The 61,507-nt window shown below is 36.6% G+C and overlaps 4 protein-coding genes across 4 annotated transcripts; 3 read left to right on the top strand and 1 right to left on the bottom strand.

Moving 5' to 3' along the window:
* Nucleotides 1–21,978: 21,978 nt before the first annotated feature.
* On the top strand, nucleotides 21,979–27,156 carry LOC126787155 (protein ALTERED PHOSPHATE STARVATION RESPONSE 1). The gene is made up of 5 exons (XM_050513082.1): nucleotides 21,979–23,753; nucleotides 23,890–23,967; nucleotides 24,348–24,559; nucleotides 25,419–25,642; nucleotides 25,779–27,156. Exons 1-5 carry the CDS (start codon nucleotides 22,769–22,771, stop codon nucleotides 26,455–26,457), a joined length of 2,178 nt encoding a protein of 725 aa, XP_050369039.1. The 5' UTR covers nucleotides 21,979–22,768; the 3' UTR covers nucleotides 26,458–27,156.
* A 523-nt stretch (nucleotides 27,157–27,679) lies between these two features.
* On the bottom strand, nucleotides 27,680–32,640 carry LOC126786270 (acyl-coenzyme A oxidase 2, peroxisomal). The gene is made up of 7 exons (XM_050512046.1): nucleotides 32,158–32,640; nucleotides 31,349–31,464; nucleotides 29,413–30,293; nucleotides 28,944–29,123; nucleotides 28,684–28,850; nucleotides 28,467–28,590; nucleotides 27,680–28,175 (listed from the first exon to the last, which is right to left on the bottom strand). The coding sequence occupies exons 1-7, from the start codon at nucleotides 32,604–32,606 to the stop codon at nucleotides 28,011–28,013; spliced, it is 2,082 nt and encodes a 693-aa protein (XP_050368003.1). The 5' UTR covers nucleotides 32,607–32,640; the 3' UTR covers nucleotides 27,680–28,010.
* An 11,313-nt stretch (nucleotides 32,641–43,953) lies between these two features.
* Nucleotides 43,954–46,286, top strand: LOC126793703 (uncharacterized). Its single transcript, XM_050520304.1, has 5 exons — nucleotides 43,954–44,092; nucleotides 44,266–45,070; nucleotides 45,161–45,214; nucleotides 45,356–45,540; nucleotides 45,956–46,286. Exons 2-5 carry the CDS (start codon nucleotides 44,365–44,367, stop codon nucleotides 46,043–46,045), a joined length of 1,035 nt encoding a protein of 344 aa, XP_050376261.1. The 5' UTR covers nucleotides 43,954–44,092; nucleotides 44,266–44,364; the 3' UTR covers nucleotides 46,046–46,286.
* Nucleotides 46,287–55,986: 9,700 nt separating this feature from the next.
* LOC126782907 (ethylene-responsive transcription factor ERF060-like) lies at nucleotides 55,987–57,743 on the top strand. The gene has a single exon (XM_050508266.1). The coding sequence runs from the start codon at nucleotides 56,396–56,398 to the stop codon at nucleotides 57,449–57,451; it is 1,056 nt and encodes a 351-aa protein (XP_050364223.1). The 5' UTR covers nucleotides 55,987–56,395; the 3' UTR covers nucleotides 57,452–57,743.
* Nucleotides 57,744–61,507: the final 3,764 nt, after the last annotated feature.

The raw sequence follows: 61,507 nt of genomic DNA, 5'->3' as shown, positions 1-61,507 counted from the left end.
AGGAAGGGTTTTGGGTTGATTGCCTATTGGTTCTAGGGTTAAGTGGGGGTTTGCCGTGAGACACAAATAGGGTATATATGCAGTAGATTGGCTGCTGCATACATATGAAAAAAGAAGAAGAGAAAACTGATTTTTCAAGAGAAGAAATTCACATCAAGGAGATCTTAGTGACTTCATTGAAAACTTTAGTGGCATCATCGACAAGCTTAATGAAGTCAACGTACGTGTGATTACAACGATCTTAGTGAGGTTGTATCGACACTTGAAGCAACGATTTTTGTGAGGTTGTTTTAATACTTGATTGTGACTATCAAGTAAGAAGTATTTACTTTTGAGAATAATATTATCATAGATTAAGGTGTAATCTTGTAATATGAATTATTCAATAAAAAAGTGAAATTCTTTTACACATTCCGCTGCTATTACTCATTCTTGTTCTATCTTATATTTTCATTTCAACTAAAGCGCATAAAGTCCCTTGGCAAATCTTGACTCTAATTCGAGATTGCAAACACTTCTTATCCAAATTGGACAACCTTCAGGTTGCTCATGTATTCAGAGAGGCCAATTTTCTCGCTAATGCTATCACTGTTGTTGGTCTCTCCCTCGATGAACCTCGAAATGGGTTGGTATCCCCCCCCCCCCCAGCTATTGCTGCCTTAGAGCTTGATTTATTCCCTAACAGTCGTGTTAGAGGGGCTCCTCTGTAATCTATTTCTCTTTTCTGCTCAAAAAAAAAAAACTAAAGCGCATAAAATAATCAAATTGCAGTAGACTGAATTGATTAATCAGTCTATTAATTAAGGCAACTTCCCTTACGTAACCGCCAATCTCCATTTTATGTGATTATTGTCCTTGATTTACGTAGTGATAATTATTCAGAATGGATGAAAGAACAATAAAAACCCCTTCGGAGCAATTTTGGTATCCCCTATAAATCTCTACAATTATATAAAATACAATAGAGCGTGGTTCTTCAAAGTCTCGTGCAAGAAGTCTAGTGTAAATTTAGTTCAAAAATAGAGTTGTTGTTATCAGAGTCCGATCAAAGGCACCACTTCTGAAACTAGGCGTTCTAGTTATGTAATTTAAGAGTAATCCAGTATAATTTCTCCATTTACAGCTGACGATGAGTATGCTCAATAGCATAAAATAAGAGAAACCCTATCAATAATATACCCTAATAAAGAGAAATCATCTTCAATCCTAGTCATACTGGTCAGTTTTGCATCATGGTATATATATGAGGAACCCTATGAATTTATATTAGTTGAAATTGTTTCTTGGTAGACATTCAAGTATCAAGAATACGGCGGAACCTCATCCTCCCTAAAATCAATCATGAGTTAGCTCCGAGTCGGATAAATTTCATTCTTTGCAGAGTCTAATTTAGTGGTTGAGAAGGAGAAAGTTAACATGTGTCACCACTTGAAATAACAATGTTGCTAATGAATGATGTGATAACAATGTGAAATGGATAAACAAAAATGGAACAATTTTTAAATTTATGAAACCCAGCCAATTTGAGAGGCCACCAATCTTCGCTCATGATTATTATAATAAAAATCAACATGGAACCTTGATAAGCTTTTCCAAAGAGAACCGCTGTGTTGGTGACTAGGGAGACTTTTCAGTTTGATATCATTACTATTTTATTCAATGAGTTTTTCTTTATATATATAGTTTGTTTTTTTGCCAACCCAACAAATTTGAAATGGTTTGAATTGAAAGAATTTATTTACATCACGTTTCAACTATAGAGCATAAGAGCAAAAAGCATGTAAACATCTTTCCTAACTCCAAAAGGAACAAAGATGTAAGTTTTAGGTCTGGGAAACATCTTCAAACTCATTACAAAACAATGATCTTATTATCATCATCAGAAAATACCACAATATCACTCTCTAAACTCTCCCTAAACTACACCTCCACCTCTGTCGCCAATGCCCTTGTCCAGTAATTTGTTGCTGCTTTCTTCAGGGTGCGTGAGCACCAAGACGCCGCAACTCTAACGGTTGTAGTGACAAGGCCACTTTTGCCATGGTGAGCCACCCGATGCCCTAATAAACTCAACATGAACGTAATATCAAACGTTGTGGCACATAGCTCTACTATAAGGCCTATACCACCAATAGGGATCGGAAAACCACACTTAGCTACAAGTCTAGCCAATAGTGTGCACCACCACCAAAGCACATTTAAAGTAAAACCAGCCAATAGAATGTGAAGTAGATAACATACTTGAAAAACGGTATGTAATCATGTGTTTTTTTTCACTTCCTCGCCCTCCGCTAGGGAGACTACATTCTCTTGTATAAAGAAATTGGGAAAATCCACAAGCATATAAAAATTCTCGATATTCTTAACCTCTTTCCAAACCTCTTTAAGTGCGATAGCAATGCCATGAGATGGTGTGGCTAGTGTAGGTGGTAGAGAGCTCACAGTGCTTGAGAAGTTGGTTGAGCCACCTTCAGAGCTAGAACTGAAAGAGCCTGTTGCTGGCACAACTGGAGGAGCACCAAGTGCAACAGCGCCAAGGCCAAGATATAAGAGTGTGACGGCGCCAAGGAGTGTAGCGTTAAGTGTTGGAGGAGTGGGTTATGAAATATTGATTACATGCTCATACACAAAATCCTTGTCATCGGATGGTGGTGGCGGCAGAGAGGAGACCGCAGGGGTGATGGTGGCAAAAAGGAGGCTGCCGGGGGGATGGTGGTGGCAAAGAGGAGGCATCGAACACAGATCTCTCACCATCAAGTAGCGGTGGGCGGGACGACAGCCGAAGGGCCGTCGCATTGGAGAGAAGAATAGAAGAGGATGTATTGGATTGAAGAATCTTCTTTAGATATATATATATATATATATATATATATATATATATATATACGAGACTTTTCAGGTGCGGATGTTCGTACCTTAGCTTAAGGTACGGATTTTCATTCTTTATTAACTTTTCGATTGAGTTTTCACATCTCCACCGTCCAGTCCATAGGTCATAAAGTAAAGATCACCTCTGCAAATTTTCAGTCAATTTGGTAATCGCTAAGTCACACAAAACTGCGTTTTTCTATTATACACATGAACGGTTCAAATTCGGCAGATTTAATCCGTTCATTGGTCTAACTTAGTTTAATACCTTAACTATTACCAAATTGGTTGAAATTTTACATAGGTGATCTATACGTTATTACCTAAGGATTGGACGGTGCAGATGTGAAAACTCGATCGAAAAGTTGATAAAAATGAAAATCCGTATCTTAGCTCAAGGTACGGTCATCCGCACCTGAAAACTTCTGTGTGTGTGTATATATATATATATATATATATAGTCCCTATCCAAAGTGAATCTTCACTTTGAAATTACAGAGTGAAGTTCCAATTTTGGCACACTTTTCGGTCAAATTTTTTCACCATAAGCGATTCAATATTTAGGTATGCTATTTAAAATCATCTCTACAAAGTTTCATCTAATTTGACAAAATTGAGATTTACACGAACGGTTCACTTTGAACAGTTTAAATTCATTTATTGATTTAATCTAATTTCAATACCTTAACGATATCTGAATTAGATGAAATTTTGTAGAGATGATCTTGAATAACATACCTAAATATTGTAACGTTTATGGTGAAAAAAATTGACCAAAAAATGTGCCAAAATTCTGAATAGGAACTATATATATATATATATGAATACTTGAATAAATCATCCTAGTAAATTTTTTTTTCATTCAATTTGAAAATCATTAAAGCATGTTCGACAATTTTAATTTGTATTGATTTGGCTGAATATAGTTCTCAATTTTCATCTAGTCAAAAATACGGAAACCAACACCAAGAGTGTGCATAATCCTATATACCTTATCACTAGCTTTACACAATCATAATCAAAATCGTACACATTATCAATTAAAACAAGTATTTATTTCACCAAACCTCGACATGTAAAAAATATAATTTACAACAAAATTGCAAAAAAAAAAAACTAGATAAAATATAATATAATTAATATCTTAAATTCAATGATAAGTACTGAAGTAGTGGGTCTCAGTGTGCAATGAAAGCAGTACGGAAAAACGCTAATAGTGTGCTTAGTAAAATGTACTTTATTATTACCGGAACCACACAAGCACATACAAAATCATACACACAATTATTTCATCAATTCCAACCATGTAATGTTTTTTAGAAGGGGCCAATACCCACATTAAAAGAAGTAATCGAATTAGACATGTGATACATTTTTCTTCAAGCCTACCTGCACCATTAGAAGATTGCCATGTTTAGGCTACATAACACATGCAATGGATGTAACATCTCGAAACTGTGAGAGAAACAAACGACTTTGCATACTAAAAATAATGATAAAAAAATCAACTACCCACCACTAGGTGGCACTCGTGAATATTTACAGTGAAAACTCATGTGTCTTAAATCTCTCGTTCAAATTTCATTGTAGTATAATATATGGGGGAATTCTATTATGAAATGATGCATACTATGCATCAATTGTTTTGAATACTTTAAACCATTAGATTTAATATAATAAAAATATGAATATATCTTACATATGAGAATATTGAATAACGGATGATGGTTTGTCCATTACGGTTGCAATTGATCCTTGGATATCTCGGCCACATGATTTTAGGCGCATACAACATCATACATTTTCTCTTGCTAAAGTGAGTGATTTTATTTTACCTACTAGAAAGTGGGATACAATTAAATAAGCATATATTCTTTTAATCCGGTTGATGTGGAGTTCATTCTAACAATTCCCTAAATATAAACCCTAAACGTAGCTTCGCATACTTCAGGGTTGTGGTACGTCTAAAGTCTAAACTGTAGCCACTCAGCCCATGCTTCTTATTGAGTGACTAAAATTGTGTATTGAATCGTTATCTAAAGAAGAGTTTAACATTTTCTTGGTGGTACTTTAATGGGGCTAGAAAGAGACGAACATCGTGTTTGGAAGGATAAATCTCAAACTTGTTCTAAGATTTTCTATCAGATACATACTTATATTGTTGAGTTCCGTTTCTGCTAAAACAAGACAAGTTCCAAGGATTCCTAAATCTTGGGTATCTCCTCTGCAGGGATGAGTGAAGGTCAATATGGATAGTGCGTTTGATTTACTTTTTCTGAAAGTGATTGTGTTTTGAGATACTGGTGCTCATGTTACACCACCTGATGTGGTTGAGATACAAGTGACAGGTGACAGCTCAGTTAGCTGTGGAGTGGGGATTTTACTCCTCTGGTTTTTAATCTGATTGTTTGAAAGTAGTCAATGTTGTTAGGAAAGACGAAGTTGATGACGGACTATGGTATGTTGGTTGAAGATGCGAGGGTTTTTCTTGCAACACTTCAATCTTCATAATTTGTTCATGTCTATAAGAATGTCAATGTGATGGACTGATGGTACATAAGTTAGTTAAATTTGGTTTACGTTCTAGTTTTTATACTTAGTGGACTATCGGAAGTTGGCCTCGGAAGTTGGCCTAAACTCTGGTTCTCTTAATTAAATTTCCGTCCCCTTTAAAAAAAAGTTCGATTAATCTCACCAAAACTGCAAACTAAAAATCATCAATCTCAACAAAACTTTTAACAAATAAGTAAAATCCCACAAACTGATATCACTGAATTTCCATTTCATTTCCAACCCAATTAATTTAGCTGAAAAAAATTCATCAATTTATATCCGAACTGAAAATGATGAAGACAAGTTTGAAAACAGTTTGGTTTGTTCTATTATCATAACTTAACGATCACTAATTTAACTAAATATATGTACAATGATCTACTTATATAGTTCTAAAATTTAAAGGGCTGAGTTGCAAAAATGTGATTAGAATGTGATCTCATTAATCATGAATTAGATAGCCATCAACTAGTCTCAAAATGTTCTCTTTAAACCAAATGATATTAAGTGTGACTTCTGCACTCTCTCTAAACCCTTCCCGCCTTGGGCTGAATCTCCAGCATCGTCTCTCGGCCCAAACTCTTCTTCTAAGAGGGTGTATTCAATCCAGATTTTGAAAGAATTTGGATGAATTTAAATAATCCATAGATTTTATAACTCTATGGATTGTTTTAAATCCATATAGAATTTCATAGACTTTGTTAGATTGATTTTCAGTATTCACTTGGATTTTAAAAAGTCTATAGACTATTATAATAACAATAAATAAAATTAAAAGATTGAAATTTCCAGTATTAACAACACAAGTTCTACGACTTGTTGTAACAAAAAAAACAGTGTATGATATACAATTTGTTTTTTGCATGCTTCAAAAACGAAGGCCTTTTTCTTTTTCGACTAATAACCAACTGCATACATTTGCTCCAATAAGCATTGTAAGATACAACAATTACATTTGCAAGACATGCCAAAGATACATATTCAAGTCGCAAAATATTCCAAGCATATATTGCTCATAAATGCACCAGTTATTGATTTTTCAACAGAAACACTATTATCTAAATCATCACTGCCTAAATCATCTATTAAGGAGAAGCATTTGTTTATACACGTCATGGTCTTTGGGGCTAGCCATTAGCCGGTGCCAGTGGCACCTGAGTCGTCTTTCCCGAAAACCGGGCTATCTTCTCTAACGTCCTTCATTTTTTCTTGAAGTTTTTAAATTTGTGCCCTTCCTAGCTTGGTCCTCCCTGGAGTGTATATCAGTCCTGCTTTTGTACGTTCTCTCCAGCTGACATGTATGTCATTGATGTGAATGACTCCAACGGCTGAGCTCCTCGTGCTCCTAAAATGCCTATATATGTACTCTAATGACTCTCAGCTGGTCTTCTTTTTTGTCTGTTGCTTCAATTCCATTATACAACTAAGGCATCAACCATTATATATACAAATCAATGACACATATACATCAAACATGGACTATATATAAAATTATAAAATCTTCATTCAGCTAACAGAATGAAGAATGGCGCTTTAACTCCGAAATCACCAAAACTAACATCATTAGCATTTAGAATCTCAACCATACAAGCAAAGAAGTTCAACACTAGAAAGAATAATTCTGAATCATGTGGTCAATCTAATCCAAGTTTGTTTAAGGGCATTAAGGATAGCAAAATCTATAACTTCAGGAACAAAAAAACGCATGCCCCTTTAAGGCTTGAATCCTATTACGTTTAGTGATACAAAGAAATCACAAATAATCACAAATTTATACAATGAAATCAAAATCAAAATCTTAAAGTTAAACATTATGTTTGATTAATAATTAATGTGTATTACACACTATTACTTATCAGTAGAAAGAGTTGCAAGACCAAGTATTACATCTATCCTACACATTTAAACATTCACTTAGGTGCATATCAGCATATCCATGTGAAATCATTAGTGTGAAGGTTAATATGAAGAATTTATGTAGAAATGCAAGATAAATAACAAATCAATAAATACAGCTGCTAGAACTGAAACTTAATTACCATATGGACATGAAATGCTGCTCAGTTGAGGAGCTCCGTAGATGCCACCATGGAGCCATGAGACAGTTGAGTCCTTAAAGTTGCTGGAAGTCATGGAACAGAGTTCTCATTCCGTAGAAAAGAACTAAAACAAGCTTTTGGAGTGAAATTGAGTAGCTAGTCGCGCAATTACTTGAGGAAGCATTATAAAAAATAATAGGTTATAGGTAAGTAAGTACTAAAGAAAATAATAAGTTATCTGAGTTGGTTCAAGTTAATAATTGATTAGGGCATACAGCTCTCATGAGAATTGATTGTTGCTGAGATGCAAAGGTAAGCTGCTCAAGTTGATGTTCTCGTTTGGGTAGTCAAAAGCCAAGGGGGGAGCAATTACAGTTTAGATCAAGATTATCATCAATGCATGTACCAAAATATTTAAGAATACATGATTAGCGATATCAACAAGGAAAATGTTTGTTCTGCTCAATTGATCTGAGAATAGACTTCATATAAAGATCCCTAATTGATCCTCTAATAACAATATTAATAGCTGCATTGCTAGTCTCACAAGCTATAATTTCAACTTAAATAGCAATTGAAGGCAACCAACTCTTATATCAAAAGGACAACACTACACTGACTTATAAATAGTATCTCGTGGTTCATAAGATCTCAAATAAAATAGTGTCTATATATAAACGTAAACAAAGACCTTACAGCTTCAATACATCTCACTATCAAATAGGCCAAGTTTTATATACCTGCAGGTAAGCCACGGATCAGATTTTGACAATACTACGCCAGTTCGATCTAGTGGAATTGTGGTAACACCCGACCGATGCACCAGACGTTGAATCATCTTCGCTTTCGACTCTCTCTTTCCAATTAGGGTTTTAAATGAAAGGGAACCCTTGATCGATCATGTGAAATTTTCTAGTAAACAACCGATTCTAGAATATTACATAGAAACCCAACTCATCAGTTTTGCTTACCCGGTTGGTCCTCATTCTTCAGTGACGGCAGAGAAAAGAAGTTCTTCAAAATCTGATGGTTAGAGACCAGATTCTCAATAGGCTCTCGTATTTATACCAAGGCTCTTGAAATCCTTCAAATTCCAGCTATTAATAAAATTCTTGTAAGTCATTGAGTTATTGAATACCATCAGATTTAGAAAGAATTTTTAAAATCTTGATTGAATACCACAAGATTTTAACAGACTTTAAAAAATCTGAATTGAATACCTATAAACTTTTAAATTCCAAAACAATCTAACAAAATCTTAATTGAATACACCCCCCTAAGTCGAAAACGATCTATAACATTACACCTTACTTTGAACATCACCTCTCAAGAGCTAGTTTTGGGATGGAGACCATGACGATTGTTTCCAGCATTCCTATATGAGGGCATTGTTTTTGTTTGCAGAAAGTTAATTATCTGGATTTGACCCTAGTAGATCAAATATGGCATGGCCTCCATACATTAATTAGTTGAGGAAAAGCTGTTGTGGAAGAAAGAGTGTGGTCTTGTTTGCTCGCTTTTCTTTACCCATGCTAGACCTTAGCGGCAACAGTGGTGTCGATTCGCAACACCCAATTCATGGGGGTGATTTGATGGCTCTGAGTTTTTCCTAGCTGAGCCAAGCCTCTGATAATCTATAAACGAAAGTAGTATGGACGTTGACCGACTTGGATATAATTCACATGAGCAAACGTATCGTTGTCAAGTAAGGAAAGTATTAAGCCCAAAATTGTATCGTATCTCGGGGATTAGTAGCTAGCTCACAATCCTAGGCTAATCGGTACCTAAAGTCACTAATGAAAATAAAAGAAATGAAATGAAAATAAAGAAAATACTACACTGAGGTACCAAGTCTTAGTAATGCTTGGCCTTGGTTTGCACCAAAGCCTACTCACAACTTTAGCCTAGTGATGACTATTTACAATGAGTCGAATTGGTCACCGAGAAAATAGTTTGATAACTAATTAACTAAAATTAAATGTGGGAACAAAAATTACAAAAAAAAATGAAATGAAAAATGCTTATAGGAATGTAATATATATGCGAATTTCTAATTTGGCGGTAGTCGTATCTAATGCGGTTCAAGGCTCAATGACCATATTCACATATCGGTATTAATGTGCCGGTTCAAGAACCACACTAACTAAATTAGAGAGAGTTAGAGACGGTTCAATGGTCACTAACTCACTCTAATTGGCCTAAGAATCAAGAATTAGACCACTAGGGACACAACCTTAGTCCCCAATAATAAAATCATTCATTACCCATAAACATATACATCATCATTCACACCAACTAATGCAAATGAAAGAGAAAAAAAGATATAGAAGAGGGAGAAAACCCAAGACAAGTCACAAATGCTAAAGAGCATACATAACAAGCCTTGGAATTATAGTTTCTCCCTTTTACCCAAATGGTGATTAAGTCTCTTTCTTTCTCTTCACTTGACAAAATTGATGAAGCTTGGTGGTGGGTGAGTGCTCCTTTGAAATGCCCAAAAAAAAATTAAGAGAATTAAAGGCAAATGAAAATTGATGAGGGAGAGCCTCTCCTAAAGAGTGAATGAAGAGATGTGAGGGTTTTATTAATTAAGAGAGGGAAATGTTTGGGTGTGGCTGGATGTGGAGAAATTTTTCAGTGCTACTATGGGCAGTGCTGCTGTATCACTACATGACAATGTCTAGTGATCTACTATTCCAATCACAATTTATCATGCAAGATTTAATTAGAAAAATTATATTTAAGCTATTTTGTTAAAGATTATTTTGGGTTTCTTTCCAACACCCTATACCTTAAACCCTAAACCTTACACCCTAAACCCTAAATTTTAAACTCTAAACCTGAAATCCTAGTTCAAAATCATCAATACCCATGAATGTCATTTTACAACTAATAAAAATATGTTAAATTATAATTTTAGTGTAATAAATCTATGTGTCAAAATATAACAGGTAAGGAAGACCACTATATATTGTCACGTGGTACTACAATAGCATATAAAAATTTATCCTGGATGTGTGAGGAGAAAGAGGAAGCTGCCATGTGGTAGCGTGTGATTGGAGAATACGGAGAAATTTTTCAGTGTTACCGTAGCACCACATGACAATGCCCAGTGGTCTACACTTCTAATCATAATTTGACATGTAAAATTTAATTAGAAAAATTATATTTAAGCTATTTTATCAAAAACTATTTTGGGTTTATTTCTAAAACCCTAATACCATAAACCTTAAATCATAAACCCTAAAACCATACACCATACGCCATACACCATAAACCCTAAACCTTAAATCCTAGTTTAAAATCATCAATACCCATGAAGGTCATTTCATAAATAATAAAAATATGTTAAATTATAATTTTGGTATAATAAATACACGTGTCGAAATATAACAGGTAAGAAAAACCACTAGACATTATCACGTGGTACTTTAATATCATATAAAATTTTCTCGAGAAGAGGCGCACGGGCCTTACTCTGATTCAATAAGCATTGACGTCAGCGTGCATTAGCTGATTTTCTTTTTATGTTTTTTTTTTCTTTCTACCTCCACTCATTTGTCGGGACTTCCAATTTAGCTCTGATTTCGCAATATTTTCTCTCGATTGCCATATTGCGCTTATTTCCTACAAAATAAATAAAGATGGATTAATTACATTATAATTGACTTGAGATTAGTTTAATTCACGTTTTTGAATAGTAATTACGTGTATAAATATGCACATAATCACTGACTTCAAACTAGTTCAGGTGAAAGCTAGCTGACTGGTGTTAACGTCTTAGACGAAGATGACGAAATGTTGCTGCTGGATAGGGCAACCTCTACTCGGGCCGTATGAGCTGTTAATTGGGCCTAGACCTTGCGTTTAATTTTTAGACCTAATTTTCGTGGATTGTTACAATGCTTTGACATGGATTGGTGGTACACTCATATAAGTGTGTGTGGTATCGTCGAATGATTAGGCCGAATCTATGTACCGTTGTGTTTTGTCACTTTGTCCAATAGATTTATTCTAATAGCGTTTTTGGCTTGACTTTTAATATAATTTACATGTTTTATTTAGGAAAAACGAAAATAACAAATTATAAAGAGTTACCATTTGCACTCACGAATGTAATAAAATCACTTATTGTTTCCAATTATAAAAGGCCACCTCTATTACACAAAAGTCATAAAAATGGCAAGTTATCTTATACAAAATTATAAAAAGGTATCCTTTTTATTTTTATGATGACTATTTTACCCTGACTTTTTATTATTATTTTTTCTTCTTTTTATTTTATTTTAAATTTCAGCCATAATATGCGTCGGATTTGGACATGGTTGTAACTGTTGCGAAGATCTTTCTTCACACTTTCATTTAATACCATATATACATACCATGAGCCGACTACTATACATAGCACACTATGAATATTGTCAAGCTAATAATCACACTGGTGACAATGTTGTAATAAGGAGAAAGAGAATGAGAAGAAAAGAATAACCGTAAATAACCAATCCGTGTATGTTCTTTTGTAACTTGTTTTTCTCAAATCAACTAATATGATTTGAATATCAACAATAATGTTGTCACACCAACGGTCACACTAATAATTACACTACAAGTTACATGGTATTCACAACCAGTTTTTGATCTTATGTTACTTGTTCTTCTCAAATCAATTGTTACGATCCAAATATTCATATTCACGTTGTCATACTAATATACACACTCGTAGTTATGCTACTAGTCATAGATACATGAAAAATTTAAAACAAAAACGAAAACAAAACCTTAAAAAAAAAACAGGATTTCCAACATGGGCACCTAACAACTGGTCTCGGCTCCCATGTTACCTTTTGTCCGTCCCTTGATAATGTGATAGGAGCATTTGTGCGACGTTCTTAACATGTTTTTACCTCAATTTGTACTTTGCTTAGCCCTTATTGTTGTACTATTGAGTCATTGAGTAGTAGTAAGAGTCGTGAGCGGTATTGCATGCATTTTTGTGCTTACATGAGTTAAAACGCATAATTGGTTTAGAGTCCTAGTTGACTAGGAATCCTTGTTAGGTTTTGAAACTAATTATCTCTTACTTATGATTTTATTTTCTTATTTTCAGATTGGATTGAAGAGATAATTAAAAAAAAAAGATGGAGCCAAGTCATGCAACAATTAAATAGAAGATGATCATTAAAGACATAAAACATGGCATGTTTTAGGGATTAAAGCATAACATGTTTTAGGGATTAAAGCATGGCATGTTTTAGGGATTAAAGCATGACATGTTTTAGGGAATAAAACTTTCCATGATTTAACAGATTAAAGCATGACATTATTATAGGAAGAAAGAAGCAATTTCAAACCCCCCATCTTTCCTCTATATATACATGGCTTCACCTCTCAAATATCATCACTTCTCATTAACATTCAAGAGCCAAAACTCTACCAAAACACCACCATAAATTTGCCTCACAAATTAGCCAAGCCGTCCACCCCAAAACCATCATCATTTCCACCGAGTTTCACCATTGAAGACACACCTCCAAGGTTCCTACAACGTGTGATTCTCGCAACGCATCTCCATGGCTTCGTCTATTTGTGTTAATCTACAATTCTTTGTCTATGAAGATTGTAAGTTGTTGTTTATGTGGAGATCTTGGTTTTGTATTTGTTTTAAAAAATTTAGATTGTATTTGATATTTTTTGAGACTATGCCGAATCTGTGTTCTTATAATTAATGAGTTTGTATTTCTATTGTTGTGTTCTAATCGTCTTTCTCATACTTTTAGATAATTTTCAGATATGTGCATATGAATTTAGTGGTTGGATGCAATTCCTAAGATTGTGTTTGAGTGCTAGATTCATCAACCATATTGATACAAATCGAATCATGCCCTAAGTAGGTTCGGTTTGTGTTGATTAAAAGTGGTAAAAATTCTGGAAATTTGCACGTGAAATCATGGTGGGTGACGCCACACATGAAACATGTCTCCAACAAAGATTTGGTGCTTAAATGTAATCTTGTTTGATTTCTACTCTAAGTGTTATTGAATTTGATTGCATGCAAATTTAGATTAGGCCCTAAGTCAATCTAAATGTTAATTGAAATCTTGCATGATTAGATGATCCCCTAAGGCTCTAATTGTATTGGTGTCTAAAAAGTATGTAATTGGTTGAATTAGAATGCATGATAGGTTCGAACTTGTAATTATGTGTTGTAATGGTAAATTTGGTTTAAGTTTGTTAAAGAGAAGTCGATCATGTAAATAGTAATTTAGGTTTTATTTTAGTAGTTAAAAATCAATCTCAAACCCCCCATTATTTGTTAACACTAAAAGTTTAGAGTTCCCTTCAATTACCCGGACTGAACGATCCTTGCTTATTCTATACTAATAATGATGTTTTACAGGGTTTATTATATACGTTTTAACCAACGCTCTATCATTTTGGCGCCGTTGTCGGGAAATTGAGAAAATCTCAATTCTTTTAAAGTGTTAATTTTGTACTATATTGTATATTTGTAAAAATAAATTCCTATGAATAGTACAGTGAATAGTAACATTCAGTAAAAATAATTACAATTTTTTTTTACATCTAAAAAAAGTAAATCTCTGTAATTTTTTTTATTTTTTTTGTAAAGTGTAAAAATACTTATAAATTGTAAAAAAAAAAAAGAAAAAAAAAAGTATTTTTGTAAAAATAAATTTTGTGTACAGTAAATAGTAAATCGAAAAAAAAAATTAAAAATAAATGTATGTGTACAGTAATATGTAATAGTAAAATACGTACAGTAAAAAATTAAACTTTTTTTTAAATATATTTTTTGTGATAAATGTTTTAATTTAGTTGTAGTATGCATATAGGATACTTGTTACACTTAGATAATTTTTAAGGAAACTAAATATTTATTTATGCTTAGTTTATTGTAAGTTATAAAGTGAACGGAATAAGTAAAGTCCATTTTATTAATATTAGCCTTAACCCTCCATTTGTACCTTGCTAAGGTCACTTAGGGTTGAAGACGGCTTTTATTAACACTTTGCGATCAGTCTAACACACAAATTTATTCAGAGTTGAGTAAGGGGCATGCTATTTTCATTACCCTGGTTTAAGGTTTACAAAATTGGATCTCAGAGGCCCATAGACTGACATACATCTCGGTGATGAAGTCGATAGTGGAAACATCCTTTCGAGGGTGTAGCCTCCGTGGTGTCCAACAAATGAGTTCTGCCTTGCGACTATCTCTGAATCTAGCTATCCAGCCTTCTGATACAAAAGACTGAGTTTGTGTCTAGACAACATACTTAGGCTGCATGTCCACCTCGCTTTATAACTTAGAAAATAACTTTGTATAAATAGATGTATATAGTTTCAAAAGAAAATGATATTCTAACTTTTAAGGTATATCGGATAAACCAAGACCCTTACCTGAGGCTGTTTCAGTCCATTGCACAGTTAACTTCTCTGCTCCACGTACCTTAAAATATTAGGATTGTGTGTGAATAAAATCAATTAGACTTAATAATACTTTACGCTTGTAGATTTCGTAACATTAAAAAATATTAAAAAAAATAATGAAGGATAAAAGAAAAAAATGATTAGAGGAAAGAAGTTCCAAGTGGGCCAGAAAGTTCTGTTATTCCATTTGAGGCTTATGTTGTTTCCAGTGAAACTTCGTTCGCGTTGGGTTGACCCATTTGTTGTTACTAACGTGTTTGCTCATGGTGCATTTGAGATTTAAAATGATAAACAGGGAAGACATTCAACGTGAATGAGCATCAACTTAAGCCCTACTATGAGCCATTTGAGGAGCACACGCATGAGGAGACAATTGTGAGAGATGTGCCTAAATGAGAATGAACGTGAGAACGTCTAGGCTGAGAGACTATAAAACTCAAGCGCTGCATGGGAGGCAACCCATTTCAACCGTATCTGTGGAGGAGTCATCTACGGGAGTTTGAATTTTATAATCCCTTCACTCTGATGGTTGAATTGTATATGTGTTGATATGTGATATTATTCTATGCTTGTGAATTACATTCTTACTATTGAGCTTACATTGACGACAATGTAATTTTCTAAGTGTGGGGTAGGGTTGCAAGTTCATTGTTTGTTTGTGTCATGATATAAAAAAAAGTCTTAAAAAAAATTATTGCTTTATTGAGTCTTAGGATGCCCCTAAAGTCTAAGATGATTATGTCTCTAAAATACATAGATGATGGTTTTGCATTTCATAAGAATTGAATTGTAAGTTTCATTGATGATGTGGATTTGATATGAACATGTGAGATTTGGATTGATTGATTATGATATACATGTTTTGGTCAGTTTAAAGTTCATAACAACCTGTGAGTTTTTGAGCCTATATGTATTTTTTTTTTCATGAGATGTAATTTGAAATTTTGTGATTATTCATGAACCTCACTATTCTTTGCATATTCAATAACTATGTGTCATAGCTTTTAATGGACTCTAGAATTTACTAGAATTCACTTTTGTGATTGTTGAAACATTTAAGTCATAAAATGCTCTGATTTTGAAAATGATTTATAGATCATTTCTAGGAATACCACCACTTTAGCCAAACAACCATGTATTCCTATATGTGCCATGTTTGAGACCCCTTAGTTGAACCACATTTGAGCCTACATTGAGCTTTTTATTCATCACCTATGTTATCTCCATGCTTAGTATAGTTACCTCTACCTTGTCCTATAGATTTGACAGAATTTTTATTGAGATGATGTTGTGATGATACATGAAATAAGTGTGGGGTGAAAGACATTTGAAAAAAAAATCAACAAGCTTTTAAGCAAGCATTGCCGGAAAAAAAAACAAGAAAAAGAAAAAAAAAGAATGATGAACTCGGCAAGAAAAGAAAAAATGTTATGTTGTCTTCCATTTGTGATTTGGAGTTGAGTTGTAATTGAAGGTCTAAAAATTTTTACTTGACCTTTGTCCATGTTCACTTTGTAGTTAGAATGATGATTATGCCCAACTTGTTATATTCGGCCTCTGATGGTGTGTGGTGTCATAAGGATGATGTTTACTCTGCTAAGTCTATAGGATTACCTTTGTGATTCCTTGATATTCCATGCCTTTAGCTACGCCTAAATATTTACATTATCTAATGATCCTAATGATTCTTAAAATGAGCAAATCTTGGTTTGTGGAGATGATCATAAGAGTCGAGCATATGGTTTTGGTCCATTTGTGCACTTAGTTGTTAAATGAGGTTTTCCTATGTTATTCACAAAGTGTTTTCATTTGTTGAAATATGCAAGTCATTTGATGTCTTAATATCTTTTCTCTTGCATTTACTTGTGTTTGAATGATAACCATGAATCTGAGTGAAAAAAAGAGAGTATGCCTTGTGAGGAGGATTATATTGACTAAACATGTTAAATGTTTATTGTCTCGTATCTGACTTAATCATACTATGAAACATGTTTATGAAACTTAGAATTTATGTGCTTACATTCAAATGCTTAAACTTAAAAGCTATGTGTTTTGAGATTCTGAGACAATCATTTAGGGGCAATAGTGTCTCATTTAGTTTTGTTTTGCTAAGGGACTAGCAAATGCCAAGTGTGGGGTAGTTGATAGGAGCATTTTGTGCGACGTTCTTAACATGTTTTTACCTCAATTTGTACTTTGCTTAGCCCTTATTTTTGTACTATTGAGTCATTGAGTCGTAGTAAGAGTCGTGAGCAGTATTGCATGCATTTTTGTGCTTACATGAGTTAAAATGCATAATTGGTTTAGAGTCCTAGTTTGACTAGGAATCCTTGTTAGGTTTTGAAACTAATTATCTCTTACTTATGATTTTATTTTCTTATTTTCAGATTGGATTGAAGAGATAATTAAAGAAAAAAAGATGGAGCCAAGTCATGCAACAATTAAATAGAAGATGATCATTAAAGACATAAAACATGGCATGTTTTAGGGATTAAAGCATGACATGTTTTAGGGATTAAAGCATGACATGTTTTAGGGAATAAAACTTTCTATGATTTAAGGGATTAAAGCATGACATTATTATAGGAAGAAAGAAGCAATTTCAAACCCTCCATCTTTCCTCTATATATACATGGCTTCACCTCTCAAATATCATCACTTCTCATTAGCATTCAAGAGCCAAAACTCTACCAAAACACCACCATAAACTTCCCTCACAAATTAGCCAAGCCGTCCACCCCAAAACCATCATCATTTCCACCGAGTTTCACCATTGAAGACACACCTCCAAGGTTCCTACAACGTGTGATTCTCGCAACTCATCTCCATGCTTCGTCTATTTGTGTTAATCTACAATTCTTTGTCTATGAAGATTGTAAGTTGTTGTTTATGTGGAAATATTGGTTTTGTATTTGTTTTAAAAAATTTAGATTGTATTTGATATTTTTTTGAGACTATGCCGAATCTATGTTCTTATAATTAATGAGTTTGTATTTCTATTGTTGTGTTCTAATCATCTTTCTCATACTTTTAGATAATTTTCAGATATGTGCATATGAATTTAGTGGTTGGATGCAATTCCTAAGATTGTGTTTGAGTGCTAGATTCATCAACCATATTGACACAAATCGAATCATGCCCTAAGTAGGTTCGGTTTGTGTTGATTAAAAGTGGTAAAAATTATGGAAATTTGCATGTGAAATCATGGTGGGTGACGCCACACATGAAACATGTCTCCAACAAAGATTTGGTACTTAAATGTAATCTTGTTTGATTTCTACTCTAAGTATTATTGAATTTGATGCAAATTTAGATTAGGCCCTAAGTCAATCTAAATGTTAATTGAAATCTTGCATGATTAGATGATCCCCTAAGGCTCTAATTGTATTGGTGTCTAAAAAGTATGTAATTGGTCGAATTAGAATGCATGATAGGTTCGAACTTGTAATTATGTGGTGTAATGGTAAATTTGGTTTAAGTTTGTTAAAGAGAAGTCGATCATGTAAATAGTAATTTAGGTTTTATTTTAGTAGTTAATAATCAATCTCAAATTCCTCATTATTTGTTAACACTAAAAGTTTAGAGTTCCATTCAATTCCCCGGACTGAACAATCTATGCTTATTCTATACTAATAATGATGTTTTACAGGGTTTATTATAGACGTTTTAACCAACGCTCTATCATAATGCCATTTAACAATTTTCACTTCTAAAAAGGTGAATATAGAACGTGAGCAATTTGTACTAATCTACTGGCGACACGACTTATTTACAAAATGTAGAACCCTAGATAAGTAAAGCAAAAGTCATATATGACCTTGCGATGGTCGATAATATGCCCAACTTTGGAGGTATAGATCATCCTTTTTCTTGAGCCATGGCTGCAAAACCAAAAGAAGAGGGAGAGAAAAGAAGGACAGAGAAGGAAGATCAAAAGGTCGATTACCCAAAGCACATGAAATCACATCAATAATACTACCGCTTTACTTTCTGCCTTTATCTTTACCCTAAAGAACATAAATTTATTTTTAGTCACGGGGATGGCTAGATAAAGTGCATGAAGATGAATATCAAGCCAAAAGATAGATGCTGAAAAATGCAAATTTCTACCAAACAAGCCTTAAAGAAGTATGAATTTCTATTGTGTTTTGTCACATATCTACGTGGGACAATTTAACAAACGGTACCCAAATTATTGGTATTCTAACTTTTAATATCTCACATTTAAAAATTATCGCATTGCTACCTTAAGTTTATATTTTAGCATAATTTTAGTTCATTCCATCAATTAACACCGTTTGCAGCTTTATTTCCCACCAATTTTTAAGGGCATTTTTGTGACTCCATTATTTTTCGATTTCATCTTTCATTTTCCTCCAATTCCAATTTCAATTTTTTTTAAACCAAATTAACTAATTCATATCATTTTATTATAAAATTAATAAGCTAAAGTTCGCAATTACAAAATAAAACTAACATATATTTCATATTGCATATGTTCATCAACCAACAACCATATTGTTATAATAATATGCTCAAAAACTCTATCATAGGCAATGTTCTAAATATCAGGATATATCTTTGATATATCTTTGATTTTTACAAAATGATACGATAAGTCAATTATATTGGTCAACCCGATAAGTCAAGTCAAAGGGGCGATATATCTGTGTTTTTTTTAATTTTTTTTAAAATCATGTCGTTTTGAAAAACAAATAAAGAAAAAAAAAGTCGTTGATAGTATTCGATGACGAGAGAGTTTATGATGAATGATCACCTCAATTTATCTTTTAAGCACCTATTTTTATTAATTAAAATTATTTATGTATTTTAATTGTCAAAACAATCAAATGTTTTTCTTTTATGAAGTTTAATGGGTACATTTTGAACTATAAGTTTTAATTTCTCAAATTTATTTGGTATATTTTGAGGTATATGTTAATAAATATATTTAATTTTCTTAAAAACTAGCAAAGACGATAAATCCGATATATATTGATATATTCCCGTTATATCCTTATTTTACAAAACTGATACGATGCCGATAACTGTTATTTAGACCATTGATCATAGGCATTTAAATGTTTCAAAAGTAAAACAAAATACTTATATAACAATTGGTTGATTTGAATGGTATGAAATGTTGGCCATAAACCTAAGTAGCACGGACACGTGCTCATGCCACCGTATTGCGTGTCCGACACGGACACTGATCGCTCGAACATTCGAACTGACTTTGGACACGGACACTGATACGCTCGAACATTCGAACTGACTTTGGACACGGCCCGGACACTCGAGTATCCGAATCGGACACGCACCAACTCATAATAAAAGTGAAAGTGCTTATAGTGAGAATTGAACATTGGTCATCTAAGGCACTCAACAACTCATCAACCATTCTAACAGATTCAATCTTTGTTATATTTATGCACACTTTAATATATATATATATAAAGAGAGAAATTCGTGATAAAAATAAGAATACTTGTGGTGGGATTCGAACTTTGGTTATCCAAGGTACTTATCAAATCCTTAGCCATTCAAACAAGTTATGTTTTTATCATTTTAATGCACACTTTGACATATATATACATCTAAAATTCTAATATTTTCAAATTTATAAAATAAATTTTTTAAATATATATATATATATTAAAATAATAATTAATTAACGTGTCCACCACATGTTCGTGTCTAAAAAAAATTCTATATGACTTGTCTATGTATCGAATCGTGTCCAATACGGACACTCGTGTCCGTGTTCGTGCTACTTAGTCATAAACTAAGTGAAATCAGTGAAAAATAAAGTGACGAAAATGACCTTAAATATTGTTAGGAAATAAAGTCACTAATGGTATTAATTGACGGAATGAATTAAAATTAATCTGAAATAGAAACTTGAGATACTAATGATATAATTTTCAAATATGAGGTACTAAAAATTAGAATGACTAATAATTTGGGTACATTTTATTAAATTTACCCTTTCTGTTGTCTTTGCATCTTATCATCTACCAATATTAATGGAGGGTTTGAACCAAAGATAGATAATAGATTGGTACCAGTTTTCTCAGCTTGGATCGATGCTCCTAAAAGTACCCGGTACAGGCATACAGGTGATACCGCTATTCCTTTTGACTCTTCTGCTAAAGAACCAGTAAATTTGTACTTGATATTAAGCAGTTGCTTAACCCCATTAATAACTAAGATACTGTTGATAAAGAAATGTTTAACTACATAGTCTTACATAGATTGCTAGATCTCTCCACCTCAACAGAACATGCATTCCTCTATGTAAAGATCCGTTGCCCATCAACGATTGTCACCCCCGTTGATTAGTTTATGGAATTCCATACAGCAGAAAGTTGATTACTATATGGAACTTGTATATGCTGGAAGATTCAATCAAAGGTTTTAGTAATGGAAAAGAATATTCAGCTAGTGCATTCAGGTTCGCTTCCCCTTTTTATGCAAATATAGGGTTTACCTGTTGGTGTAGTGCCACCACTGTCACAGTCCCACCTCCACTGCAGATTGGTACAAATGTGTTGCAGAGCATTTCACAACCCACCTGCCAAATTCCAAAGGAGTCCACATTTCCTGATTTTGTTTTTCGTAAAATTCAGATTTGAAAATAAGTTTTGTATCCAAACATATTAAGGCCTTAAATAAGGGTATAAAACTGAAATAGAGAGAATGTCAATTTTCACAGTGAGTGACTGAGTGCACCCTAGTTTTGAACCCTAGCTTCAAAATTCAATTTGATACTTGAGACATCTGCATTAATAGTGCTCATATGAGCTGCTATACGTCGTAGATTGAACATAAATTCTTAAGACATTTTTCTAGCAAATGAAGGATAAAAAGAGAGTGGGAGTCTCAATATGAGAATTCGACTCTTTTTCTGTGCAGAAGGAGAACGACAATATTTGCCAACAAGCGGAAATTAAGGAGCCGTTAGAGCGTCGTCTCTCGTAAGAAAAAATGAGCAGAGAGGGCAATACTGTCTTCCTCTCACCATTTCCAACATGAAATGCATTTCCTCAGCTTCTCTCTCTCTCTCTCTCTCTCTAACGCAGCGTTGATGTCTTGATGGCAATTCTCAACCCCCTCCGCCGCAATCACAACCAAAGAACCTCTCAAACTTAGCTCCCCAAAACAAACAAAAGAAAAACAGAGAGAGAGAAGAAACAGAGAAAGTTTATTGGCTATATAATTTGGGAAATATCAGACACACACTTCGAGGCTCCTTTTGCTCTCTTCTCTTTGCTTTTCTTTTCTCTCACATTCATTGGGGTCATATGTGGCTCCTTTCATCATTCCAACATCAGTTTTGGCCAAAATCTTTGTATAATTGTATCACAAGAGAAAAAAAAGGTATCTGCTTCACATTGATTGCTCTCAAGGTTTCAATCTTTCTGTTAATGGCTATTTCCTTTATGACTCTCCAACCACTCCTCTCATCCCAGCTTTGCTCTGCTGCTCTCTTTCTTTCTTCCATGAAAGCCAGAAAGCAACTACTCCTCCCCTCTCTGTTTTCCCCTGTCTCTGTTTGAAACCCCATAGTTAAAGCTTTGCTCTTTAACCAAGTTTAACCATTTCTGCCTTCTGGGTTCTTCAAAGTTCAATCCAAGTTCTTCCCCAACTGGGTTTTCCCCTTCCCACAAAACCCATATCCCATTTTGGTGCTGTGCCTCTGTTTTCTCTGTAATTCAGGGTTTAGGGTTTTAAAGAAAGTTTTTTTCTTGGTTTTTTAAACCCTTTCTGAGCTGGGTTCTCTGTTTTCAGTGAAAAAATTGATTGGTTTTGGTTTTACTAAGCAACTGAGGTTAGTTTTATGAACTGGGTCCTCAAACTTGATGGGTATTGCAAACTCTAAGACCGACAAGGACGCAGCTCTGTGTCTGTGTAAAGAGCGCAAGAGGTTCATCAAGCAAGCAATTGATTCAAGGTATGCATTGGCTGCTTCCCATGTCTCTTATACCAACTCACTTCGCACCATTGGCATTGCTCTCCGGCGTTACGCCGAGGCTGAGGTGTTGATAGAGTCTTCTCTGTGCACCTCAGACAAGACCCCATCACACTCCTCCTACCCATCGCCGTCGCCGTCCCCGAAGGTTTCTGGGTCTCCATTGCACAATGAGAGGCCCATTTCGCCTCCAGGGGTGGCGACATTGAGTTACATGAGGTCAGGAGGAGGTGCTGCTGCTGTCACTATGAGGTTTACTCCCGTTAGTAGTAGCTATGTGGATGAGGAGATTCCATTGCCGCCGCCGCCGCCGCCGGATTCTTCGTGGGATTACTTTGATCCTGTTGATGCTGAGGAGAGTGAGAGCTTCCGGTTTGTGGGGAGTAGTGGAGTGGATGTGAATTGTGATGATATAAAAGGGTGGAGACAGATGAGGAGTGAAGAGGGTGATTATAATGTGGGAGAGGCTAGGGGAAGATGGGCAAAGGCGGCGGGGAGTAATGAACTTGAGGAAGGAACTAAGATGTTGGAGCAAGGGAGTGGTGAAGTTTCAGGTGATTTAGTGACTCAAATTGGAAATGAGGAGCATAATGTGAATCCAATGAGCTCTGGAGGAGTTGAGTTTGAGTCCAGACAGTTAGTGGTGGGACGAAGAAATGGCAATGAGGCTTCAAAGAGGGAGAGGAGTGTTGGTGAGAAGGATTTATGTGATGAGAGAGAGGACCCTTCGGAGTTTATTACCCACAGAGCTAAAGACTTTCTTTCAAGCATAAAGGATATTGAGAATCGTTTTTTCAGAGCCTCGGAATCTGGGAAAGAGGTCTCAAGGATGCTTGAGTCGAATAAAATCAGGGTTGGATATTCGGAGGCAAAAGGTAATTATTTGTGCTTTGTACTTGAAGAATGTTGTATTTCCAATTGAACAGGTGAACTTGATACAGGGGGCTTATTTGAATTGAAGCCGGTAGTGATTTCAGTTTCCTTCATGAACCTTTATATTCAAATTTGTAGGTAGGTCACCAGGGCTGGCTCTTCTTGGGACTTTCAAGCTTGTCTGTTGCCAGGGAAAGTCTTCACTTGTTTCTAGTGGTGAGTTTTAGCAATTGATTTACTTCACAAGCTGATTTCAGATGCTATACCTGCGCATTTACATTTTTCACAAATGCAAGAACTTCCTTATGCTTTACCTACAAATTAAAGATGAAGTATTTTACATTGATTCATCACTTTCTGGGCGTATTGAATTCCAAAATGCCTTATATAGTCAAACTTCTTTTATCAATATTAGAAGTTTTATCTTTGGCAAAAATGAAGCAAAGCACAGTGAATCTATATAATTTCGAGTTCTTGTGTGAAATAGATTGCACAGTCAGTCCGAATAAATGAAAACCCTCATCCTGCATTTTACAAGAATTTACAATCTCCTCCATCTTTTCATACCATAATTTGAGATTTGAATGTTTTTGTAGAACCTGAACATGTTACCAAAATAATTGTTTGGAAGCGAACAACATCTTCGAGATCTTCATCATCAAGGAGTCCCCTTGCTACAGCATCAAAAGATGATGGTGATGACAGTGGAAGTGATTTTATTGAAGAGTTCTGTATGATTGCAGGAAGTCATTCCTCCACTCTAGATAGACTGTATGCATGGGAAAGAAAGCTATATGATGAAGTGAAGGTACTTCTGCTAATGCTTCTTTATTTGAGTGAATCTTGTACTTCTTGATAAACCTATTGCTGCGCGCTTTAAGTGAACTGCCTTATGATTTGCATGCTACAATAGATCATGATTTAGCAAATAACTATGAATGACATAATACTAGTCCAAACTAGTGTTAACGTAATATATGAAAAGGGATATTTTAACCTCTCATTCCATATGTTGCAGTCTTGATTATGAGTACCACCATGTAACATCTTGTGCTTAAAACTTTCAATTCCTGACATACACATCTGATATACATCATAGTTCAAATTGTGCGTAGATGTAAGTATTGAGGTTCATGCTTATACATACTTGTGGAATATGCTAGACCTTTCCTGCGAGAGAGAGATCAGTTTGTGGAATTTTCCTGCGATTATACTCCAGTTGCCTAAGGTTTTAGTCCTTATATATAAAGAAACATGTTAATGATTGATAGTAGAAACCTTATGGAGCTTTATAAATCATATCTTCGTTGCTTTATTTTGTTGATGCTGATGCTTTCAATTATGAATATTTGAAGAAGCAAGCTATGAAGTTTCCTCTTAGTGAGTGATTAGTATGTTTTTCTAATTTATCTTTCCACAAACGTTGGAATCTTTGAGATACTCCTCAATTTGCTTAAATGCATGTTCTTTAATTTCTCTGGAAGATCTTTGAGGTCATCAAATAATCAATTTGGCAAAAGGATGGAATGGAACTGGCCGGAAACATTAACCTTTTATAATATTTTGTGAATTTTGTCTCTCTAATATCAAGTTGTTGATATGATATTATATATATATATATAGTACTTTTGCATAATCATCCTCTCACTTCTTAGTTCTTCATGTAGGCTAGTGAATCTATCAGGAAGCTGTATGATGTGAAGTGTGATCAACTTAGGAATCAGTCTGCGAAGGATTCTAGCAGCCAGATTATTGATAAAACCAGGGCAATTGTAAAGGACCTACATTCACGAATAAGAGTGGCACTTCATTCTGTTGATTCAATATCAAAGCGGATTGAGAAAATGAGGGATGATGAATTGCTTCCACAACTTTTAGAACTAAATCAGGGGTAAGTATGGTCCTTCTGTTTACTTAATGGCATGTTGAAGCCAGTCGGTGTCATTTATATCCAACCATTGAAGTCATATTACTTATTTCAAAGCAGGAGTAGTAACCATGAATTCATAAAGTGTGTTTTTGTGCAGATTAACTAGGATGTGGAAGGCCATGCTTGAATGCCATCATGCCCAATATATCACCATCTCACTTGCATATCATTCAAAGAGCTCAACTGTAACCCCCCAAGGAGATGGTCGCAGACAGATCATGGCTCAACTTTTGGAAGAGATTGAATGCTTTGGCCTAAGCTTTGCAAATTGGATCAACAGCCTTACTTCATATGTAGAAGCTCTGAATGGTTGGCTACAACACTGCATTATGCAACCTCAGGAGCGTTCCAAAAGCAGAAGGTCCTCCGCATTCTCCCCTCGCCGAGTTGTGGCCCCACCAATATTCGTTCTGTTTCGAGATTGGGCAGCTGGGATCAGAGGATTGCCATCTACTGAACTTACTGATGCAGTCAGAACCTTCTTATCAGACCTGCGTCATTTGATGGAACAACAAGCCAGCACACAGAAAAACCAGAGGGCAGCTGATGCAAACAACGGAGAATCAGAGAACAAAGAAGATGAGGAGAACAAAGATGATGAGAACTGTGAAGAATCATCTTCGAACCTGAACTGCATACATGCGAGCTTGACTAAAGTTCTTGATCGACTGACTAAATTTTCCGAGGCATCATTGAAGATGTATGAAGATATCAGACAGAAAAGTGAAGCAGCGAGAAATGCATATTCAAACTGCACCAGGCCTATTAGACACTAAAGTTGATGTAAGTATCACATATAAGCATCGCTTTTTGTTTGTGATTAGAAACCAAGTGTTACTAAAGTTGAGTGCTCTAAAGAGCTGGGTAGGATGACTGCATAGTTTGGAGCGATATTAGTTGGGATGATTGAGTACTGAACCAAAAGGAAGAGTTTGTCAGCCAAAGGTTTTGTTTTTTGTTTTTTGTTTTCCCTCTCATTATCCTGATTGGTTTCATCTTGGAATAGGAAGAGCATAGACCCCCAATATCGAGACGCCTTGCTGTGTTATTGGCTGGCAAGGTCTTGAACCAGGCTAATGCTCCAGCTCTCAGCATGACCTTGCGTTTGAAGCTGTTTGGACAATGATAAATTGGGGCCATGCACTTCTTATTTCATGAGTGTCACGCTGGAGACCTTGGCTTAAACGTACTAGTTGCCTGAAGTCCCTTTCAGAAACAGGCCATTATAGGATCGCAGGTTTACGGTTTAGGGTCGCAGGTTGAGGAGAAATGTGGATAAGATTATGTTAAAATCATAGCTCTCCAACTCCAAGGATAACTCTTGAACTGGTTGCAGATTTTAGGGACCTTAAATGCACATCAAGCTCGGAACTTTCTTATCGATAACTGTAGATTTGGTTAGATGAGAAGCCCTTCTCAGGAAGGGAGGTGTCGGGGTGCAGCCATATATGGTGCATGGTAAATGGCAAAGATGACAAGGATTCCTTTAACTTCTCAAAGAAAGCCGATCATGGAAGCTTCCTATGTATAACATGTACATACAAGTTCTTATTCACTATAGTGTTCTTGACAATATCTTGTTAATCTCACTCATCTTTGCTATTGTTAAGCAAGGAGCTAGACAACCATCTCTGCTCTTTCTACACGATCAACCTGACCTCTTGCATGTATCATTCGAGCTCTGCAGTCATGAAACTTTACCATGGTAATTGTAACAAATTGTCTGGGACGAAATTTGGTGGAAAAACTAAAGTCCGCCCTAAAATGAAGTTAAAAACTTGAGACTAGTTAAGATCAGTGTACATTTGTACTCTCTTGGACACATTACGTATCTGTAATCCACAAGCAACTTATATTCTTCCACAACCAATAATTTTTGCTTTTCATCATCTATGCCTAAAACATATAACAATCCAGAAAGGTTCTTTTCTTCTAGAATTCACTAACAAGGCCTCTTATATCGTAATATCGACACTGAAACAAAGAAGCACATCTGTATGAAGCGAGAACTACTGTGTTTTAGGATTGCAGCTTCCTAATGTTACAAACTAGCAAATACAGGTGACAAGATTCTATTCCTTCCCCATATATTTCACATCCACTGTGAGTTGAGACCTTAAATCCTCAAACTCTCATGTTCCAGACCATTGTTTTTTCTAAATACATAATTTGAAATATATATATATATATATATATATATATATATACTTTTTTTTTTGAAAGAAGAAAAAATATATGGTAACAAACAAAGGAGTATTTTCTTTTATCGTTCCCATGTTTTGCCAATGCGGCACCAACAATTTTTTGAAACCTATATTTGTTTTGTTCCCTATAGGGGATTGAATCCCACATGCTGTGTGTACTGAGAGTAGGCATCTGACTGCATTGCAATTGGGGCACGCGTAACATAATCTGGAATATCAAATGCATCTACGAGTTCCCCTGCTATATTTCTCACTCGGAAACTCAGATATGCAGTGAGCTTGTGGATTGCCTACATAAACGGAAATGCATTAGTAAAAAGCATGACAATAAATGCATCTCATTTTGAATAAACCAGAGGCATACAAAGAATACCAAAAGAAGCATTATTCATTTCAAAGGATGGTATCTAATGGTTTTACTCCAACAAAAGAAATAATGACATTGATACACTATCAAGATAAACTTTTTTTTTTCTGAAAGTGGTGCACTGGTCAATAATACAGATCTGTTTGATTAGATCCAGAAATGCAGATTCAGAAGACGATTTATTGATTCATATATTACCGAGGAATTTGTATACCTTAGCTTTGTTTGGTGCAACATAATCAACATTACGATAGGTTCCTATGTCTTTCCATATGCGCTCCAAGGCATAAAGATCACAGACGAGCTTCAGAGCAGCTCGAGAACTTGGATCCGGACAGCTGGAGAAAAGATTTTAAATTAGAAACGATAATGAAAAAAATCTTAGTAAGAATAATGTAAACCATGAGAAAGAGATTGGAAGTAGGAAGTACTTCTGCACAGCTTCTATGAATTTGGCAAGTATGACAGACTCAATATGGGACTCTGCAAGTGTCAAAAGGTGATTTAAGCATCTGTTCCAAGCACCAAAACTTCCAAGCGGTTTAGAGTGCTTCCGGAGTCTAATGGCAACACTTTGAAGTAGTCGAGAAGTTCGGTACTGCAAGAAAAAGAAAAAAACAAAGCCAAATCCAGTTTTATAATTTAATCTGATATTGCTAACGTGATTTTTTAATCTTAAAAGCAAACTCACTCTAAAAGCATCCAACTGAAACTTAGGATCTCGCAAATGGTCTTCACTTTCCCATCGAGCAGTCACTGGATTTGGCTGAGATAGGTATGAATTCATGGACTCTCTAAGGTAGTTCCAGGTAACAGTGAGTGTCCCACCTTGAAACTTTTCCTTGTACTGTTTCAACAGATCACCTGCTACCTGCACCGAAAATTTTAGAGCAGAAATGGTTTTGTTAATTTTGTAGAACATCTATCTCATGTATACAGTAATGCCATTCTTTAAAATACAGTTCCAGGTAGAAATGGCACACGTGGCATTACTAAAGCTAGAATTCTCCATATAAAAAGCTTGCCAACCATGAAGACAATATTTATATAAGAAAATTTTCAGAAAAATTGTTAATAAAAAAGAACAATTTTAAAGCCTTCAAGAAACTAGTGCACTGATGCAAAAACTTCAAGGTCTAAGAATGTGAAGTAATATCAACCTGCTGTAGAAGCACAGTATTGTCCCCTTCAAATGTCTGAAAAATGTCATGGTCATTCCTCAAACTGCCAAAGCGATTGACAGCAGCATAACCATGGCCTCCACAAGATTCCCTACAGATACTCAACGACTTGGCTGTATATGACGTCACATAAGCCTTTAGCCCTGCTGAAAGAGAATGTACATCTGCAACCAACTGTTCATCATGAGTCTTCTTCATCTCTGAATATTTCTCCACCAAGTGCAGAGTGGCAAAATGGAATGCGTAGGTTGAAGCTAGCATTGGCATTAACTTGTGCTGCTGGGACTGGTAATCAAGAATACTGACTTCCGGTTGCTTTGGAGGACCAAACTGCTGACGCAGTAGAGAGTATCGGATTGCAATTGTGCCAGCAATCTTCAAGACGCCACCTGAAGAATATGCAAGGCCAACCCTCCCACCTACAAGTTCTCCTAGAGTGGCAGCAAATCTTTTATTAATAGATGGTAGGCTACTTGTGTATTTACCGTCCCGAGAAACATCTCCAAAGCGGTTTAGAAGATTATCACGAGGGATTCTGACAGAGCGGAATCTTAATGCTCCATTGTCCACCCCATTCAGACCAACCTTATGGCCACAATCGTTTATCTCAATTCCTGGAAGAGTTTGATGAGTCTTCATATCCCTTATTGGTACAATGAAGGCGTGGACACCCATATCAGAAACTCCTCTTTTATCATGTGTTGGCAACATCAGCTTAGCAAAAACAGTGGCAAACTTGCCATGAACAGCAGCATTCCCAATCCACCATTTGATAGCCCCATCATTTGGTGTGTCGATTACAAACTCATCAGTGATTGGATCAAATGTTGCCGTTGTTTGCAAACCTTGAACATTTGAGCCTTTACACAGCAAAAGAAAAGAACAAAAATCATTCAAGACATGATACGTAAGTACAGAATTTCCTGTTTGAAGTAATAAGAAAAACAAGAACTTGTACAATTACTTGTAATCAAATTTAAAACCATGTAAAAGTAGAATCTACGAAGTAGAAAATAGAAAAGAAACGTGAAATAAAGGAGCTTGATATTTATTATCAAGCAGTCATTAATAAATTATGTGGTCTAAGTGAAAGATGACACCCTAGTTTGCACTCTATCCTATTTCAATTCTTTGGCAATATTGATTGATATTTATATGAAGAGTAGACAAACTACAACCAAACTGGACCACTGGTCCACAGAACCTAAAAAGAAGTACCCTAAACCTAGAGAAGCCATCCTAAACAGAATAGTAGCTAAACAATACACACTGCAGCACAGAGGTAGAACAGTGAACAACAAACTACCATATTCATGAGGGCCGATCAACTAACTAACAACAGTATGAAGATTCCATACCACTGCATCTCTATAAACAAATCCACTTCCCAAAACTTCAAAAATCCTTCAACTCTTTTTCTTTTTGCATCACAAAAGTTTTCCTAACCAACACTACACACCATCACCATACACCACCATAGTATTCTACTCAGTCAAACCCCAAAATCCTGAATCTAAGAGTAGCAATCACCAGTCCAGCACACTACCAAGAGAACACATCATAAGCTTTCAAAAAACCAATTTTGAAGACCGCAGCATCTTTAGCTTGCTACCAGTCTTCATCTATACTGATTTTGACATTCCAAACATAAATTAACTACTGATTAAGATAAATCTAGGAAAATAAAATCTTCATGATATCTAACCATCACAAAATGTTGTTTCTCATGTTTTTTTTTTTTTTTGCAGTTGTTTTATTCAGCCTCTTTGAAATCATAAATGTGGAAACAGACTAATACGGAAATTTTAGATGCTCGATCCCACAAGTGAAGTGGTATAATTCACACCATAGAGAATCTTATCAAATACTTAGAAGTAAACAAGGAAACAGGATTACTAGTAACAAGACAACTCACCATGATGCAGTTCAGTCATAGCGAAGCAACCTGGATAGTCTAGATTGTCAATACCATCAAAGTACTTATCCTTGTGTTTCTTAGTTCCTAAGTTGATTACAGAACCTCCCCAAAGGCTGCGGAAACAAGAAACAAACATCAGCGCAGGATAAAACACAAACTGTAAAACAAAATACAGTTCGCTGGCAAACAATGCACAAGCTTTTTTGGAAAAGAAAAGGTCCAATGATAAGTCTATATTAATTATGGATGGATGAATAATAACTTTAATCCAAGCTTTGGAAATCAGTAACATGTATATTATATTTTTCTTGTAGTGGCCAAGATCGCTCTTTTAAAAAGCAAGAAATTCAGCAGACACTCCTTGTGTCTGAACAACCAATAGCAGCACAAGTTCAAGGTATATCACATTGGGATAACTCATCCACCAACAAACAACACCAAAAATGAGCTACCAATTACTCAGATGTGCTCCCGATATCAAACTTTACCTAGCATTCCTGTGTTTCAATCTAGTTCCCCACTATCTATTATCTATGTAACTCTACTTCTATGCCTGCGTCTGTATGCTCCACTAAGTGGATTCGAAAGTACACCTAGTACACTCGGCAGCTAATCAAAACAAACCTACAATGAATATAATCAAGGGCATTTCCTTCTCCTCAACAGTCAACACCAAAAGATCATCTCATTTGCAAGTTACACTACGCCGAAAAGGCGAAAACCATCATAATCTCCCAAATCAAGTCACAGTTCCAAGACAACTCATTCGAAAACCCAAAACAAAAAAGAAAACAAGCAACAATCACCTGTACTGCACGCCCATCTTAATCCCAAGCGACATATCAACACTTCCCACAGCTTCCAGAATCGCGAAATACTTGGCCGGATCCTCAGCTACATACCGGAACGGCCTGATCCCGGCCTCCCTCACCAAGCCAGTGAGCTGCCTCATACAAAGCTCGCGGTGATCGTCCTTGAGAATCTCCACCGGAGTCTGAAGATCAGGCCTGTTGTTGAAGTAGTCCATCACCTTATCCTGAATCTCTCTGTGTTTTCCTCTCATGTAGGCCGAGAGGCTCCTCGTGTCCACGTTGAGCTTCGCCGCATCCTTGGCGCACTCCAGCCGCGCGATTTGGCGGTCGTCGGGAGGTGAAATTGAGACCGCCGGCGCCAGGTGGAGGGAGAGGCGCTCGATGCGGCGCGCGGCGGAGCGGGACTCGTCCTCCGCCGTTGGATCTGGATTGGGGCTCTGCATATTTCAGGGGAGAGGGAAGAGAGATGGTGCTAGTTTTTTGATTCGGTGAAATTTGGGAAGAGGAAGATGATCGGGGTTTGTTACTTATACGGCAGAGGTGATGACGTGGATGGTGATGTGGCGGTTGGGCAGTTGGTTTTGGCGCGCCTTTCAATGTCACGGGATATGTTTGACACCTACGCAGCAAAGTTTTGGATTAGATTTGTCCTTACGGCGTCGTTTCATTGATTTGTTCACTCTCTTTTTTTCCGGAAAATAGAGTTTTTGTTTTGAAAAAAGTTCACCATCGGTACCCAAACTATTGTGGCAAGGTCAATGTAGTACCCCAATTCTGAGTTGTACCAATGTAGTACCCAAACTTGTAATTCGCTATCAACGAAGGGTCTGAACCTAATTTCCGTTACGGCTCCGTTATTTCGATCACGTGTCCCGCACGTGACCACACAAAAAATTCAACAGCGGTACACAAACTCTTGTGGAAAAGTTAATGTAGTACCCAAACTATGAGTTGTACCAATGTAGCACCCAAACTCGTTTTTCGTTATCAATGAGGGGTCTGATGCCAATTTACGTCACGATTTCGTCTTATGGATCAAAATAAAAAGGGTATTTACTTAAATAACTCTATGTGGGTTCTAAGGCCCTAAATAAGAAACTCTTACGGTATATATTTAGAATTAAGAAACAACTTACAAATTAGGCAAAACACCAACTCATTCTCATTATGCTCCGGACACCTCACCACTACGGTGTGGCATCGAGGAGCTCAACCTCCTCTTATCCCCACCGCCTCCTCCTTCACCACCAACACCATCTTCGAGCTCCTCCACCTCTCCTTGGAACCCCCGATCCATCGACACGTCACGATCGCAGACCTTTACTCTGAGATTCTCGACCGCCGACCGCACCACTTTACATGCCTCGAATGTCGTAGGTGGAGGATGTGAGGGAGACGATGTTGTGGCTCAAGGCGGAGCTGCCGAGCTCGGAGAAGTCGTCATCGTGATTGAAGAGTTTGAAAGAAACACAACCCGTAGTGTTGTTTTGCCTCGAAATCTGAGCTCAGAAATACAGTGTGGAAAGAGTGAGAGTGAAAGAGAATGAGAAGAAAATGAGAAAAGACAAGAAGTTATGACACGTGACCCAGACGAGGGAGTTGTGATAGAAATTGGCTTCAGACCCCTCGTTGATAGAGAAAAACGAGTTTGGGTACTACATTGGTACAACTCAAAGTTGAGGTACTACATTGATCTTACCACAAGAGTTTGGATACCGATGTTGAAATTTTTTTTGTGATCACGTACGGGACACGTGACCGATATAACGAAGCCGTAACGGAAATTGGGCTCAGACCCCTCGTTGATAGCGAATTACAAGTTTGGGTACTACATTGGTACAACTCAGAGTTGGGGTACTACATTGACCTTGCCACAATAGTTTGGGTACCGATGGCGAAATTAACTCTTTTGTTTTTGGGTCTGAAATCTAATTCCTGGTAAGCCTACTTGGATGCTTTCTGCCATTTATGCAAGTCCAACTCACTCCATTAGGGCTTCTTTGTGGAGTTATCTTGAGAGTCTTTGTTCTAAGTATAATTTGCCTTCTATGTTCATTGGCGATTTTAATGAACTTGTCTCTGAAGCTGATAAGAATTTTGGACCCCTGAATGGTAAATTTGGAGGGCTGCGTGCTTGGATCAACAAAAATGCTTTAATTGATATGGGATTCCAGGGTTCTTGCTATACTTGGAGTAACAACAGAATTAAAGAAAGACTTGATAGAGGCTTTTGTGACTGTTCTTGGAGAACCTCTTTTCCTGATGCTTTCATTCAACATCTTCCTAAAACCAGGTCTGATCACTGCCCTATTTTAATGCAACTTTTCTCTAATAACTTTGTCAATAGAAGAGCTACTCCATTTAGATTTCAAGCTATGTGGTTTTCTCACAAAGACTATTCTGAGTTTATTTCTTCAACTTGGAATTCTCTCGAGGGTGATTTTGCTTCCAAAGCCAAAGCTCTCTCTGTAGCCCTCTCTTCCTGGAATAGAGATGTTTTTGGACATCTGTTCAAGAAGAAGAAAAGACTTCTTGCTTGCATTGCTGGTATCCAAAAAGCTAGAGATAGGAATGAGAATCCTTTTTTGATCAATCTTGAAGTTGAATTAATTCAACAATATGAAGATATTAGAGATCAAGAAAACCTTTTTTGGAAACAAAAGTCCAGGGATAATTGGTTGCAAGGTGGTGATAGAAACACCAAATTCTTTCATCTTACTACTCTTGTGAGAAGACGAAGGAACAAAATTGAAGGGTTATTTGACTTGAATGGAAATTGGTGTTCTGATTCTGATGCTATGAAATCTATTACAGTTGACTTTTTCAAGGACATCTTTTCATATGATGATTATGTGGACTCTAGATTTTTGATCCCTTGGCTCTTCCCACAGCTTGATAATGTTGATTTTGAAAGCATTTGTACTCTTGTCTCTCTCTTAGAGGTTAAAAATTCTCTTTTCTCTATTGGAGGTTTGAAGTCACCTGGACATGATGGATTTCCTGCTATCTTTTATCAGCATCATTGGCAGCTTTACTCTACTGATATTTTCCAAATTGTGCAGAATGCTTTTGAGACTGGTGAAATTCCTGCAGGGCTAAACCATACTCTCATTGCTCTTATTCCCAAGATTGATGGTCCTCAACATATGACTAATTTCAGGCCAATCAGCTTATGTACCACTATTTATAAAGTGATCTCCAAAATCATTGTTGCAAGAATCAGACCCTTGATGCAGAAGCTTGTCAGCCCCAACCAAGTGAGCTATGTTCCTGGAAGGCATATTTCTGACAATGTTATGATTGCTCAGGAACTCTTATATAAGTTCAAAAAATCTAAAGGTAAATCTGGTTTCTTTGCTTGGAAAGTGGATTTATCGAAAGCTTATGATAGGCTGAGTTGGAGCTTCATTGAAATGGTCCTCTATGAGGCTAAGTTTCCTCCCTCTCTTGTGAAGTTAATCATGCACTGTGTCACTTCTACTAGCTTTCAAATTTGTCTAAATGGAGAGTTAACGAAGACATTTCATGCTCATAGAGGTATTAGGCAGGGAGATCCTTTATCTCCCTACTTATTTGTTCTCTGCATGGAAAAACTTTCTCACCTTATTCAATCTAATGTGGATCTTGGCTATTGGAAGTCTGTTAAAACATCTCAATCTGGTCCTAAAGTGTCTCATCTTTTCTTTGCCGATGACTTAATGTTTTTTGCCAAAGCTTCCTCTTCCCAAGCTGCTATCTTAAAAACTTGCCTTGATCAGTTTTGTGCTTTATCAGGACAGGCTGTTAGCTATGAGAAATCCCTCATTTATTGTTCTCCCAATACTCACATGCATCTTGCTTGTGAAATTAGTAGAACTTGTGGCTCTCCTTTAACAAGTGATCTTGGTAAGTATCTTGGTATGCCCCTTATTCACTCAAGAGTTAATAAACATACTTATGCAGGTATCTTCGATAAAGTCCAAAATAGACTTGCTAGTTGGAAAAGTAGAACTTTGAGTATGGCTGGTAGACTCACTTTGGTGAAATCTGTTACTTCTTCTATTCCCATATATGCCATGCAAATCGCTAAACTTCCTGTTAACTTGTGTGATAAGATTGATAAGTTGAACATGGATTTTATCTGGGGTGATACAGCTGATAAAAAGAAAGTTCACTTGGTGCGTTGGGACATTGTGTGTCAGCCTAAGCAACTTGGTGGCTTAGGATTAAAAAAAACATCTGATATGAATCATGCTATGTTGGCCAAGGCTAGTTGGAGAATTTATCAGAAAGATGATGGCCTTTGGAACTCTATCTTCTCTCATAAATACCTTGATAATGTTGATATATCTGATGACAATTATAAGATGCATGTTGACTGCTCTAATACTTGGAGAAGTATTTGTCATGGATCTGCTGTGCTGAAAAAAGGGCTTAAATGGCGTATTGGAGATGGTAAGTCTGTCAAATTTTGGACTGACACTTGGCTCTCTTCCACTGCTCTTATCCATTATGCCCTTCCCCATGCTGTCATTAACCTTAATGCTTATGTTTGTGACTTCTGGAATGATTTTGGCTGGGATTTGAATTTGCTTTCCACTTTAGTTCCTGATGAGATTATTTGTCAACTCATTAATATCCCTACTGGTTTTAGAGATGGTGGTAGTGATACCAAAATTTGGGGTGCTTCGTCCAATGGTCGTTTCTCTGTCAAGTCTGCCTATAATTTGAACTTTGATCTTTCAAATGCTCATAACTCTAAGTGGAATGCTCTCTGGAATCTTGACATCCCTCCTAAGCTTAAAACTTTCTACTGGTGCTTGTTGCATAAGAAGCTGCTGACTAATGTCCAAAGAGCTAGAAGAGGCTTTACTACTGTGAAAACTTGTCCGATTTGCAATCTAGCTGATGAAACTCTTATTCATCTTTTCAGAGACTGTCCTAAAGCTGCGGTCATATGGAATGAGTTTCTTAAACCTGGTACCACTCTAAACTCCTTTCTTTTGGATTGGGATGGTTGGATCATGGCTCAGTTGCACTGCCATAGTTTATATATGAAGAATGTGAAATGGTCTAGTATGTTTGTTTTCATCTGTTGGTTTATATGGAAGTGGAGGAACAAGCAGGTTTTTGATTCTGATTTTCATATGCCCTTGTTTCCTAAGAATGTGATTTGGAGCTATGTTAATGAATGGTATAGTGCCAATTCTAAGAAGAATTTGACTCTGTTTACAGTTACAAGTTTCTTTCTTGGAAAATGCCTGGTGAAAACAGATACAAGTTGAATATTGATGGCACTAGAATTTCCCCTTCTGGAAAAATTGGAGCTGGTGGAATAATTAGAGATCATTTTGGTAATTGGACCATTGGTTTTCAAATTAACCTTGGCATTGGTGAAATTTTAGATGCTGAGGCCTGGGGTTTATTTTTTGGTCTCAAAATTGCCTCAAGTTTGCATATCAACAGATTTGAAATAGAGTCAGACTCTGCAATTCTTGTGCAGCTTGTGCATAAAAATGAGTTCTCCTTGCATCCTCTTGGATCTCTGTTGCAGGGCTGCAAAAATTTCATGAATTCCATGGAGTTTGTTTCTTTGGTCCACATTTTTAGAGAAGCCAACATGACTGCTGATGCTATGGCTAGAATGAGTATTAACCATGACAAAGGGTTGGTTACCTTTGAGAGTCCTCATGTTCATGCTGCCCAATGCTTCATTGATGATCTTGCTGCTGTCACAAGAGCTAGGAGAGTTTGCTCTTCTAGTTAGTTTCTTGTTCCTTTTTGTTTGGGTTTTTTAAGCCCCGTTTGTAACCAAAAAAAAATATAAGAGATATATGAAGGTTTGCATAACAATATGGCAGACACTCACTAATATAATAAAACACACTGTAATTGCAAAGATATGAATATAAACTGTTTTTATATTTCATGATTCAATACTTGCATGATTATTAAAGCACATCTTTATCATCTTAAAAGTGATAGTCATGGTATCAGATGAGTTAGGATTTATGATTCAACAAGATCAAAAGAGAAAGAAAATTTTGAGAGAAGAAAATATCATTGTATATTGATTGTAATGAACTTCGTTATAGAAAAGAACTAAAGTTTTGCTATTTATACATAAGTACATAAAAAGAAAAGTCTCAAGGAAAAATATCTACAGCTCTAACTAATATTTGACTGTTGGATGCTTCTAGACACTAAACCATATTATGTAGCTAACACATAACCATTTAATACATACACTTAACATCCTCCCTCAATCTCAACTAGAGTGACCAGCCTGAGATTGACACAATTTGCTCGAAAAATGGGAGAAGCTAGCCCTTTGGTTAATATATCAGCAGTTTGCTCTGTGGTTGAAACATATTCAAGACATATATCATTTTTCTATATTTTTTCTCAAACAAAATGAAAATTATTGTCCAAATGTTTGATTTTTGAATGAAAAAATGGATTAGAAGCTAAGGCTAAGGCAGAGAGATTATCACACTTGAGCAAAGGAGCATGAGGAATTTGAACTTTCAAGTCACAAAGTAGGTGTCAGATCCAACTAACCTCAACTGCAGTATTTGCCAAACTTCTGTATTCATATTTAGTAGAGCTACGTGAGACAGATCCTTACTTTTTAGACTTCCAAGAAACATGACACATGCCTAGATAGACAACAAACCCAGTTGTAGAACGTTTCTGAATTATCTCGCCAGCCCAATCGGCGTCACAATAAGCTTTGATGTCCACTACATTGGACATAGCACCACTCGAGTTGTAGAAAATCCCTTAGACAAAGTACCTTTTAAGTATCTGAGTATCCTTTTCACAGTAGCAAAATGTACATTTGTAGGATTAGTCATAAATTGACATATAATATTGACTAAATAAAGCTATATCAGGTCTAGTAAAGGTCAAGTACTGTAAAGCCACAACAATACTTCAATAAGATGTAAGATCTTTAAGAGGGGCTCCCTGATCTTTTGTCATGTGATAGTGATGAAGGCAAGGAGATGAACATGAATTTATAGTATCCATACCAAACTTAACAAGCAGATCCTTTGGATATTTTGTTTGACATAAAAACATGTCGTTCTGAACTTTGGTAACCTCTATACCAAGAAAGTATGACAAAGTACTCATATATTTCATATCAAACACCATGTTAGGCTCAGAGATAACACTGTGTATGCCTTCTGTGTCAGAAGCAGTAATAACAATATCATCCACATATAAATGTAAAACCAAGACTTGGGAGAAAACTAGTAAATTTCTCATTCCAATCCCTTGGAGCTTGTTTTAAACCATAGAGAGACTTCTTTAACAAGCACACATAATCAAGATGAACAACATCAACAAAACCTTGAGGTTGTGCCATGTATACTTCCTCTTTTAAATCTCCATGTAGAAAAGCATTTTTAACATCAAGTTGCCTTAATTCCCAATTATTCATAGCAACAAGAGTAAGAATGATTCTAACAGTACTATGTCTAACAACAGGGCTAAAGGTCTTACCATAATCAAGTCTTGGTGCTTCATCTTCCAATTCTTCTTCATCTGCTTACACAGTCAATGCTCCAAACAATGAAGTGTGGATAGGTGATTCTGATGCTACTCACCACATGACTTCAGACTTAAGGAATCTTACAATTGCTCATCCATACAACTTTGACAAGAAGATTACCATTGGCAATGGTACATGTTTGAATGTAGCACACACTAGATCTAGTTATATTAAGCCAGATGATCATATTCTGAAGTTGAACAGTGTTTTACATGTGCCTAGTTTAGCTATGAATCTACTGTCGTTTACAAAGTTGTGCCGATATAATCATTGTTTTATAACTCTTAATGAAATTGTTGTGCAAGACAAGGCATCCAAAACAGTTCTCTACCAAGGAAGGAGTAGTGATTAAGGCATGTTCTTATTCAAGTCTCCTCATGTTTCAACCATTTAAGATCTATCACATACTGCTCTTGTAAGCTCCACTCAAAGCTACTCCATTTGGCATCAAAGATTAGGTCACCTTTCTCAACCTACTATCTCAAAAATGTTGTCTTTTTCTCAAATAAAAATTCCAATTTGTGAGTCTAGTTCTGTTTGTAGTAATTGTTTAGAAGGAAAGATGCATAGGTTACCTTTTCCTGAGTCTGTGTCTTCAACTTCTACTCATTTTCATAAGGTGCATTATAATAGTTTCACCCCCCCTTTCTAATAGTTTGCAGCTCAGTCCTTAGTTGCATGATGCTTACTCGAGAAACAATATAAAAACGCTCTTGAAGAGAAAGCCAAGCATGTCTAGCAGTCTTGCACCCTATTATAACATCTACAACCTCTTCATCCATTGTCGCCATAAACAAGCTCAATAAAGCCATATCAGTTTGCTTCCAAATTTTATAAGCTTCAGTTTCTTCATTTGTTACTTCTCTTTCAGGAGTGAGAGCATATCTTGGAGGAGCCATTTCAGAACCATCATAATGGCCAAACAAACCATTTTCCAGCGAGTGTATATTGAAATTGAAACTCCATTTGATGAAGTTTCTTTCTCCAAGTCACATGGTCATTACACTTAGTAGTGAATGCACATCAGCATGAGTAAGAGCAGGCTTAGCAGTAGTTTCTAGCGCCATTAGACTCAACTATTTCCACACAAAAACACGCACAAGTAATAAATCTTCTAACAATATCAGATTTCCAAGCACAATCAATATCAATATCTGATTTCCAATATCAGACCTTATATTCGATTTGCACAAGTTTCCTCAAGAATGACCTCCAACAACACAAAATCATTCATCAAAATATTTCGAATAGCACAACATCTATTACTCTTTACTTCTTTGCTCTAACTTTTGCTCAATAAAACTCAAGTCTCAGACCTTGCATAATAAATCCACTCGTAACACTACAACACTTCAATATTATACTCTTTTGCTCTGAATTTTTGCTCGGTTAAACATACAACTCAAATTTTGCTCGATTTTGCTCACAAACTACTTAAACACTACTTCAATTTCACAAATCACACTACAAACTCTAATTTTATACTCTTTTGCTCTTAATTTTTACTCGGCTAAACTTACAGCTCAGATTTTACTCGATTTTGCACACAAACTGATACGGGAACCGAATCGGTAGAGGATGAAAACTAAAACATCATGGCGAAACTAAAGAAAAGAGAATGATAGAAGAGCAAAACTCTATATTTCTCAATAGAAATTATAATTATCCAAGTCTACATTCATCATACATAGAGGTTCCTATTTAAAAAGCTAGTCCAACCACCCACTTAATGCTAATACATCATTCTAAAATCTCACATTACTCTAAGTTTAGTTTCCCAACCCTAATAAATAGAAATATAAATTAAATACTAAATTCAAATATCAACTCCTTGAACACCCAAATATTAATTGGAGTTAACCCCCCTTACATCAATCTCTCCGGGTGAGAAATAATTCGTCCACGAGTTTGCATGATTAAAGTCGGATTCATCCAAAAGCTTGTAATCCCGCCATCCTAACTTCTTGATTCTCTTTATTTCCTTTGTTATATTGAAAAGTAACATCTTGCTATAAGAGGCACATAACTCAAACCTTTTATGAAACTTTTGTGATGCACTTATATCTTTCAAGAATAAATCAAGCTCCAAAATGTCATATAATCTCTTCTTTGCACTTGACTTGTTATTGATTGAAGCTTGTATAAAATCATCCCAAAATGGATCACGATATTGAAATTCAAACATAATGGAGCATGGTAATGCTTATGAAAATCCAATTTTACTTCCATAAACCAAACATGCATTATGATTCATACCTTGTTCTTTGGACAAAATTTTCACACCCAAATCACTTGGTGTAGACATCTCGGAGAATAGTATAACCTTTTTTTGAAAATCCGAACTCTTGCTTTCCATTTTGGCATGAATCATTGAAATTGTTGTCATGAAGAGCTTCACCAACAATCTCATTAGTTACGTCAAAAACTTTAACATTAAGATATTCATCGTAGATGGATGGAGAATTCCAATCAATTTTAATATCATCTTCATGCTCAATTTTTAACTCAAAAGGAAACAAATGACATACCTTCACATTTGAATCCCAATGATTTTCAATATTTTCATTGACATTTAGATCAAGCTCTTTAAAAATCTCAAACTCGGTTTCCTTTGTACAAGATCTTGCAACTTCAAGCCACTCTTGAAACCTTGGTTACATCGACTCCTCGATTGCCTCTCTCCCTTGACTTTATGATAGGAATACCCGCTTCTTGATCCACCATGCTTTCTCTGAGCTTCTTGGCGTTCAATTAGCAAGGCAAGTTTCTCAACTTGTCTTCGTAGTGCATGAAGTTCTTCATCTCTTGATTCCTCATATTTCAAATTATTTTCATATTTTCCCCTACGTCTTATTGTCGCCATATGATTTATGGAAGCAACCCAAAAAGTTTAGCTAAAATCCGATACCAAATGATGCGGGAACCGAATCGGTAGAGAATGAAAACTAAAACATCATGGCACAACTAAAGAAAGGAGAATGATAGAAGAGCAAAGCTCTATATTTCTCAATAGAAATTATAATTATCCAAGTCTACATTCATCATACATAGAGGTTCCTATTTAAAGAGCTAGTCCACCCACCCACTTAATGCTAATACATCATTTTAGAATCTCACATTACTCTAAGTTTAGTTCCCAACCCTAATAAATAGAAATATAAATCAAATACTAAATTCAAATATCAACTCGTTGAACCCCCAAATATTAATTGGAGTTAACCCTCCTTACACTACATCACAAACTACTTGAACACTACTTCAATTGCATAAATCACACTTCAAACTCCAATTTTCTACTCTTTTAATCAAAATTCTTACTTGGCTAACAAATATCTCGGATCTTGTTCATGAAAAACTACTCTGTAACTAGCTCAATTACTACAAAGTAAAGGACATAGGTGATTCACCTAAGAACGATGAGAATCGAAGCTAAAAGGAGGCTCGAAGATGATCGCCGATCGATTCAAAACAGAAGCAGATCGTCTTGATCTCAAATCACCACGGAAGCACACATAGAATCAATAGAGGCGGAAGCATGAATTAGAGGCCAAGGATCTATGGATGGTTCTAATACCATGATAGTCATGGTATCAGATGAGCTAGGGTTTATGATTCAACAAGATCAAAAGAGAAAGAAAGATTTGAGAGAATAACACATCTCTGTATATTGATTGTGTAATAAGCTTCGTTGTAGAAAATAACTAGAGTTTTGCTATTTATACATAAGCACAGAAAAGGAAAGTCTCAGGGAAAAATATATACAACTCTAACTAATATTTGACAGCTGGATGCTTCCAAACACTAAACCATATTATGCGGTTAACACAAAACCATTTAATGCATACACTTAACAAAAAGCAGCCGTCACCACCAAACCTCGTCTTGTAGGTTCATTTCTTATGCTTCAACCCTTACTACACCAAGATTTCTATCCGCATAACAAGTAATCTCTCCTGCGGAGGCATTTTAAGCACGTATAGAACTTCTTTACCCATATCAACGATTTAAACATTGGAATCATAACTTTTCGTGACACAAATTAATACGCAAGGTCATGTCAAAATGCTTTATTATTGGTATTTCAACTCCAATTAAATTAGCGCCGAAGCAAATTCGAACCTAGCAGTTATATGCAATGATATTTTCTACACTAGTGGTAAAAACTTTGGTGGATCAGTGTGCCCCATTTTGGTTTAGGTTTGGGTGTGGTCCTTTTTTTCAAAACTGTTGGGGCGCGTTCAAGATCAGAATCACCAGACTCCCGCCTTATCAAAAGTTTTTGATTTTCAGATTCCCGTTTCTCTCTCTCGTCTCCAAAACCCTGACATCGCGCGCCTCACCATTCTTCAATTCCAGATCCTCTCTTGAGATCTCAACTCCCATACCCAAAAGGTCAGTCTCCCCCTAAACCCCCCACAGCTCACGAACCCATTTCTTTATTATTTCGTTTTAATTGCGTATCCACGTTTAAAACTGTTCTTAAATTCCTAGTGTTTGAATCTTGTGATGGGTTTTTTTTTTGACTATGTGGATTTTTATTTTCGCTGCTTAATTCGTTGTTATAGGTGAACGGGGGAGGTGGGTTTTGAGGGTTTTCGTGGTTTGGAAGTCGAAAACCTAATTGGGTGTTTGTTTGTGCTTATTGGGGGGGAGTCAATTTCACTATGAGTAACGATAATTCAGCAGATGGGTCATGCAAAACCCGCTCAGCTTTAGGTGATTTGACCAATCGGCCTCTTAAAAGGGGCTTTTCGAATATCTCAGCTGATTCCGATGCGAAATCTGTGGGAAATGTCGATAGTGGTTCGCGTAAAGTTGCAAAGATTGTGTCTTTAAGGGATGAGAATTTGGGGGAAGAATGTAGCCCTAAAGAATTGTCTTTGTCGGAGGGGATATTGCCGGATCCTGTGGTTTCTCCCACTTGCAGTGCCGGGGATTCGACGAATGACAACAATGCGGCTGTTATTGTGCTGGATGATGACACTGAGGGGAAGTCGAGTGACAGTGTGACGGAAGTTGGTGATGCTTCGAGGGATAATTGCTTGTCGGTTGCTTCAATGTCCACATGCTCGGGGCTGTGTAAGAATGGATGTTGTGATGGCGGTGGGAAGTGTCAGTTTGAGAAAGTGGGGCAGACTTCTGATGATGCTCAGAGCAGTCCTGCTTTAGGCAATGTTGTTCGCAGGAACGATGAAAGTGATCCTGGTGTTGGGAAAGTGGGCGCGACTACATTTGACTCTACGGAGTGGTCTAAGATGCCTACATCGCTGGGTTGTTCGATGGCGAGATGCACAACTGTTAATGCTCCTGCTGATTTGAATGCTGGGGAGGACAATCTCAATGATTGCTCTTGTTCATTCTGCTTGCAAGGTTAGACAAACTCCTCATTATATCATTCGTGATATAGAAGTTTAGATGTAGACTAACATGGGTTTGCATGTTTTGCAATGTCATAATCAGCTGCTCACATTCTGTCAGACCTCCAATACCAGGATATAAAGGGTCGAATTACTGGTAGTTTTTTTTTTTTTACATTATGTGTCAAATTTTAGTGTGGTTCGGTCATTTAAAACCTGTTTTTGCACATTTGTATTTTGTTTCAATTCTGATCTATTTTGTTCTTCATCTGTGTTGTGTTTTAATACCTTTCTATAGCTTTGAAGAAGAGTCAAAAGGAAGCAGGCATTTTGGTTCAGAAAAGTTTCAGGGGAAAGGAGGTTGATCCCAAGGGACCAAGGCACCCAAACAAAACATCAAAACTTGAGTCTGATCTCTCAAGTCAGTGGAGATCCCTGTTTCTTCACATGGAGGATATCTTCGTAAATGAAGGCAACCACCTCGTGAGTGTAGCCACCTTATTGTTTAATTTATCATGAACTTACCTGTGTTTGAGCACTTTGTTTTCTCTCCAATGTTTCACCTTAAATGAAAATGATCCGAACTCTTTTGCTCCACAATGCAAATTCAATAACCTAATCTGTTCAGTCTGTTAAAGTTTTCCTACCTATTGCAAGCCATAAGGCAGTGGAAGAAATCCCATTTTATATGTGACTAATTGATTTGATGGTTTGCTGGCTCCTGTTTTTGTTTTTTTGTTTGTTTTGTTTTTATCAATGCCTGTTTTAATTGAATATTATAGTCAGCCTAAGTTCTTATGATTTTTTAAATAAGATGATCTTTTTCTCTTCTTGTCAACTGGTGACTTCTTTCTTTTGGGGCCTTATTCTGAGAGTTATTCTTGATTCTGCTTGGCAGCATGACAAATTTGTCACACTAAAAGAGTTGAGAGACAACTGCAAGATGGAACTGGAAACAGCTGTTGGAGTGCCCTCAGAAAGACTTTAATGCTGTTCACTAGAACAATCATTTGTAAGGTTGTTGTTAGTTTCTGCCTACTTGGGGTGCATGTACGCGTGGTGTATTTTTGTACTGTTGTTTCAAAGAGTTTCTTACTAGTGTTTTTTTAATAAGCTGTAATCTTTCGGAAGATTTGTGTAATATCCTGCTGACCATGTTGTTGGATGGATCTAATGGCCCAACATTGAAGAATGATAAGTTTACCTGTTATGTACATTCATCCTGGTTAGTGGTGGTTTATGGTTCCTCTCCTCACATGATCAGCAATTCCATTTTGATAAGTTTTTGGATAAATTTCTATAACTGTGTTTTGAATTTCTTTTTTATGTCACAGGATTCCAGTTCTATTGACTGTAGCTTTTTCTTGATTATGTTTATATAGATTCCAGTCTGTTGTTTGAAGTCCCTTATATTGCTTGCCACATAACATGGTCGGAGAAAATTCCTGTGACACTAGATTTGTGATCTCCTGGCTCTTTCTAGTTCTTAACCTAATATATATGGCATTGATAGTGTCAAGTCTATAGGACATATATATCAGGGACTCTGATATTTAAACTATCTGTTAATGTTGGCTCTTTTCTTTTGGAGTATTATTGTGATTTTAGAAACAATTTTGTGCACCTGATGTACCTTGTCATAAGATTGTTGTCGCTTCATATTGTGCCTACTTGTGCATGTGCGCAATTGCACAAGTGTTCTTGTGTTTTTTTTTTTAGGATTATAGTGTTGTTTTGAGTATTATATAGTATATGCTTGTGTCGCTTTGAGATTTATTTAGTGTATGCTTGTGTCGCTTTGAGATTTATTTAGTGTATGCTTGTGTTGTTTTGAGGATTATAAAGTGTTCTCATCATTTACAGTGAACTTGTGTACTGTTACTTTGATCATGCGTTGCATGGACATAACTTTATTGCCGGAAATGTTAAACTTTGCCTTCAATCTACTTCTATTGTGATTTTTGTCCCTCTGTGGAGTTGCTTATAAATTTATCTACTGGATTTCATGTTGATGGCCAAGGTAATTTTGATCTTATAATTCTTATAAATGAACAGATGCTTCTGTCAATGGTGGTAAAAAAATGTAAGTATCTCTATTTTTTTGAGTGCACAATAATTTTCACATTACAGTAGTTTCAGCTCTTCTTGTAACTTAGAAGTACAAGACTCGTGATATTTGAATTCCGTGCGGTCTGAATTGGTATAGTGGTCATAGGGAAGGGGTTAGTACCTTGTTCATTTTGTTTAATAAAGCTGAGTTTCGGTTGAGTTTTTCCTCCTATATAATGTTGGGTTTTGATATGGCTGGATATCAAAATTTGGGATTTTGGCTCTGCGCACTTGTTTCTTATTGCATTGCATGGCTGCAGCAACAGAGCACAGATGAGTTGTGTTCTGTTTGCAGTCTAGTTTATGCTCTCAGCTCAAATTTGAAGTTTCTTTTTAGGCTCCCCGTCTGATCTTTTAAATATCCAGTTGCTGCTGACGGCTGATTACTCTTTTTTATGAAGAGAGAAATCAGCAGCAAGTGTTAAGTCTTGCTGGTAATAACTCAGTTGCTTATAAGAATCCCTCTCTTTACTGTTGGTAAAGCTTCTGCAATATCACTCAATTATTCTCGTGATTCTTATGATAGACTGAGTACTTCCAATAGTGCTTCCATTGTGATGGTTAAGGTGATTTTGATCTTAGATATCTATTGAATTCCATTTTGGCCGTCAAAAATGTAATCATCTCCATCTTTTTCATTACTAGCAGCATGCTAGTTTTCACTGTATGCTGTAGTACCATCTCTTCTTGAAACGTACAAGACTGAGTTTCTTTCGGTCTGAATTGGTTTATATACTGGACGTCATGGGGAAGGGTAGCTGGTTTAGGTGCTAACTCTGGTTTCTTTTGTTTAAAATGGCTGAATTTTGATTGAGTTTTTTTTCTCATATTTTAAGAGAATATTCTAGGGCTTGATGTGGCATATATATCAAAATTTAAGGTTTTGGTTTTCCATCTGATCTTGCAAATATCTACCTGCTGCTGATTTTATCAGTTGCATATCAAAATGCCTCTTTAATTAAACTCATCTATTTTTTTTTTCGATTTATCCATCCAACACAGTTACGGAACTGCAAGTTTGCTTGCTTTTCATTAGGATTGTCAATTTCCTCTTCACATCTGATTTGCAGAGCCAGTACTCTAGTCACAAAGAGTCAATAGACTCTGAAGTGTATTTCAAGGAATTCAATCACTATCTTCACAGAAGGATATTCAGTTAGATTGAGTTTAAAGGAACTGTAGAAACACAATAATGGAAGCTTTTTCTAAAATCAAAGAGCAGTTCATTGAAAATTTGTTCATCACCTAGAACAAGCATTCTTGCAACCTGCTGCACCAGGCCACTGGTGGCGAAACACCTAGGTTCTCCCCTTTTCTATTCCTCTCCAAAGTGAGCTGCCGCCTAGTGCCTAGGCGGACTAGGCGGCCGCTTTTTAGAACACTTATAACCAGTCATATATCAGCTCCTGCAGAGGAGGTATCCTGCTTGCTGCAGCATTACTCAAGCTTAATTAGTCTAATGTCATGGTGCGAGCTTGATCAAGAGTCCAAGACACACTGAGCTCACAGATTTAGGCTCACGACTGTGGTTTATAATTGTTTCTGCATTTCCATTAGAACCATACATAAGAGTCGAGTGTCCGAAATTTTAGTTTACTGGCTATAACATTATGAAGATCGATGCTGTTGTCCTTTCAGTTTCAACTTTCAAGTAAGGCATAATGCTATGGCTTGAGACCTGAAGTGAGAGTACCAATAAGGAATAGGGATATTACGTACAGCGGATATCCCATAGAAAATGTGAGTCTTATTTTTCTTTTTTCTTATGGAAAAGACCCCCCAAGTCGTAAGGAGAACCTTCAGACTTGTAAATTGTAATGCACAGCTGAAAATACAAGCTAAGTAACCAGCAGGGAGGACTCTATCAAATAATTGCTTAATAATAGTCTTATAATTGAATGTTCACCATTTTTTCATATTGATGAAGTTGACATTTGAGAAGAAGAAAAAAAGAAAGGGTATATAATTGTGAATGTCAACTCTTGAACAGTGATGACAGCTGTGTTATTCCTTCATTGTGGGAGGGAAATTGATTAGAGATTGAGATGCATGCAACTGCATATATGACTAGCTGATTAGAGTGTACTGGTGGACAATCTTGGCCATTATTTTTGGTGTTTGGTTTGACAATTGTGAAAGGTCAACTAGTTGGCTACTTGGAATCTCTCTTGTAGAAAACTAGACATTTAGTCTTATTGTTATCGAAGATCAATTGAAATGGTTTGAGGTTTCTAAAATTAATCGATTTTCCTTTTGGTATCAATTGGAACTGCCGACGCCAGTTGGAAATCAACGCAGTGGAAGTGAGGGTTTGTAGTCAATTTCGAATTTCTCATTAGAAATTGTTATTTTGAGAATATTTTCAAACTCCTTGTCAAAATTCATAATGTTGTATTTGCCAAAAGAATCGAAAACGTTCAAACTTCAAATTTGCCTTCATGTGTTAGTGTATAACATGCATGCAATTATTCTGTCGTTGTAAAATGAGTATTAATATTAATTCTTAAGTGATCATGTTAGTGCTTAAAGTGGTAAAAGAATTTTGCTACAACATCGATCAGTATCCTCAAGTGGTAAAATGTGCGCTTAAAGTGGTAATCGAGTCCTCCAAGTAGTACAAAAAGTTGATGCATGAGATACATTAAGACACCACAGCATTATCATGCATGTACACTACATATATAGGCGGCCTTGAGGTTTTAGCTTAATTAATATGCATGCCTAACAAAGTCCTTGTTTAACGGCAACATTTAGGCAAAGAGCTTGTTCCAATTTTAGATGTATGAACAAATGATGTCAAAAAGAAGAAAGGTCGAAGAGCTAGCTACGTTTGTTTACTCACAAATAGGGCCAATCATTCTTTTAACTGAAAGTTGCAAGTAGTAACAATCTTTTAACAGAGAAGCAAACCGTATGCAAAATTCTAAGTAAAACTCGATCATTATTCTCGGCACATAAATCAACCAAGCATCGAAGGTACTTCAAAATTGGGAAGAAAAATTAGAGATTGAGGTAAGAAGAGCCTTTCTTTCCCATTGTCATTTGTGCATCTCGTTATAGGCCGGCAACTAGACTTGAGTAGGCAAAATTAAGTATCACTTAGAACGAATATAAAACCATATATTAACTTCAATTTTAGAGGTATGAATAAAAATGACTAGCCATTACTTGGAAAGAATTTATAAAAGATATATTAACTTCGGTTTTAAAAGTATAAATAGAAATTACGTCGAGAAGAAGAAAGAAATTAAGATTGAAGAGTTCCCTACGTTAGCTCACTCACAAATGAGCCGATCAATTTTACTTTTTAGTGCTTTGGTACGTTGGGGTGTCACAACCCCGAATTTCGAATGATAAAAATTCAAATTCGCACCCATGAAAACTCTAAAACAATCTCAAATATTTTGAAATCATCTTATCATAATAGTGTATCGAAACTGAGTCTACATCATAACTCAGTCGACTTGAATAATACACAACCAATGGAAATGTAAAATTTACTCAATCCTCACCACAAACATTAGAAAGAAATCTTCGACAATCTTCAGAGAAAGCCCTCTAATTCTGTTAATCCACACCTGCAAAACTATCCCATACACCATCGAATAGATGCACCGGGATTGCAAAAACAAATCCGGTAAGCTTTGCAGCTCGTATGAGTAAACCAACAGTATAACACGAATATGATACAAGAGAAAAATACTGAAAACATTTAATTATAAATGTACTCATGAGTCACAGGACGGCCCATCTGGTTGTCCAATAATATTTGAAAATATAAGTGCTCATGAGAAATCGGGCAACCCATCTGTTTACCCAAATATATTTATAATACGGGTACTCATGAGACACATGTACTCATATGTTACTCCTCATGCAGTATGCCGCCAGACATTGGGCAACCCATTGGTTACCCAATATCTAAAAATATGGGTACTCATAAGCCAGTAACCCATTTGTTACCCCTCATGTAGTACACTGACAAACAGACTAGAGCTTTAACTGAATTGTAATTGTCGCCCGGCCAAGGCTAGGTTCCGACATGCCAACAGGTCCGAAGACAGAAAAACGTTTTAACATAACTCAAGTTAAAACCACGTACAATACATTTCTCACATGTTATTGCACAAAAAGACAAGCGATACATGCTTAAATAAAACAAATACCATGGTTATAAATAAACTCATTTGAATAGGAATATGACAGTATATAATATAGCAACTCATATATGTATCGATTTTTACTATTTATACATATACACAACTCACTATATCATATACATATCATATTTTGATCTTTTAAAATAAAGCGTAATTATGAATCACCACCAAGCGTACACTCATCATAATGAGATTCACTCACATTCAAGGTTCTAAAAAACGCTAGGCGTTAATCGGGCGGACAGCTAAAAACCAGCGTCCAGAGGATTAATCGGGGATTAATCGGCCCAAAATCGAGGCGGCCAAGGGTCTCCGGGCGCCTAGGCGGAGATTTTTAGAACATTGCTCACATTCAACATAGTCCATAATCACTAAAACCTTTTTAAAAATCATTTGTTAAAATAGTGTTTTGGGTAACCGTAGACGATCAAGTTCACGTAATTTAAACCAAAACATATTTTTAAAATAATTTATATAAACTAGTGATGCAACGACTATGGTGACAACTCAAACTAAATTCAATAATTATAATACTACTTCGATCATGATGATCATTGTGAGGTTTACTCACCTTAATTCCCACGTGCAACTTCCACGACACCAAAAGCGATTTCCTCACTCGTTTCGTCGGTCACCTAATAGAATGATAAAATGCTTAGAAAACGATACGTAAAATATCAGATGACGATTTTCAGTACAACTAAATGTTGTTCATAAAAACTGTTTATGGTTTACTGTTTAACAGAATACTGTTCACAAATACTGTTCACGAACACCGTACTTCGTAACTATTCATAAACACTGTTTACAATCATTGTTCATGAACACTACTCATGCGGCGCCACTGTTCACCGACCGCCACCAATGACAACTAAATTTCACCACCACAATCTAAATGACATTCATAACAACTTTCTAGTTTACAACAAAGTCTAAATCAAAGCTTAAAACCTCCAATTTCGGAATTTCCGCAAAATCCCAAATCAAGAACCCTAGAATTGAAATTTCTTGGTTCGAGTTCTTACCTTTCGATTTAACTCAAAACCTTTGCAAGGGTTGTTGACGACGTTGAGGCTAGGAGTTTAAGACCAGTGGTGAAGCCTAAATTCGCCGGAGATCGCCGGAAATTGAAGAACACAACCGGGTCATCGACGAGTTTCCGGGTCGACTTCTGGGCTTTGATGCGTGGAAACCGGCGTGCTACTCTACGATCCACCACCAGGGAGGCGCGCAAGGAGGAGAGGAAACTATCTGGGTTGGCCCGGTCGCGTGAAACCGTCAGAGTCAATCAGAAAAGTCGGATCGGGTCGGAATGAAATTTTCGCCTCTAAAAGCACGGGTGTGGAGAGAGGGGAGAAAAATGGGGTTATGACATGCGGTGAGCACATGATCGATCAAGGAACTTAGAAAGTAGACAAATTATAGCTCAACCAACAATATATAAAACTATTTTGCTTAAACAATTTTCTCCCATGCATTGGATTAATTAATGGGAAACGAAAGAGAGAACAAACAATTAACATCAGTGATTAGTCATCGATCAGCGGATCAAATGGCACACACAGACAAGTAATCAATTAATAATAACTCAAAAACAAAAACCAATTCGAAGTGTAAAACGAATTGTGATGAAAAGGGAGGAATGCAATGGATATAGACAGATCGATGAGACTAAAACACAGAACCTGCCGTCACCAGATGCCCCCCACTTATATTCATCACATACTGGTTTTCACATTTCTCAAAAGCTTTCTTAACCCCTAATCCTTAGTTTATTAACTGGACATTAGCAAAAAAATATTATTAATAAACTTTATAATAAGTATAAAACTTCTTCACAGACTCGACAAAACAGGGAACAACATGGTACTCTCTTAGATTCAGGCCTGATTACTTGAATCTCTTCCTCGTTTCTTCAACTCGATCATCGGTAATCAATTGATCGGTGTTTGTTTGTTACCATCATTTCTCACTATTAAACTAGCTTGTTCACACAGTAGTGCTGAAGAAACCTCTGAAAACAGACATGGGACTTGTGAAGCTTTTTCGGGTCTGCCAAATCCTGTCTCGCAAATTCGCAATGCATCAATGGATGCATGGAGAGGGCTCAGATTCGGTGCGAAATGCACATGGAACTCAGGTCATGTGTCTCCTACAATTAGTAACCCCAATCGATTAGTAATCTCGATCACTATGACGTACTCAGTAGACGATATTACATTCTCAACTAATTAACTTTCGCTTTTGTAGACGATAAAATACACTTGTAAGTGTAATCTTTTCGTATACGGAGCAAATACCTAGCTATTCTATTATCAAAGCTAGTCTATACCATTAATACACGAAAATGAACTGTGATTATGAATTTATGAGTGCATGGGGGGTATTGCTCGTAGTGAAGAGGGGGTAGGAGGAGAGAAATTCAGCAATGCCATGTGGTAGTTAGCTAGGGTTTGATTACTTGATATCTACGACCAAAAGATGTGCTAGGGTCTGATAGTGATGTCCACGTTGGAGACGACGCGTTGCCACATCAAAGCAGGCCCCTACAGATTCTAGTAGAAGAAAGAACCCACCAGAGAATTGAAGCCGGGCTAGTTTGGTAGTGACCTTCAATCATCGATCATCGCTTCTTTTACACGCAACCGTAGCAGTAAACCAGTGTTTCAGAGCTATCAAAATCGTAGGCGCGGAGTTTTCCGATCACCAAACTATGGTCAATTTACGTTGATGGGGGCAGATTCATATTATTTGGCCTATAGAAATTTGCGTGATGATTCTAAATTGGCCTTTCGCCAATCTCAAGAATCCATGCAATTATCTCTCATATGAGCCAAGCAATATTGAGCTTACGCCGCAATATGATAGCCAGTCCCTCTCGAACTATCGTCATTTCTAACGGCCCAAAACCTAATTATATATATAGCTCGTTTATTATTGACTAATGACACATTAGTCTGAGCTCATGAAGATAATGACAATGGTAGCAATCTGATTTAGTTTCATTTATATGGATGGAACTACTAGTTCAATTCAAACTATCAATTGAAAAAATAAAAAACAAACCCTAGCTAATATGTTCTTGATAGATCATCATATGATAATGCATGTGATCAAGTTGGATAAGATAAGAATGACATCGAAACATATCATCATCACCATTTATGAATTAACTAGCTAGTGTTAACACCACCCCTCTCCTGGGGCAAACTCACCAGCGAGTTTCTCCGTCCTCCGACCACATGCAGGCGCGTCAGATGGCGAATCTTGATCCCAGTACTGCTGGCGTTAAAGTCCAGTGGGTGGCAACCTCCAATTCCGACCTCAGCGCCGACAACGACACCGTAAAAGATGGCTTGCTGATGCAGGTTTCTCTCGCTGCCAAGAGCAATCCAACATCCCACATTAATATGTGGAAAGAGGCGTGTGCCTCAAGACCTATAAATAGGGCCTAAGCATTCCAAAACATGTAATTTTTTTCCTATGTCCTTAACTCTCAACTTAAGAGCCTGAAACTTATTAATTTAAGCATCAAAGAGCCGGCACACCACCAGTCATGACTTCTGACCCGGTTGATTTTGCAAATCCAGGCGAGTGTTCTAGCACGTCGGACGGATATTGTGTGAGTCGGGTCAACCAAACGACGCCCCGGATTCCACTCATAACATAAAGCCACTTCATAATACCAGAAAGATGGTCACCGGATTTAATTATAGGGAGTCCTAGCTATGTACCTAATTTAATTACTGGTTTTTTCTGCAGCCTACCACATGTTCATGTTCATTCAGATTGAATGGTTTTTTTTTTACCAGTCAATAGATTATGAGTCCCTAGTACTTGAATCCATGTGCGCTCTTTATAGTTTTGAAGTTATTGCAATACTATCCCACATGGATAACTGAGCATACCATCCCTTCGTCCATAAAAATTAAATATGAGAACTTGAAACAAATTCGGAGATTCCTGCCATCTATAATTAGCACATTTCTTTTACCTTCATATATATCTAGTACGTACTCACCTAGCTACTTGATCGATTAATTTTTTCATCTATCACTAAGTGATCTTAACGTTATAAGGGACGCTCTCATTCCTTCCCAATATAGAGGAGTACATACTTGTGCTTTCGCGTTAAGTTATGTTCATAGTTACACAATGAACTCAAATCATTAAACCGTAAATTAAAATATTAACACATACGAAGAATTGTGTAGGAATCAAATCCACCATTAATTTCCGATTTGTTGTCATTCCATCTTTGAAATATTCAAAAAGGCGTGAGGGCATCAAATTCATTTGACGTTGAACATATTATCATCAAACAAAATGTGAGTTGAAGATCCAAAATAGTTGAGCAGCTCAACAGTCAATACTGACTCAGTACTCACTAAAAACGGCAGTCATCATAACACCAAAAACCAACAAAACGTATTTCCAAAATCCAAAAACCTCCAACGGGAGCACATACAGTCAACCAAACCCCTCCAACCGTAGACCACCACGTGTAATGCCTGCAGACAACTGCCAGTCACTAAATGCAATGCACCATGGACGTGGCGCCTTGTCATTGGCGGCCTGAATCGAACAAACGCATCTCAGAAGTTGACGAGGAGGGGTGGGGGTGATTAATTAAGGAAGATAAGCGTGGTTTAGAGAGAGAAAAAACCAGAGAGGTGTTTAGAGCCGGAGAGCCATTGCCGTGTTGGGTTGGAAAGGTTATATAAAGAGAGGCCAAGTGACCCATTGGAATGCAAGAGAGCTTAAAATACAAAGTGAGGCCACAACAAAACTCGAGTGTTTGATTATAATCCATTTCTGTCTTTCAAAGTCTAAACCTTTTGGGGGTTTTGGTTTTGTTGAATGACTTGAATATTGATCAGAACAAATACCCTTCGGAAGATCCAGTGTTTGATTGTAAAGTTTGAAGCTTTTTGGTCTGTTTCTGCTTAAAACCTCGTCCTTTATCTGGGGTTTTCTTGCTAACCTCTACCTGTTCTTTGATTTTGGTAAGAATCAGGTTGGTACTCTTAGAAATTTGTGAAGTTTTAGCTTACCCTTTTGTGATTGAAATGGCAGCAGCTATAGATATTTACAATAGCAGCAGCTTAATGGCACCAGATTTTTCAGAGGAGCTCATGAGAGCACTTATGCCTTATATGAAAAGTCCTTCTACCTCTTCTATTTCTCCACCAACTTCTCCCTCCACTTCTTCTTCTTCTTCCTATAATCCATTTTACTCTTCTTCTCATCCCAATTTGTACCATGGCCTTTGCTCAAACACCCAAATGTTTCCACAAGTGGGTTTTGAGCAGACAGGTTCATTAGGGCTTAACCAACTCACCCCTTCTCAAATTCATCAAATCCAAACCCAAATGACACTCCAACAACAACACCAACAGCAACAAAGGCAGCAAATCGCAGCTCTAGCTCCTCAATCAAACCAATATCACCACCAAAACGCACACACCCTCAACTTCCTTGCCCCAAAAGCTATCCCAATGAAGCAATCTGGTACTCCCAAGCCCACAAAGCTCTACAGGGGAGTGAGACAGAGGCACTGGGGCAAATGGGTTGCTGAGATTAGACTCCCCAAAAACCGAACTCGCCTCTGGCTCGGCACATTTGAAACCGCTGAGGAAGCAGCTTTAGCTTATGATAAAGCTGCTTACAAGCTCAGGGGAGACTTTGCCAGGCTCAATTTCCCTCATCTCAAGCACCAAGGAGCTCAAATCTCTGGAGAATTTGGCAGTTACAACCCTCTTCATTCCGCAGTTGACGCCAAGCTGCAAGCAATTTGTGAGAGCTTGGCTCTTAATTCGCCGAAACAGGGGAAAACAGAGGAGCTCTGTTCTGAAACAGAGATCAAGCCAGTGATTTCAGCTCCAACTATGGCCTTTGATCATGCATTGGGTACTGAATTGAAAACAGAATGGGATTCTCCTAAATTGGAGCCCTTTTCATCCTCTTCTTCTTCCTCCCGGTCCTGCGATGAGTCCTCAGCCGGATCATCCTCACCGGAATCCGACATTACATGCTTTGATTTCTCAGATTCTCAGTGGGATGAGAATGATACATTCGGATTGGAGAAGTACCCTTCAGTGGAGATTGATTGGTCTGCTCTTTAAAGTCTTTATGATGTTGTAATCTTTGCTACTTTAGTTTCGTTCTAGGTTTGATTTTAGGTTCAGTCTGGTGTATCCAGTAGCAGCTTCTGCAATGAAGTTTTTGGCATTTGCAGAGGTTTCGCTCTGTGCACATAGGGTTCTAGTAAGTGCAGGTACTTAGTTACATTGACCTATGGTCTGTAATTGTGTGATTTCTCCATCTTGGTCTGCTGGTAATTTTTGTTCCTTGCAACCATGGAGACTGGGGTGATCATTGTAATATATAAAAATAATTGTACTTTTCTTTTCTGTATTTTGTGTAACATGGTGAGCATGTGATGGTGTTTGATTATAGAGTTTTCTAGAGAGCCTTTTCCGTTGTTAACATGGCAATCAACACAAAATGAAACAATAATTGTCTTTTAAAAAAAATGAATTAAGTACTCGAGCAAGGTGAACTTGGAAATATTATTTTCAATATGATTAGAATAAAGGGCTAGTCTACATTAGTACAAGCATGATAGATGATAGAAGAAGTTTAGAATTCTTGCATTGTGGTAGTTCTTGGTAGAGATTTTTTGTTTTTGGTCAATAGTCCTTGGTAGATATGAAGTCCAGCATATTGTCCATTCATATATAGTATTCTGGACTAGTGTTCTAACATTAAACCTGCATTATGATGTTTATTTATTTTTTCTCAAACACAGAAGGGCAGCTATGCTACTACGAGGAGTTATGATCCAGATGCAGGGAACTAAAACAAGCTTATGTGCTACTGACTTGTGAAAAAAGATATGGGATACATACATCTAGCTTAAACCAATGAAATATTGTTACTTTGTTTAAAATTTTGAAGTTGAGAATTTGTTTTGGTGAAGATAAAGTACCTCAGTGGAACCTAGCTAGCTCACTACAAATTCTCTTATTCAGAAGTACATGACTGTAACACTTGTTGGTTCAGATCACCCTCTTGGATCCATGAACCTTGTTATTGAAGTCTCGATAGGGATTCTTCTCCCTGAATTCAATTTCTTACAGCAGGAAACACCCTCTTGCATACAGAATGAGCTAGGATCACTAAAACATGTTGGTGATCATAAAATTTTGTTCGAGCTAGTTATATTTGCCAAATTTGAAGCGTGCAAATAAAGAAATATTTGTCTGTATGATGAAAAATCTTCAGTCCTACTTTAGAGAAGTCAGGGAAATGACTATGGCAGCATCTTCTTGAATAAATTTTTTTTTTCTGGAGAATCACTTGAGCAATTTTAGAACAATAAAGAGATAATGAAAGCATCTTGGATCACCCACCCTCCCAACTTTAGAGGATTCTATGATTTTCTTATTTTGCACCCTTGAATGAGAATGACAAGTGGGAATGGCCAAACCATGGGTTTGCTGCTAAACCCACTTTACTGCATACACTATCTTATCCTTCCCCTATGTGATAAGAATTTCTTGAAGCTACCATTCCAAAAGAAATGAAGATTTTTCATTTTATAAAGAACAGATGGTAAATAAAAATAGACAGATTCATAAACAAGTTCAATATTCTTTTCTTTCTTCTCAGCTTGCAAAGAGACAAGTTCACATTGCCAAAGATAGTGATAAGGAAAGTGACTCTGAAAGCCCATCCTGGGCCATCAGGAATCCTTGCAAATCTTTGAAAACTCCTCCTTGGTTCATAACGTTTGTCCTTTGAATATATGAAGATGATGTCAAATTTTCCTTCCTAGTTGTTCACTTTGGCTCAATTTTTGTTCAAAGCATCCAGAAGGGTGTGTGAATAGGAATGAAACTTGCATGATCTTAAAGCTAGTAAAGGGATTCCTTAGAAGGTGGAAAAGGGTCATGGCCCAAGTTGGTTATTCCACTTTACAAGTCTCAATGATGTGGCTTAGTGAGGTACTAGCTTCAACTGTAATATAAGCCAAGATGCCAGTTCTTAATCTACAATAATAGATAGCTTTAGAGGCATCAACTTTCTAAGGTCTGTGATAGCGAGGGGAATCTTGGCATCCATGCCTACTGAGGAACTATCGTTTCAGTACAAAGAGGAATGCAACAATCATGATTAACCTTACATTTGGACAAAGAGAGTATATATTGGTAACAAAGGAAGGGTAACCATAAACAGGGAGATGTGAGTCACTTCCATGTGCACGCACGCAATGGTAGATCATGATGAGAATGACACCAGATCTACCATCTAGCTAGCTTCTATGTGTTTGCTATGATCTTGGCTTATAATGTGCATTTGAAACTATCTACCACCTAGCTAGCTTCTGTGTTTGCTATGATCTTAAAGCTATGATGTGCATTTGAAACTAGCCCTATGCTCCCTATGTGCACCACAAACATAAGGAAACCCCAAGTTGTTGGAGGAATGCTGCATCAAAAGTGTCAATACCTAATTAATTAATTTGGAATACATCTATGATCTATCGCTTGCAAGAGATTTGAAATTCTTGCAATATTGAGCATTGTTGGTTTTACTCTTGTTCTGGAACAACTTTCTTATTTGATTATATGTATATCTCTTTAGCTATAATTAGATAAACTTTCACTGAAATAAACTTCATACGTGCATAAGTAATTTGGAAAGTGATTATACTAAGTGAAGCGACCATTGTTATAGACTAATGTTAAGAGGGGCTTTCTCCATTGGTGATGAGAACACCCTAAACCAATTGGAAGGTCGACAAACTGTGGTAGAATCACTGATTGTAGTATCGGACTTGATCTAACTGATGTCAGTTAGTTCAAGGTTCATTATCTTAATAGTTGGTCATAACTTAACCTATGAAGTGATAACGTACATTTGATATAGAATCTAATTAACTCAAACAATTGCAAATTTATATGCAGTTGCAAGTTCGAGCCAGTAATGGTTTATTGCCTAGCTACTCGAGTCTGGGGTAGCAATATAATCACTATGCATCCTTATTATGAGTCATGTTTCAGACTTTCAGCATTATATATAGCTTGACAAATCTTCTAATTGTTGTTCTATACCGTATTCCAGACCTTCTTGGATAAAATTCTGGATTTAGTCCAAAGTCCAAATCAACATGTTTCTTAACAGATTATCTACTCATAAGTCATCATGGATCATATGGGTTGGCCATTTGATTTTTCTATTCACACCCATTTGGAAGAAATATAGAAATAAATATAAAAGCTTAGGATTCTTAACTTCATTGAGTATTAACATTTCTTTTTGTGGTCTTATCTTTTCTATTCTCTGAAACTCAAAAAAGGCCAATATCAACTCGTAGCCATCAACTGGTGGAGTGGTGGTAGTGTTTGTTCTCAAAACCCAAAGGTAGAGACTAAGGTTTTGAATTAGGCCACATTAAGCGTTCCTCTCATTTTGTAACCTTTAAACGTATCAATAATGGAAGTGATAGGATAACAAATATATGGTGTGCTGAACTTGTATATGTTGCATTCGTAGTACCCAAGTTTGAGAGCATTTTCCTCAATTCATTTATCATATTTGATCGTCCTGCTTTCGTACATTAGTTACGGACTTACGGGTAATGTGGACGTTGTCTAGACTTCAATTAAGAACATTAGCAGGATACATGTCCTAGCTTAGCAAAGAAGTCAGAGGCCCAAGAAAGCTGGGAGCTGAACGTAGATAACCCTAACCTAGTGGCATGGCCCAAATAAAGCTACTACTGTTTGGTTCAGAATTTTATTTTTGGCGAACAGCCAGGCGGCGAACCCTTGCGGTTTTCCTTGTTCTCTTGAATGTGTATGCATTAGCGTGCCAGTACCTATGAGTCAAGTACAACTTACTTCTGCTTGTTGAATACGCTCACGTACTTTCTTCTTCTCAAACGACTGAGTACATATGTTGACTAAACCTATAACTGAGCTCGAATAAGACATGCGGCAGATGACTTCTAGGATTTTTCTCCACCTCTCTGTAAGATGACTGGTTCTTACTTAAACCGCATGGGGAATAAGCAGAGCTATATATCAAGATTGCGGGGACGTTGTACTAATTGGTGCTGACTAGTGCAAACTTTAGGTTTCCTATAAGCTAAGATAGTGACTCGATGGACTTGA

The sequence above is a fragment of the Argentina anserina genome, chromosome 1 (genome assembly GCF_933775445.1).
Source record: "Argentina anserina chromosome 1, drPotAnse1.1, whole genome shotgun sequence".
In the NCBI taxonomy this organism is placed as follows: Eukaryota; Viridiplantae; Streptophyta; class Magnoliopsida; order Rosales; family Rosaceae; genus Argentina; species Argentina anserina.
The sequence above is the reverse complement of the archived record's forward strand: the minus strand, read 5'-3'. Positions and strand labels throughout refer to the sequence as shown.

What these genes read in the sequence shown, in the direction of transcription:
- LOC126787155 (XM_050513082.1), top strand. Translation starts at nt 22,769, where the DNA reads ATGGGTATTGCAAACTCTAAGACCGACAAGGACGCAGCTCTGTGTCTG. An exon ending in GTCTTCACTTGTTTCTAGTG is followed by an intron (nt 23,968 to 24,347) that starts GTGAGTTTTAGC and finishes ATGTTTTTGTAG; the next exon opens with AACCTGAACATGTTACCAAA. An exon ending in AGCTATATGATGAAGTGAAG is followed by an intron (nt 24,560 to 25,418) that starts GTACTTCTGCTA and finishes TTCTTCATGTAG; the next exon opens with GCTAGTGAATCTATCAGGAA.
- LOC126782907 (XM_050508266.1), top strand. Translation starts at nt 56,396, where the DNA reads ATGGCAGCAGCTATAGATATTTACAATAGCAGCAGCTTAATGGCACCA.
- LOC126786270 (XM_050512046.1), bottom strand. Translation starts at nt 32,606, where the DNA reads ATGCAGAGCCCCAATCCAGATCCAACGGCGGAGGACGAGTCCCGCTCC. An exon ending in ATACTGTGCTTCTACAGCAG is followed by an intron (nt 29,124 to 29,412) that starts GTTGATATTACT and finishes TTTTCGGTGCAG; the next exon opens with GTAGCAGGTGATCTGTTGAA. An exon ending in TTCATAGAAGCTGTGCAGAA is followed by an intron (nt 28,591 to 28,683) that starts GTACTTCCTACT and finishes TCTTTTCTCCAG; the next exon opens with CTGTCCGGATCCAAGTTCTC.
- LOC126793703 (XM_050520304.1), top strand. Translation starts at nt 44,365, where the DNA reads ATGAGTAACGATAATTCAGCAGATGGGTCATGCAAAACCCGCTCAGCT. An exon ending in TTGTTCATTCTGCTTGCAAG is followed by an intron (nt 45,071 to 45,160) that starts GTTAGACAAACT and finishes TGTCATAATCAG; the next exon opens with CTGCTCACATTCTGTCAGAC. An exon ending in TATAAAGGGTCGAATTACTG is followed by an intron (nt 45,215 to 45,355) that starts GTAGTTTTTTTT and finishes ACCTTTCTATAG; the next exon opens with CTTTGAAGAAGAGTCAAAAG.